Source organism: Magnolia sinica, chromosome 10, assembly GCF_029962835.1.
Source record: "Magnolia sinica isolate HGM2019 chromosome 10, MsV1, whole genome shotgun sequence".
In the NCBI taxonomy this organism is placed as follows: Eukaryota; Viridiplantae; Streptophyta; class Magnoliopsida; order Magnoliales; family Magnoliaceae; genus Magnolia; species Magnolia sinica.
The window spans coordinates 14121473-14193561 of NC_080582.1; the positions used below are offsets into that span (position 1 = coordinate 14121473).

The 72089-nt window shown below is 41.8% G+C and overlaps 1 protein-coding gene, 1 long non-coding RNA gene and 1 pseudogene across 2 annotated transcripts; 2 read left to right on the forward strand and 1 right to left on the reverse strand.

The window, feature by feature from the left end:
* Positions 1-18279: 18279 nt before the first annotated feature.
* On the forward strand, positions 18280-19437 carry LOC131217366 (uncharacterized). Its single transcript, XM_058212281.1, has one exon. It carries the CDS (start codon positions 18280-18282, stop codon positions 19435-19437), a length of 1158 nt encoding a protein of 385 aa, XP_058068264.1.
* A 5792-nt stretch (positions 19438-25229) lies between these two features.
* Positions 25230-31734, forward strand: LOC131257368 (uncharacterized). Its single transcript, XR_009177342.1, has 3 exons — positions 25230-25417; positions 31439-31527; positions 31632-31734. It is a non-coding gene; the product is annotated as an uncharacterized LOC131257368 (long non-coding RNA).
* Positions 31735-62966: 31232 nt separating this feature from the next.
* LOC131217367 (protein STRICTOSIDINE SYNTHASE-LIKE 10-like) lies at positions 62967-69953 on the reverse strand (annotated as a pseudogene).
* Positions 69954-72089: the final 2136 nt, after the last annotated feature.

Consider the following 72089-nt stretch of genomic DNA (forward strand, 5'->3'; position numbering starts at 1 on the left):
ATAATCATCCAAATAATCAAAAAGAAAACATACCAAGAGTGAAGTGGGTGTACTCACCTTGATGAATTAGATGGATGGTTGGAGATGGATGGAAGGGATGGGATTGATAGAGTTGATGGCCCACCAAGATCACTCCTCTTTCTCTCATGTGTAGAAAAAATGGTGAAATGCTAAGGGATGGAGGTGTATTTATAGAGAAATGGATAAACTTTTGGTTAAGTTAGGCTAATGTAATTAATATTAGTTTAGGCTAGGATTATGATAATTAATTTATGATGTATAATTAATGGTGGATTAAAGAGACATGAAGATAATATGGTGTGATGATTTCATACATGAGGTGTGGCATGGAGGAGAGTTGACTTGAGGTGTACATGAGAGATGGGAGTATGGGTGTGTGACATCACACACATGGGTAGAGATTCTCTCACCTATATGTGGCATGTGCATGTGTGTATAGCATGTGTTGTGCACATGTGTGGAATAGAGTACATGGCGCCTTGCGCACATGATATACTAACGATTCTTTACGACGTATCTCACTAACGGAGTATCGTACCGACGCACGGGTGGTACCTCCATGATCGCGACGACGGGGCAGTTGATATGAGATAGGTTTCGGGGTCTTAGGGTTCCGGTCAGTTGGGTGTGTACTATGCTTGGCTAGTCTAGGTTTGGCCAAGGGGGTCGATCATCGTGTATAAGAGCATAGAAAGTCGTACAGAATAGACGGGGTCTTACGCTCTTGCTCTGATATTTTCGTGTTTTTATTTTTTTAAAAAAAAAACTTTGAGCTTAGAAGTTGACGGGGTTGCGTAGCGAAGAAGCGGATTGGCTGGAGTACCTCACACTAACTATATCACTGCTGTAGGTACGTGTCGTACGAAGACGAGCACTGACGCTCCTCGAGCTCCGTGTTGTACGAACGGTTCAAGGAGATCAAAGTTACATGGGCCCCATAATGATGTATTTATTATATCTACACCGTTCATCTATTTTTAGATATCATTTTAGAGCATGATGCAAAAGATGAATCATATCCAAAGATCATCTGTACCACACCATAAATAGCAGCGGAGATAATGATTTTCACCGTTAAATAATTTTTAAGGCCCACCATAACATTTATTTTACATCTAATCTGTTCATAAGGTCAAAAATACCTAAATGAAGAGGAAAAACAAATTTCATATTGATCCAAAACTTCTCTGACCCCAAAAAGGGTTTCAATGGTAGACGTTCAATCCCTCACTGGTTTTTGCTGTGTGGTCCACTTGATAGTTAGATCTGTCTTATTATTTATCCCAAGCCTTAAGACGATCTCGCCAAATGGATGGACGATTTGGATATAACACATATCATGGTAGGCCCAAGGAACATTAACCAGTAGCACCTCTTTACTAGCGGCGTCAGTAAGCAATATGCATGCCACGCGAATTGCCAAAGGGAAGCGGATTGGGTACAGCCCCGGCAACACCTAGCTGTGGGGCCCACCGTGATGTATAATTTTTATCCACGCTGTCCATCCATTTTGAAAAATCATTTTATGTGATGAGCCTAAAATGGGACAGAATGAATGCCCACGTGAACCACACCATAGGAAATAGTGGGGACCGACTGCCTAGTGATAAAAACCTCTCGGGGGCCACAAAAGTTTTGGATCAAGCTCATGTGTATGTGGTCCACCTGAGATTTGTATCTACTTCATTATTGGGCCATGCGCTCAAATGAGTTGGCAAAAAGGATGGACCGTGTAGATATACAGCACATACATTGAGGTGGGCCCATGGTTAGGGTCCCACCCACATCCCTATCCTTGGAAAACTTGCTAGGTCCACTGTATTGTTTTGTTAATCCTTCGAACCGTCAATAAGGTGTCATAAACTTGGAGGAACAAAAAAAAAAAAAAAATTTCAGTTTGAACCAAAACTTATGTGGCCCACCATAAGTTTTCAATGGTCAATCACCACTGATTCCTATGGCATGGTCCACATAAGATTGGGATCAACTTCATTTGTGGGATTGTGCATTAAAATGATCCAGAAAAATGGATTGACAGACATGGATATACAACACATTAAAATGGGCTCCATTAAATGAAAACTTATTACATAATGCATTCATTTTGTAATTTTTTAATTCCTAAATATGCAAATATGTGTATTTAGGCATGTCCTGGAGTTTCAATGAAAAATTTCACTATTTTCTCCATGTTTTCCCCATGTTTTCTTGCATTTCTGGTTATCGGCGATAACGATATAATATCTTTATCTCCGACCAGTGAAACTTGTAGAGATACCGACAACTCGAACACTGCCTGTAACAATGGGGTCCCCGGGTATATATACCTATGGGTAGAGAGGATCGTGTCGAAAAATCTCAGTACGATTCACTCAATCACGTAGATCTTGTAATTGTGTAGATATTATACATAATCTGCGAGTCGTGTAGCGTATCGTGTCTTAATGGCGCGTACCCTTAGGTGAGATCTTCAGTCACATTCGCGTTTGGGTAATTTCCCGGTTCGGCATTCAAGGCATCTGCATCGGAGTTTGGTCTCACTCTATGTCGACCCTGAGGCCGAGTACCAATATCCGGAGCTAGTGGAATAACTAGCCTTGGACTCGGATGCACACGTAGCTCAGCAGTTCGTCAAACAAAAATTGTAGCCCGGTTACCAACATCAGACTCGGTTGATCTTCAAATAGAGATGACGATGAGGACGGGGATGAGGGCTCAGCTCGGCCAACCATCTTCGGAAGAAGGTGCGGATGATGACGAGGGCGAAGGCTCAGCTAATAATCCTGGGAAGAAGGTGAGAACTAGGCCAACTCTCCTCGGCCCGGCGAGGACGAGGATGATGGCGAGGACGAAGGTTCGGCCTGACAGTTCCTCAAAACAAGATGAGGACAAGTTCCCCTTCCGAACCCATTTAATAGCTCGGACGGCTCGAACCAGCCAACCCTCATCGGCCTTATTCAAATTTTCCCATAATAGAAACCCCCTACTCTTGTAGTCCGAGCCCGGCCTCGAGAGTAAATACATGGGGAAATGGAACGATGCCTTCGCATCCTAGCTCATGATGTCGATTGGGATAATTGGGGCGCAATTAATGCGATACATACACCTCAGATCTCGTATGTGGTACGATGACCATATCCCTACAGCTTCCGTCCCTTCGGCGATTGACGCGTGGCGACGGTTATGATTTGCAATCGCCGAGATGAAGGAAACAGTGCCACGTGTCCATGGAGGGGCGAGGAGTCGCCTATACCATTAATGGCATTAAATGCTAAAATGGCTCTGAGATCAAAGTGTTGGCTCAAATGTATCACGGCCCTTCACGTGTCCCTTGGTATCAGGGATGAGACCCCTTGGTGTCAGGGATGAGATCCCTCAACTCCAGAGACGTCTGATTATAATGATGACAATGACGTAAAGGCAAACTATATAAGCCTTTCCTGCCCTCGCTCTCACATCTCTCGTCTTCTTCTCTTTTGAATCACCCCTACCGAAAATCACCTTCGGCAGGAAATCACCCCCTGCCGGAAATCGCCCTCCCCCGGAAAGAAGATTTTCACTGCCAGATAAAGGGTTCCAAACCATCGGAGAAGGGATTTTAATTAAAAGATTAGGAGGAAACTCTGCCGGAGCGAGTCGTTTTCAATACAATGAGTCTTCCATTACTAAAGCTTTTCCTTTCATTATGTTGAGCAACTCTGATGAGATTGAATTTCGAGGAGCAGGGAATGACTCTAAGCCAGAGACTACCGCCTCAAGGTCCAAGGACTCTGAAGGCCCTTTCGAAGTTCTTCCGCTATTCCCCTCAGTCGGGAGAACTGCAGGCTCGAGGGACGAACGCCGAGGCAAGAAGCCAAAGCAGGTGCTTAGAGATCCCGTAGGACGTTCGAAGGCCGACCCATCAGGAGGCAGGCCAAAGGCGTTGGTCCCTGGGGGCTCGGTGTTGGTTGAGTCTAAGATGGCCCAAATCCGTGAAGACTACTGGATTCCGGACTCGGTGCACATCTGAGCTCCTTCTCCCACCGATTAGGCGGGTTGCCCTGCTGAGGGGGAGATTTATATATTCATCGGTGCCCTCCAGTGTGGGCTCCAACTTCCCATCCATCCATTTGTGCGCGACCTGACTGCATGATTAAATATGGCCCCGAGCCAGTTTGTCCCGAATGTCTGGCGCATCCTTGTCTCCACATTCATCATCTGGCATCGAGTGAAGAGCCAGAGGCTGACGCCGGAGGAGTTTTTGTATCTGTATATGGCCAAGTTCGATAGGAACGATCCATCTTGGTACTACTTCTCCACCAGACCCCCATGTATTCCTGGACTAGTAACCCAGCTCCCTTCCTCTAATAAAGACTGGAAGGGGAAATGGTTCTAGGCCTTGGGATAATGGGAGGCCCTGGCCTCTGAGTTAAGTAGACTGCGGACTCGGATTCCCACTAGGTTTGCGAATTCAAGTCAGGCATCTTTCATCTTATCGTACTTTGCATGTCTGACTTATCCTTCTATTCTTTAACTCACACTTTACTTCTTCTGTAGCCCAACCGAAGGGGACCCCTGACCTCAGTCCCCTCTAGAAGAATCAAGTAGCCCGAGCTTGGGTGCTCGCTGAGGAGAAGTGCGTTTGGTTCGATCTTATCAACGGGTCGAACCTAGTATCGTTTGGCTTCTGTAGGCTCCAACCTACTCCTTTTGCTCTTGGTAAGTGGGGTAAGGATCTATCTGTCAACCTTCAGTAACCTTCGATTAGGTTTTCACCTTGGACTGGTTTCCTTTCTTTTTACACAGGGATGGAGGCAAGTGGCTCGAAGAGGAGACGGCCAGTTGTACCACATCCTCCGATAGACATCATCATCTCAAGTGAGCTGGGGGCAAAGGCAGGCAGGTCGAAGAAGAGAAAGACCTCTGAAGCTGAACTTGCTCAAGTTTCAGTCGCGACCTCGGCCGAGGTCACACCTACCATGGCCCCTTTCGAACCCGTACCCACCTCAGCTCCAAGCCCTGCTCCTGAAACACGAGCTCCCGAAGCTCTTGTCAGGGTTGAGCCCATCACCATCTTAACACCGTCTCTGGAGGAACAAGCCCTCGAGGTTCCTCTCTCGAGTCCCCTCAAGAGGGAGATGGTCGGGGAGAGCCCTGATGCCAACGCCCCCGCACGGTCTGAGGCCCACCATACTGCTGTCGAAGCCACAGCTACGCTTGAGGCGACCGCCTAGACCTCTATAACTAGCGAATTTGGAGGGACTCCGAACCTCACTCCAAAGACTCAGCCCCTCAGTTATCACATGGCCCTACTGAACCCTTAGGCGGCGAAGCACGTGCCAGAGTCGAGGATAACCGACACTCTTTCTCGGAACTACGTCGAGTTCCAGAATGACTTCATGGCACTCTGCTATCAGTCACTGCTGATGATGGGGCAGTAAAAGAGAGGTTGAAGGAGGTGGATCTGCTCAAAGCAGAGGGGGCCAAGTTTGTGGTGGAGAACGCAAAGCAAGATGCGCTGAGAGTCGAGCTCGAAGTGCGGAGAGCTGAGCTTGACAAGCTACTGGACGCGGGCCGGGCCAGGGAGTCAGCTCTTTAAGGCAAGGTCAATGAACTTCAAGCTCGCTTGGACATCGCGGACCCTAAAATCCAGCGTTTGCGCGAGGCTAATGAAAACCTGGAGTTCAGGTCCACGGAGGCCGAATCGGCGCTCGAGGAAGCGAAGGACCGGCTCACAATGGAGCGGCGAATGGTTGAGGACCGGCTGTCTCAATAGCGCATTGTCCTTGGAGCTGCGGCCTCTGCTAATTGGGTGAAACTACAGGAGGAGCTCGAGGCTCTAGCAGCTTCGCAGATTATTGCAGCCGAATCCGAGTATAAGGAGTCAGCCGAGAGGGCCTAAGAGTTGGACAAAGTCTACCTTTTCGGCTACCATACTGGCTTCGACACTTGTCTTGATGAGGTTTGTAGGCTTCATCCAACGGTCAATCTAGACGCTCTCGCCATGGACAAGGTCGGGGAAGCCAAGACTGCGAATGCCCCTCCTGCCGTCGAAGCTGTGCCTGACGCTCAGCCCCCTAGCTCCACGGCCGGGCCCTCTACTCGGGGGGAATGAGATGTTTTATGTTTCTCCCCCCTTTTTATGTAAATTTATGAACTTATACGAATAGATGATGGTTTTTTGTATTCCTCAATAGAGGGCGTGTTCTCGTGAGCTGATTGTTGTGATGATCTGTTGGTGTTAATAGCTGATCCATGAGGGGGTCAATTTCCTACGAATGGTGTGTGTCCTTTAGTCGATTCTGTAGATTTGTGATTATATGGCGAGCCGACCCCTTTAGGGAATCAGGTTGCCTGTTGGCTTTTCCTCCGCGTATGGGCGATCCCTCAGTAGATTTTCGGGGGTTTAACGTCTCGACCCCTTCTTTAAGGGATCGGTCCGTTGACTTCTGCTTATGAGAAGTAATTTTTAATGTAGACAGCCTGAGATGAATTGCTACGAAAGAAACTTTTATTGATGGCCTTAACAAGCTTGTCGCTCTGAGCGGTACATTTATTGAGGGCCTTCAATGGCTAATAGATTTTTACTGATAGTAGATCTTCAAATGCTCGGCATTCCAGGGGTGAGGGAGCTGACCCCCTTTGAGGTCATCCAAGTGGTAGGAACCTGGCCGGGTCGATCTGACCACGCAGTAAGGCCCTTCCCAGTTGGATCCGAGTGTCTAGCTCCAGGCTCGGTAGTTTTCTGGAAGACGTGGCGGAGGACGAGATCTCCTGATTGGAACCGCCTTATCGTGACTATGGAGTTACAGAATCGTTCTGCTTGCTAATGCCGATCGGCGACTTGGAGTCTGACAACCTCCCTAGTTTCTTCTAGCAGGTCGAGATTTGCTATGATTTACTTTGCGTTCTGATTCTTCTGGTAGCTTTTGACCTGAGCCATTGGGAGGCCAATCTCGACTGGGACAATCGCCTCTGAGCCGTAAGATAGCAAAAAGGGAGTCTTCCCAGTAGAAGACTGAGCTGTGGTTCGATAAGCCTAAAGGACAAACGAAAGTTCTTTGGCCCATACCCCTTTTGCTTTTTCCGGTTTCATCTTCAGATGATGCTTAATGACTTTTTTTTACAGCCTCCACCTGTCCATTGGACTGCGGATGCTGAGGCGAGGAATAATAAAAAGGCCAAGCTACGAGTCCTAGAGGGGGAGGGGTGTGAATAGGACAATGCCAAATTAAAATGATAATAGTGGGATTTAAATGAATAAAAGGAAAGATAGCACTTTAAGCAATTCACAATACAGAAATGTAAAGCAACCTCAAAATTTAAGTCTTGAGAGGTTGATACAAATGTTGTTCTAAGGATAACCTTACACCATAAAAACCAAGGGTTTATGGCAGGACAACCTCACTAGAACGGTTTAAGTATCAATATCTCAAACTGAAAAGGAATGAAAGGAAATAGCAAGAAATAGAAAGTCTAAACTATTACAACATTCCCCACAATACTTGAAATGTAAATATTACAACATTCACATTCACACATACATCCCACAAACTTGAATGATTAAAGATATAGAAAATAAATCACACATCCACAAAACACAAAGAGTTATAGTGGTTCAGCTGTGTGTACACCAACTGTTAAACAACAGCCACACAGCTTGTTACTCCACTCCTAATATCCTCACACAGGGGATATTAGCGTTCACTATGAAAATAGATTTTTCTCAGGTTCACCTAAAACCCTCATAATTGTGTCTTTTAAATAGGCTTACACAATTCAAAAACCCCACACTCTGAGTTTTCTGGCTCTCCTCAGATAACCAACACTTAGAGATTTTTCTAGCTTAATCTCAAAGAAACCAAAAACATAGAAGATTTACACAAATGTAAAATATCTAGATTTCTCCTTTTGTAGCAGCCTGGAAGAACCAAATCAGAGTAGAAGTTCGAATAGAGAAGTTTAATGTCCAATACTCACTTTGAAATAGTTCTAAGTTCTAATTGATTTTAAATTAAATCAAGTTGGGCTAGCTCTATTTGATTTTGATTCAAAGAAGTGGAATATTACAATTCCTCTTTCAAATCCGATTGGAATGCAGAAACAAAATCAAATATAAAAAGCTAACAAAAGAGAATATTAAATATGCACAATGTAGCTTAACAAGAACACAAACTTATCTCTTAGAGTGATGCCTTGATTTTACTTGAATTGGATATCAAACTCTGAAAATCGTGCTCTATTTATATTTCTAGAAATCACATCTTCGACTGGTCCTGTGGATACTACGACCGGTCGTAGGACCAACAACATTTTAAAATTTTAAGCACGATTAGATAAAACCATTCCACGACTGGTCGTAGGCACTTCATGACTGGTCATGAATCCTCCACGACTGGTCGTGACCTTCCTACGACTGGTCGTGAGGAGCCAGGAATAGTTGCTGGAGTTTGAGTCGTAGCTACTGGACTGGTCGTGAATGAGTCGTGCACTGTTCACACGACCGGTCGAACAGACTCCAGGACTGGTCGTAGCTCAACCAAAAAATTCTAAAATTTTGCAACAACTTAAGACTGGTCTTGAAATTTCTTGGACTGGTCAAGCCTGTTCTAGGACTAGTCGAACAGAGTCCAGAACTAGTCTAAGAATAGACCAAACACTTATAAAATGATTCAATTTGAATTATGTATACAAAATGACCTACCCTAAGGTCATTCATACCTGAAATGTGAATTATGGACATTGAACCTTTATTTCTTTAGATGATGGATGATCTTTGAAGTTCATGAGACTTGAGATCTTGACACATGATGAAGCTTGAACTTGAGATCTTTGAAACCTTGAACTTGAAGTTCTTGAGTTGTATTTCACCTTGAGTCTTGAACAAGATCTCGTAACTTTAAAACTTTGAAGCTTTAGAGAAGAGAACAATGTACTTAACCTTGCATTACTTGAAGTAGATCATTGTTCTTTACTTGAAGCATTTTCCTTGTACATGTGATGCATTAGCTTGAACAGATATATCAATGTGCTACACAAAACACAGATTGTGGTTTTGGCACTACAAAATTTGACAATCAAGGTAACAAATAACCATTGCACTTACAAATAAGCGTTCGAAATACCGAGCCCTCTGCACTTGCCTCGGAACTTATCATTGTTGAACTGTTTGTCATTATCAGAGACAATCGTGTGCAGGATCCTTAACTGACAGATAATGTTCTTCCAGACGAAGTCGATCACTTTTTGCTTGGTGATCTTAGTAATGAGTTCGGCCTCGGCCCATTTAGTAAAATAATCAACCACAACAATTACAAACCTTACTTGTACTTTCCCTGTGGGCAACGGTCCAATGATGTCGATTCCACATTGAGAGAACGGCCATGGCCTACTCATGGGGGTCATCTCCTCTGCGGGTTGCCTCGGTATGGCGGCGAACCTCTGACACTTGTCGCACTTTTGAACGTAATCCTTCGACTCCTCTCGAATGGTCGGCCAGAAGTATCCCTGACAGAGTATCTTCAGAGCCAGGGCTCGCCACTAGAGTGATTACCACAGATACCTTCGTGAATTTCACATATCACATAGTCTGCTTCTTCAGGTCAGAGGCATCTGAGGTACGGTTGTGAGTGCCCCTTCTTATATAATACCCCGTTCAAGACGATATATCGGGCAGCTCTAATCTTAAGGCATCGTGCCTCCAGTTTATCTTGGGGGACCTCACTAGACACTATGTAGTTGTAAATTGGATCCATCCAACTTGGGGTAGCTTCAATAGGGTTGACCCTTTCCTGATTTGTTCGGTCGATGCTCGGACTCTTCATGAATTCCACGGGGATGATTCAAGGAATCTTTCCTTTCGTGGCCGAGGCTAACTGTGCGAGGGCGTCGGCCCAAGAGTTCTATGCCCTCAGAATCTGGTTGATGACGCATCTCTAGAATCTCCCTATCAACTTCCTGACCTCGGCGAGATAGACCACCATCCTAGTTTCCTTGGCTTCGTATTCGGTGGAGATATAATTCATTACAAGTTGAGAGTCACACCGCACTTCAAGGGATTGAACTCCCAAATTGGCTGCCAGCCTGAGTCCTACCAACAAGGCTTCATACTCTGCCTCATTGTTGGATGCCTTGAAGTCGAGCCTGATGGTGTTCTGTATAGTCGTAGAATCGAACGTGACCAGGACAATTCCTGCTCCGACGTGCTTTGCATTGGATGACCCGTCAACATAAAGGACCCACCCCTACTCCAACTCTGTGTCCTTGATGGGCGAAGGAACAGGTGGGGTCATGGGGACTGCTCTTGCTTCGGTACTTGCACTCGGAACTATGAACTCGGCTATGAAGTCGACCACTGCCTGGGCCTTGATCGCAGTCCTCGGACGATATTGAATGTCGAACTCCTCGAGTTCTATCTCCCATTTCGTCAACCATCCTGAGACATCTAACTTTTGGAGGACTTGCTGGAGGGGGGAGTCAGTAAGGACAATGATAGTATGTGCTTGAAAATATGGGCGCAGCCTTCGTGCTGAGAAGATCAAACTAACTGTTAGTTTCTCCATGCTCAGGTACCTGGTCTCAGTGGGTACCATTGCCTTATTGACATAGTAAACGGGATACTGCTTGCCTCCCAGTTCTCTGATGAGTGCGGAACAATCAGTCGAGGGACCGCCAGGTATAAGAGTAGTGGCTCGTCCTCCTCCGGCTTTGACAGTAAGGGAGGCGAACCTAAGTATTGCTTCAATTGTTGGAACGCTTGCTCACATTCAGGGGCCCACTCGACTTTCTTGTTACCTTTCAGTTACTGGAAAAAAGGGAGACACTTGTCTGTAACTCTAGAGATAAATTGGTCTAGTGCTGCTACCCGACCAGTCAGACACTGGATCTCCTTCGTGGTCTGAGGTGAGCTCATATCAAGCAGCGCCTTGATTTTCTCGAGATTCGCCTCGATACCTCTCCTGCTGACTTGAAACCTAAGGAACTTGTCCGATCCGACTCCAAAGACACACTTGGCCAGATTCAACTTCATGTGATATTCCCGGAGGATCGAAAAGGTCTCTCCGAGATCTGTAATATGGTCAAGTGTTTTAACGCTCTTCACTAGTATATCGTCGATATAAACTTCCATGTTCTGACCGATCTGCTTTATAAACATCTGATTCACCAATCTTTGATGCGTCACCCCAACGTTCTTCAGGCCAAATGGCATGACCCAGTAACAGTAGAGTCCTTTATCGGTGATAAAGGTAGTCTTCTGCCTATCTAAGGGGTGCATCGGGATTTGATTATACCCGAAATAGGCATCCAGGAAGGAGAGTTGCTCGTGTCCTTCTGTGTTGTCCACAAGTTGGTCGATCCGAGGTAAGGGGAAGTTATCTTTAGGACAGGCCTTATTCAAATCAGAGTAGTCTACGCAAACCCGCCACTTCCCGTTCGACTTCTTGACCAGGACCACATTGGCGATCCAGTCTGGATAATGTACTTCTTCGATGAAGCCGACGCTGAGGAGTTTGAAGACTTCATTGGTACTTGCTGTGTATCTCTCAGCATCAAACGCTCTTCTTTTCTGCTTCACCGGTTTATGATCCAGATCAACATTCAACCTGTGAACCATGACATCGGGAGAGATGCCCGGCATCTCTTCATATGACCATGCGAAAATATCTTTATGCTGGCTCAGGAAAAATAACATCTGAGACCTCTACTCGGCATTTAGGGAGGATCCGAGCTGAATAGTCTTGCTCGGGTCTGCTTCTTCAAGCAAGACGATCTCCAGGTCCTCCACGGGAGGATCTTCCGTAGAAACTCTGGGGTCAAGGACGTTGACAGTGAGGGCTTGCTTCACTGACCCATTTCTTACAGCTATCACATAACATCTCCGAGCTTCACGCTGGTCTCCTCGGAGGTATCCCGCCCCATCCTCGGCGGGAAACTTCACCATAAGGTGATACGTGGACACAACTGCCCTCATCGCATTAAGGGAAGGTTGACCTAGAGTGATATTGTGCACTGATGGCACATTCACAACTAAAAATTCCACGAGAAGTGTGACTTGATGTTGTCCTCCTGCGGTCACGGCGAGAGTAATGGCTCCCTCAGAGATTACCCTATCTCCAGTAAAGCCGTGCAGAGGGGTCTTCACATGTCAAAGGCGTGACCTGTCAATACCCATTCTTTCGAATGCCTCAGAATAAATAACATCGGCCGAGCTTACAGTGTCAACCAAGATACGGTAAACCTTATGGTTAGCTATGGTCATCGCCACCACAAGGGCATCGTCATGCGGATGTTGGATTTCGTGCGCGTCATCCTCTGTAAAAGTCAGACTATAGGGACTGACTCGGAGCTCTTTCCTCGGCCTTTCGGCCATATTGATGTAATGCTCGGGATTCGAGCTTCGTGAATACACTTTGCGAGCTCTGTTCGAGTCGGCTCCACCGGACGAGCCGCCATAGATGGTACAGATCTCAGCGGGCTCTTCCAAAGTCTTGCTCAGCTTCTCGTCTCTCGGAGCTGGCTTCTCTTCTCTGGTGTACTATTGTAAGTGACCCTTACGGATGAGGGTCTCAATTTCATCCTTGAGATTGACGCAGTTGCTCGTATTATGACCGTGGTCCTGGGGGAATCGGCAGTACTTGCATTTATCTCGTTGCCTGTGTCGGCCTTCATACAAACTGGCCACTATAGGAGCCTCTGATCCCTGATGTCCAGCAAGATCTGTTCTGGAGATGTGTTGAGGGGTGTGTAGGAGTGAAATTACCCTCAGGCTTCTTATTCGAACGACGATCATGATAGGCTCAATCGTCAAATTTCTTACTTACTGACTCAGGCTCTTCATTCCTCGATCTTTTCTCCTTGGACGATTGCCCAACCACCTATATGTTCTTTCGAGAGTTGAAGAACTCCTCGACATTGGTGTACTTCTAGGCTCGACTAATAAGCTCAGCCAAGTGGTTGGTGGATTTTTTTCGATCGAGAAGGCGAACTTCCCTTCTCTGAGCCCACTGAACATGGCAAAAAGTGTCATCTTGTCGTCGTAGTCATCTACCAACAACACCTCATCATTGAAGCGAGTGATGAAATCTTTAAGCGATTCCTTGTTTCCCTGTTTAAGGGTGAACAGATGAGTAGTCGATTTCTGACTCTTCTTACAAGAGATAAACTTGGTAAGGAACAATCTACTAAGTTTAGTGAACGAGCTGATCAAATTCGGCTTGAGCTGCCGATACCAACTCTGAGCTGACCTGGAGAGGGTTATCAAGAAAGCCCTACACATCATCGTGTCTGTGGCCGACTGGATCTACATCCACGCACGATAACACTCCATGTGTTTCCACGGGTCCCCAGACCCGAAGTACTGGATGACGGGAGGCATCCTTAACCTCTGCGGCATCACCTCGTTCATGATTTCCAAGGTGAATAGAGATTCGATCTCTTCCATCATTGCTTGGACCGCAGTCGAGATGGACGTGGACTGTTGGTTCTTCTGCAACGTCTTGATCTGATCTTGGAGTTCTTTAAGTTGAGCTTCTCAGGGGTTCTGTCTCTCAGCCACTGCTTCGTGGGGAGCCTCCGCCGCCTCGAGCGCTCTATCCTGCCTTCTCATTTCCAGCTAATGACGAAGATTAGTAGGGGCAAGAGTTGAAATTGCAGACACGTAGGATGGCTCTGCATCCCGTGCGGGCTCCGGGACCAGGCAGACCAGTTCTTAGATGCTACATTGTACACTTGGTTGGGAGCTTGTGCAGATGGCTCTTGAGACCCCCTAATCCGAGGATTATCCTGCCGCGGTTGTCCCTCGGATACAGGAGCTGCTTCCACCACATTGTGAGGTGACTACTAGTTTTGTTGTGCTTTCATCCGGCTAATTTCATCCCTCAGCATTTGTACCTCATTTTGCAACGCCATGTATTTCTTTCCTTGGCTCCGAGTCCGCTGACATGGACCCGTCAGAGCTGACTCGATGTGTAGCAGTGAAGAGGACTGATGTTGCGTGCTAGGTTCAAGCTCCACTGCCACCACTTTCTTCTTTTCTCTCCCCATTACTGGTAAAACGTTCTAGCATTTTGTTCGTATGTCCCATAGAGGGCGTAAAAAAATGTTGATGTCAAAATCTGGACTACCCTCCACTCAATGCTGCAACTCCACAAAAACCCTGGTCATGCACAAATAGGGTGAGCAAAGTTGACCCTGGCTAACCCGGGGGACCCTCCAATGCCTAAGTCAGGCTAGGGAATCTGGGTCTAGGTTAATAGTAGAGAGAGGGTGTGAGATATTGTGTACCTATAACAATGGGGTCCCTGGGTATATATACCTGTGGGTAGAGAGGATCGCGTCCGACAATCTCAGTACAATTCACTCAATCATGTAGATCGTATAATCGTGTAGATATTATACGTAATCTACGAGTCATGCAGCGTATCATGTCTTAATGGCGCGTACCCTCAGGCGAGATCTTCAGTCACATCTGCATTTGGATAATTTCCCGGTTCAGCATTCAAGGCATCTACATCGGAGTTTAGCCTCACTCTATGCCGACCCCGAGGACGATCCCGAGGCTTAGTACCAATATCTAGAGCCAGTGGAATAACTAGCCTCGGACTCAGATACACACGTAGCTCGGCAATTTGTCGAACAAAAATTGTAGCTCGGTTACCAACAGTAGACTCGGCTGATCTTCAAATAGAGATGAAGACAAGGACGGGGACGAGGGCTTGACTCTGCCAACCATCTTCGGAAGAGGTTGCGGATGACGATGAGGGCAAAGGCTCGGCTAATAATCCTTGGAAGAAGATGAGAACTCGGCCAACTCTCCTCGACCCGGCGAGGACAAGGATGATGGCGAGGACAAAGGTTCGGCCCGGCCGTTCCTCGAAACAAGATGAGGACAAGTTCCCCTTCCGGACCCATTCAATAGCTCGGACGGCTCGGACCAGCCAACCCTCATCGGCCTTGTTCAAATTTCCCCATAACAGATACATATATTGATCCAAGAAAAACCCATTTTGCAAACCAAAAAAAAAAAAAACCAAAGTGGTGAAAGCCCATTTCAGATTACAGTGTTTAAGACAGAATAATTGGTAAATAAATTTTTTTCTTTTTTATTTAAAGATTTGTAATGTGTTCATATGTTTAAAGTGATTTTAATAAGCCTTCAGATTGATTTAACATTGCTGCCAAAATCCCATATAAACAAATCATAAGAAATGTAAAAGGAATTGCAAATTTGCAGGTGCATTTCAGTATGTTTAGTTTGATGCAAACCCCTGCATCTTATGTTTTGATTTGAACTGATTTGTTAATTATTAGTTTGGAAAAAAGAATCAATTTGAGTAGGTTGTGTTTGAATTTAGATTTCGTCTAAAACCATGTAGTCACATTAAGAAAACTGTAATCTTTAATTTTTGAACTATCTTGTTAGGTTCAAGATTGCTATGAGCTTTCTGCCGAGTACGAGGGGAAGCACAACCCTTAGAAGCTAGAAGAACTTGGAAATGTGTTAACAAGTTTGGATGTTGTCGATTCTATTGTTGTTGCTAAATCATTCTTCTTGCTAAGGTGTCGTGTCCCGAAATAAAAAGTTGGTGGGTATTGTTTTAGCTTCCGGTTTAGAGAGGAAGAAAAGGAGGCGGAGGAAAGAGAAGAAGGGGAAAAAAATAGAAAACGAAGAGGCACCCGTGCACATACTTGAGTCTCATGGCTAACAGAGACACCGTTAGTTTCTTTTAAATCATGCCACATCACTTCCCATATGGCTCGTTTTAATTGGAACACCTCATTTTTCGCAGGAACTTCCTACGCAAACCTTTCGTAGGGAATCCGCGTCCAGTTAAATCTGCCTTCAAAGCTGTCAGCTTCATCTCTAATGATGCCACATGGCCTAGTCAAATCAAGGGGCCACCCCTCGCTCACCTTTGCAGCGAGGTGTCCTGAAAACGTAGAGCCGATAAACTGTGAGATTTTATTTGGGAGCAGGTATTCGTGGTTGAAGGAACGCGGATGGCTGTTTATCAGTTTTTCAATTTCATTTTAGCTTACGAGTCTAAAATAGAGACCAATACAAGTAACTAGTAAATCATTCTAATGAGATTGAGTTAAAAACCTCGTAGGCCCATTGAAGTTTTTGCTATGTTTTTAAAATAAAAAATAAATTTTAAAAATAAAATTTTATTTTAATAAGTAAATAAATATATTAATAATTAAAACTTTTTATAAATAGTGTGTAATCATATGGTAAAAGATTGGATTTTTGCTTTCCCAACCAAATTTCAAATCTCTTTAAGAATGGTGTGAAGCACCGTCCACACGCTTTATTAGGCGCACTTAGCACTTGTGCATGGACTAATATTAATTGAGAGTGACTGTGACATGGTTGTACATGTGACACCTATGCCATGTGTCACTTATGTGACAACAGTTAAGATAATTAAAACGCGTGGTTGTTGAAGTACTCTCGATTTGACATAGGCATATTTGTATATTTGTATCCCTGAAGATAATTTACAGATTTTCTACATTTGTACTTGCTAGGACTATTATAAAAGAACTCAATAGATCTAATCGTCTCATTATTTTTTTCTTCTATTCTCCATTGTGTACATGATTCTTTATTATCTAACAGATTTAGATCAAGTTGAGATTTGTTCTTTCCCTTCATCAAGCTTCATGTGACAGTGGCAAATAAACATCCAGGTCCAAATGAGTCTCTCTACCTGTCTCAATTTTGAGCTCATCACCATGTATAAAAATATATGAATACAATAAAACCAATATGTCATGGTGGCCCCCACAAATCCCCTATCTAGACTTATTTACATCCAGGAGGAGGCAGAGGCAGGAGGCAATTGCTTCTCATCATGACCAACTAAAGACAGATATTATCGGAAGATCAGAAACATCTGAACTCTGAGGCCCGAGGCTATTCCAAGCCGACTTAAGGCGCAAGACTAAGCTCGGAGTTATATGAATACGCAGAGGTCGGACTTCCAACCTGACATTCATTATACCTTCGTTCCAAGGCCCGAGGCTTGAATGGCCAACTCGGGACTTAGAGTGATCTGAGGCTGCAGTGATTAGTTCAGAATTCAGAGTAGAATCTACTAATGAGGGGGACCATGAGGTGTCCCACTACTACATGATTAGTGACGGTTACTCAACCGCCCACATCCGCACTACCATTGAGCGACTGGGTGGTCGAATTACCCGCGGGACGTGGTGAATGGCCCAAGATGCACCTACTTACGCGGACATTCCCATCCTAAGCGAGAGGGTATAATTAGCATCCTCCAAGAAGGAGACGGGTACACAGAATTTCGCACCCTCTCTCTACTATTGACTTAGACCCAGATTCCCTAGCCCGAATTAGGCGTCGGAAGGTCCCCCCGTTTAGCCAGGGTCTCCTTTGCTCACCATTTTTGTGCAGGACCAGGGTTCAATAGGGATTCGCAGCATTGAGTGGAGGGTGGACAACATTTTGACTGCAACATTTTTGGCACCACCTGAGGGAATCAGGTATGAAAAGTCAGTTTCCTATTTTCTGGTGCAATGGCAAGAGAAAAGAAGAAGTCTGTAGCTATGGAGCTGGAGCCGAACGATTAGACTCGGTCTTCCTCATTACTTCACGCCGAGTCGGCTCCAAGACCATCTTAGTGCTCTCGCAACTGGGGGAACAAGTATGAAGCCATGCAAAATGAGATTCAAGCCTTACGCGATGAAATTAATCAGATGAAGCAACGACAGGAGCAATAGCTGCACCCCGTCCGAGAAACAGTCGGACCAGTGGTGGAAGTCAAGTCCGCACCGCGGAGTGTAAGACCTGAGGCGTCACAGCATCAATCCACCGGAGTTCCAGCTTCAGTCCAGAACCCCTCTCCCATCCAAAACCCAGTTCTGGCTTGGAACCCAACAACTTGAGCCCCGACAAATGCCTCGGTCACCTCAGCCCTGGCACTGATGAACCTTCGTCACGAGATAGAGAGGAGGAGGGGGGGAGGGACCCCTGATGTAGAGGCTCCGTGGGTGAGAGTTGCCAAAAATAGGGATCCGTGGGAGACGCGGTTCGTGGAACTCAGCAATCAGATTCAAACGATACAGTAAAATTATTCGTCTGTCCCTACCGTCGTTCAGGCGATGATGGAAGAGACCGAACCTCCCTTCACCTCCGCAATCATGAGCGAGGTGATGCCGTAGAGGTTCCGGATATCTCTCGTCATCTAGTATTCCGCGTCTGGAGACCCGTTCAAGCACATAGAGGTCTATCACTCGTGGATGCAGATCCTAATGGCCGTGGACGTGATGATGTGCAGGGGTTTTTCGATCACCCTCGCTAAATCAGATCAGAATTACTACAGGCAACTCAAGCCCAATTCAGTTGGCTCCTTTACTGAGCTCAGCAGATTATTCCTTACCCAGTTCATAAGTGGTAAGAAGAGTTGGAAGTCGACTACTCATTTGTTCACCATCAAGCAAGGGCCTAAAGAGTCATTAAAGGACTTCATTGCCTGCTTCAACGAGGAGGCATTACAGGTGGAGGATTATGATGACAAAATGACGCTCTCTGCCATGTTCAGCGGGCTAAAAGAGGGGAAGTTTACCTTCTTCATTGGGAAGAACGCCCCGAAGACGTTGGTCGACCTCGTGAGCAGAGCTCAAAAATACACTAATGCTGAGGAGTTCTCTAACTCCCGCAAAAATATCCAGGTAGCGGAGCCATCAACTAAAGGGAAGAGGCTGGGGAACGAAGAACCCCAGTTATCCAACAAGAAAGTGGATGACTATGTTCCTTGTGATCGTCAGCCGAGCAGGAAGCCTGAGGGCAAGTTCCGTTCCTACACTCCCCTCAACACATCTACAGAACAGATACTGCTGGACATCAGGGGTCAGAAACTCCTGAATTGGCCCGTTTGCATGAAAGCGAACGCGGAACACCGAGACAAGCGCAAATACTGCGGTTTCCATCGTGACCACGGTCACAATATAAATGACTGCGCGAATCTCAAGGACGAGATCGAGACCCTCATTCGTAAGGGTCATCTACACCGATACATCAAGGAGGAGAAATCAGCTCAAAGAGAAGAGCAGCCGAGCAAAATTGTAGAAGAACCGGTCGAAATTTGTACCATCTTTGGCAGTTCATTAGGCGGAGGAGACTCAAACAGTGCTCATAAAGCCCACTCTTGGAAGTTTGATCCGGAGCACTACGTCCACATGACCGAGAGGCCGAAGAAAGAGCTCCGAGTCAGTTCCTCCAGCCTGACCTTCACGAAAGATGATGCGTACGAAATCCAGCATCCTCACGACGATGCCTTGGTGGTGGCAATGACCATAGCCAACCACAAGGTTTACTGCATCCTGGTCGACACTGAGAGCTCGGATGATATCATCTACTACAGGCCTTCGAAAGAATGGAGATTCCAAGGTTACGCCTCAGACCTGTGAAGACTCCTCTGCACGGCTTTGCCGGAGAAAGGGTGATCTCCAAGGGAGATATCTCCCTCCCTATGACTGTGGGAGAAGGATGGCATCAAGTCACCCTCCTAGTGGACTTCCTTGTTGTTAATGTGCCGTCAGTGCACAACGTCATCTTAAGCAAACCCTCCCTCAATGCAATGAGGGCGGTCATGTCCACATACCATCTAATGATGAAGTTTCCCACCGAGGGTGAAAATGGCTATCTCCGAGGCGATTAGCGCGAAGCTCAGAAATGCTATGCAATAGCAGTGAGGAAAGGGTAGTGAAGCAAGCCCTCACCATTAATGTCCTCGATCCCGAGGGTCCTACAGAGGATTCATCCGTGAAGGACTTAGAGGTCGTGCTGCTTGATGAAACAGATTCGAGCAAAACCGTTCAGCTCGGCATGTCATTGAATTCCAAGTAACGGTCTCAGATGTTGGCCTTCCTACAGCAGCACAGAGACGTCTTCGCATGGTCACATTAGGACATGCCGGGAATCTCTCTCGATGTCACAGTCCATAGACTGAATGTGGACCCAGATCACAGGCCAGTAAAATAGAAGAGAAGAGCGTTCGACGCCAAGTCAATACGTGAAAAATGGAAAAAAAAAAGGACGGATTTAAAGATGGTTCTGGACCGTCTCTAAAATTGCTTGGTTTAAAGACGCTTTAGAGACGGCCATAAACCGTCTCTAAAATTTTAGACGGCCCCTGACCGTCCTTAATATTGTCTTAAAAATTTAAACGTCCACAAATCATTTAAGATGGTCGTTGACCGTCTTATATGGGTCATCTGAGACGGTCACTGGCCGTCCGCATTAGAGACGGTCCTTGACCATCTTATGTGCGATCATCTGAGACGATCATTAGCCATCTGCATTAGAGACGGTCATTGGCCGTCTTTTACTTGCAATCTGAGACTGTCAAAGACCATCTTTATTAGAGACGGTCCTTAGCCGTCTTACAGCCCTGTCAAAGATCGTCTCTATTAGAGACAGTCAAAGACCATCTCTATTAGAGATGGCCCTAAACTATCTCTATTAGAGACTGTCAAGGACCGTCTCTATTAGAGACAGTCCTAATCCGTCTCTAATGCTCAATTAAGCTACTCCAAAAAAGTATGAATTTCAAAAAAAAAAATAGTTAAGAAACTTAGAAAAATAATTAACAATGTTTAAGAAAATTTTAAATTTTGAAAAAAACATTGTTGATAATTTTGAAAAAAAAAAGATTTCGATAAAAAAAATGATATTTTGGAAAAGAAAATTTAAAACATTAAACAAAATTGTGAAAATTTTGACAAATTGAAAAAAATATATTTTTTAAAAAAGAAAACTAGATTTTGTATTTTGACAAGAAAAATTGAAAAGTTATATATAACAAAAGTGAGATTAAAAAAATGATATTTTAAAAAAGAAAATTTAAGAAATTAAACAAAATTGTGAAAAAATTGACAAATTGTAAAAAAATATATATATATTTTTTAAAAGAAAACTAAATTTTTTATTTTCACAAGAAAAATTGAAAAGTTAGATAACAAAAGTGAGATTTCAATAAGAAAAATAATATTTTGAAAAAGAAAAATTAAAAAAATAAACAAAATTGTGAAAAAATTGTCAAATTGTAAATATATATAAATATATATATATATATATATATATATATATATATATATATATATATATATATATATATATATATATATTAAAAAGAAAACTAGATTTTGTATTTTGACGAGAAAAATTGAAAATTTAACAAGAAAAATTGAAAAGCTATATAACAGTGTTGTATATCCTTGCCGCCCATACGTTTCTCCAACCCATTTTTTGGCCGGGTATAAAAAATTGTGTAGATTTAAATCTTAAGTGGACCACACCACTAGAAAGAATGATAATATAAAGAGCCCATCATAAGGTTTTAGTAATGTTTATTTGCAATCCAACTTGTTGATAATGTAAAGAAGATCTAGATGAAGGTAAACTACAAAGATCAAATTGATCCAAAACTTTTGTGGCCTTCAAAAGGTTTTTAATGGTTATTCATCATATTATTTTGATTGGTATGGCCCACCTAAGATTATTTAGTTCTTATGATTTAAAATCACATCCTAAAATATGATGGAAAAATATATGGACGGTGTCGATATACATAAAATATATCAAGGTGGGCCCTACACGGTTAGAGTAACACCCATGAAAGAGTTACCTAAAATAGTGAAATGATACTATAAGGTCACCTCATGGGAACTTCCCATGAGGTTAATCTGTGTGCGTCCCACCATGATGTGTGTAGAACATCAACACCATGCATTTGATGTGTCCCCTTTAAGTCCAAAAATTTGTCATATACGAAACTCAGGTGGGCCATAGCATCTAAAACTATGTGAAGACATCCCTAAAACATATAAAAGCATTTGGTAGGGCCCACATGAGTTTTGGATGTGTATGAAACTTGGTCTAACTCCTCATCCAAGTGGGACACACATAATGAATGGGTTGGATCTATGAACCACATCTAGGTGGGCCCAATAAATGATTATGAATGTTTTAATGGGAGGGTAACCCTTTCAACTATAGTATGTGGTGTGGCCCACCCAAGTCATGGATTGACTTTTTTTTTAAGCTCGTGGCCCACCATGGAATGGTGCATCTGATTGATGGGGTAGATCCAAAGTTCAAGTGGACTCACCATAGAAAAGAGTGGGATAGTGACACCCACTATTGAAACCTTCTTAGGGCCCACCGCGATGTTTATTTGAGCTCCAATCTGTTTATAAGTTAATACAGACATGGATGCGGTTGAAACTTGGTCTGATATCCCTCATCCAAGTGGGACACACATAATGAGTGGGTTGGATATGTGAATCACATTCAGGCAGGCCCAATATATGATTATGAATGTTTTAAGGAAACCCTTCTCCACTACATTTAGGTGAGTTACTCGTTACTTTTACCAGAGTAAACTCTGTGGGGTCCACTGTTATTTATTTATTTTATCCATTCCATTCATCCATGTTAACAGATAATTTGAGGTCTAAAGAACAAAAAGAAAGCATATCCAAAGCTCAACTGGACCACACCACAGGAAATAGCTAGTGATTGAACCTCTACCATTTAAAATTTCTTGGAGGCCATAGAAGTTTTGGATCAAGCTGATGTTCGTGTTTTCTATTCATTCATATATTTTTGATATTATGAACAACCTTTAAACGTTTTTGGACAATCTGATCAGTCCAGATTGAAAAGTAAATAACTTCAGATGTTTAAATCAAAATTCACTCAAATTGTTGATCAATCTTGTTTGCCCAATATCTCTCTCATATGTACCATGATCGAGGCGAGTAACTAGTCAATTTGAGGGTAATGATCAGTAAATTAGAGTGAATGGACCAGACATGTAAAATGGGCCAAATATTCTGGTCAAAATTGTGACCCAAATTATTGACCTCGTGAGAACCTGTTATTTATTTATTTTATCCACTCCGTTAATCTATGTTAACAGATAATTTTAGGTGTGGTCCAAAAAATGAAGAAAATTAAAATCTCAAGTGGACCACAGCACAGGAAACAGTTTGATTGAACATCTACCATTGAAAATTTTTTGGAGGCCAAAGAAGTTTTGGATCAAGCTGATGTTTGTGCTTTCTCTTTATCCATGTCTTTGTAATTATATTAACAGGTTGGATGACAAATAAAAATTACTTTAGACCCTAGGAAGGTTTCAATAATGGAAATCACTATTCCACACTGTTTCCTATGTAATGGTCCAATTGAGCTTTGGATCTACTTCAATTTTGGGATCAACCCTTAAAATTAGCATTAAAAAGGTAATATTTTATATATAATTAAAAGGTAATATTTAAATGATTTAAAATATCTAAATTTATATATATATATATATATATATATATATATAATTAAAAGGTAATATTTAAATGATTTAAAATATTATATGAAAAAGGATATTGAAAAGTTTAGAAATTTTAAATATGTTTGAGAAAAATTTTGAGAACAAAATGATGCTTTTGAAGAAAAAAAATCAAAATTTTGAAATTTTTGAGAAAAAATTAAAATATGAGAAATTTTTTGAGATTTTGAAAATAAAAATTCAAAATTTGTATTTTAATTTTTTTTTGAAATATTTTATAATAAAAATGATATTTTTAAGGTCGTGGCCCACCATGGAATGGTGCATCTGACTGACGGGGCAGATCCAAAGTTCAAGTAGACCCACCATAGAAAAGAGTGGGATAGTGACACCCACTATTGAAACCTTCTTAGGGCCCGCCGCAATGTTTATTTGAGATCCAACCTGTTTATAAGTTAATACAGACATGGAATAAGGTGGGACATACATATAGTTTTGATGTGTCCCCTTTTGCTTATGAGATATCTCAAAAATCATCCGTATACGAAACTCAGGTGGGTCATACCATCTAAAACTATGTGAAGACATCTAAAAAAATATAAAAGCACTTGGTGGGTCCCACATGAGTTTTGAATGCAGCTGAAACTGGGTCTGACCCCTCATCCAAGTGGGACACACATAATGAGCTTGATCCGAAACTTCTCCAGCTCCCAAGAAGTTTTTAATGGTGGAAGTGCAATGCCCAATTTGTAGTCCACTCAAGCCTTGTTCCTGCCTAATGTTTTGCATGATACCTTATAATGATCTAAGAAAAAAGATTAGGTTATAGGGCTCTATAGGGCCTACAAAAATATATGTTCTATATCGAAGTCGTCCATCTATTTTGAAATATTAATATAGGGCTTTATAGGGGCTCTATAGGGCCTACAAAAATATATGTTTTATATCTAAGCCGTCCATCTATTTTGAAATATTATTATAGGTCAGGAAACTAAAAATCAGGTATATTGAAGGCTAAAGTGGACCACACGGTAGGAAACATGGAGATTAAATCACATGTGCTTCCTATGGTGTGGTCCTCTTGGGCCTTCAATCTACTTTATTTTTGGTATCATGTACTAAAATTATTTATTAAAATTAATGGATGGAATAGATAAACAAAATATATCATGGTGGGTCCCACAAAGCTCCAGACAGGACATCCATGTCCGTCTTACCCCATCCACGGCCAAAATTGGGAAACGGATTGGCTACTCTCCCAGCCACCGGCCCCGTGGCTGGTGGTCGGTGCTCTGTGGGCCCCACCATGATGTATGTGTTTCATCCATTTTGTTCATCCATTTTTAAAGATCATTTTATCGCTTGATCCTAAAAATGAGAGGGATATAAATATAAGGTGAACTACACCATATGAAAACAATAATAATTGGATATCCACCATTAAAATCCTCCCAAGGTCCACTGTACTGTTTATTTGACATCCAACATGTTGATTAGGTCATACAAGCCCAGATGAAGGGAAAAAATAAAAATCAGCTTGATCCAAAACTTTTATGGCCCCCAAAATATTTTTAATGGTCAACGCTCATTCAACACTGTTTCCTGTAATGTGGTCCACTTGAGATCGGGATATACCCCATTTTTGGTCTTATACCATAAAATGATCTGTAAAAAGAGATGGACGGCATGGATGCAACACATACATCATGGTGGGTCCCACGAAGCCCCTGTCAGGACCGTCCACGGTCCGTCTCACGAAACGTCTCCCAATTTTGGGTGGGCGCTCGAAACAGAGCCGCGCCCAAAATAGGTTACTCTCTCTCTCTCTCTCTCTCTCTCTCCCTCTCTCTCTCTCTCTCTCCGTTTTCCAATCCTCTCTTCCCTCCTTGTCTCTGCTCCATCTCTCTCATTCTCCTCCATCTCTCCCTCCCTCTCCCTCTAACAGCGTATGCATCTCCCTCTCCCTCAAATAGCCCACACATCTCCCTCTCCCTAGGGTTTTGGTGAACCACTTACCTAGGGTTTTCTCATTCTAGCTCGCGGCTCGAAGGAGGGGCAACCACTCTAGTTTATTCCTCAGCTGGGAGGTAGCAACAATGGTAATGTTAAGGCCATTGATTCGAAATCAAAAGGTTGATATATTTGGGGGTTTTCAAATTTGGAGGTTTTTTTGGATTTAGGGGTTTTCAAATTTGAGGGTTTTTGAATTTAGAGGTTTTTGGATTTAGGGGTTTCCAAATTTGGGGGTTTTCGAATTTGGAGGTTTTTGGATTTAGAGGTTTCCAAATTTGGGGGTTTTCGGATTGATATTCGGAGCGGAGATGGGCTACAACAACTGGGTTACCGTTTTGAGTTTGTTCTTTTCAATGGTGGATATTTGATTTGTTCTTATTTTTGCCTTTACTTTGAATTTCCTCATTTTATGTTGTTTTCTTTGCCGATCTGTGTTTTTAAGCCATAGATCCGGATCTAGATATGTCAAGACTTATATATCTGGCTCAAAAGCTTCTTAGAAGCATTGGATCTAGCTATATCGATTTCATTCCGTTGGATTTTTTTTTTAATGTTTTCCGGATCTATGATTGCCTTTGTTTCTCTGATTTATAGCTTTCTGTGCTTCACAGATCAAATCTGATTTATGTTGCTTGTATTAGCTCTAGTTCATTCATTTAACTTAGCAGATCTTTTGAATTGATGGTTTTGTGTTTGTTATTATGGCACTATCGAGATTTAGCTTGCAGATCTACACTTACAACAGAGTGTTGGCAACACACCTGCAATACACATTTCATATATATATGACAATCCAGATTGTCCACAAATCATGGACCCCATTGTGGTTGGACATTATACATTTGATGAACAGATTAAGGCTATACTCCATTCATGGTGGGGTCCTTCCAGTATGGATTGATGCACATGATTCTGTGTATACTTTCTGTGGCAAACTCATTTCATAGTCCACTCCTGTCTGAATATGATTTGTAGAGGTGGTGTTTTGTTCTTTATTCTCTATTGTATACTTCTAAATCTTTCTCATCCTTTCTTTCCTTCTGGATTATATGGATTTTTTCCTCAACAAAAAGATTCATTGCTTCGTTACATTCTTGTTACTGCGTTGTAGCCTGTCGGTGTGTTTTATCCGCTTTCTTCTTTATTCTGTTGGAATATGAAGCCCTTTTTGTGCAAGTATCATGGGCAATTTGAATGAAATCACGCATTCATTCATGTAATCACAGTTGCAAAAATTCAGCATTATTTCCAAAAACCAAATTTATTTCTAGATTTTTCAGAAAAAGCATTGATTAGTGGAGTTCCTCAAGCATCCAATAACCTGTTAGAGAATGCAAAGTTGACAAGCTTCAATGGTTTTCTGGATTCTATTAATGTGTTTCTATATAAATATTGTCACGCCCCGAACTCGGAAACCGGGCTCACAAAATTTCCGATCGCCGAATCCGGCGTCGACAGCCTCCGTAGAACCCCATTCTCGGATCCCGGCACCTATTCACCAGATTCCGATCCTGGGATACTACAAGGAGGATTTATAATCATCAGTCTGAATCATAATGAGCATAACCCACAAACAATAACCACAAGAACACCACCACAAAATCCATTATGATCAAAAACTTTTTAGTACAATGCGACAGAAAGGAAAAATACAATGTAGTGCAAAAGATAGAAACTCCAAAGCTCGTCTGCACGGTCCAACTCCTGCTCAGCTACTGTCTAGCGTCACCTGCACGCATCAATCGTGCATAAGCTTATAGAAAGCTTAGAGGGTGGTGTAAGTGTGTGTGCAATATAAGCGTGCTCAAAATGCAAGGTCAGAGTGATGCGGAATCATGGTGATGAGCACATGAATGCAATCAGCCATACTAAGGCTATGCGGTGCAAGATATGAATGCTATCAGCCATAACACGGCCATGCGATGCAAGATGCAACTTAAGCATGCCAATCCTCAACATGTATCAGTACAGTTCTCATTCTGGATAATCACCGGGGTTCAATACACTCCAAATGACACTGTCGCTCTCCTAGCCGCATAGTCCAAGTAAGCGTAAGAAACCTTACTATCCGCCTGACCAATAGTCTGCCAATACCTATCCGGCACGTCGATAGCGGACCCATTCACGAGCTGGTCAAACTCAGCCTAGTATTGCCCCCTACCCTCTGGCGAGTAAGGCCACACTCCTTTCTAACCGACCACGACACAGTGGGAGACGGGGCCTCCTGGTATTCGGTCCTCATGCGCTCGTATATCCACTCGGTCTCGACGTTGGAGTCATCCTCTGGTACCATCGGGTTTAGGGATTTTCACCCAGGGACGTCTATGGCGCCCGTATGCTAGAACCAAATATTTTCGGTATCCAACCCAGTCATCCACGATGTGTCTATGGAGGCTATGGCCCTGATGTCGCTAGGGCATATAGTAACTACAATCACACAAATGCAAGTGCATAAGTCACACTATCAGTCATGCAACAGTCCTGTATATACCATGCACTTATATGAGGCAACTCCGCCTATTAGGGAGCCCATAAACAGTCTATCCAAAGGTATATGCTATGATCGGTCACCCTCACATCAGGCATACATATGGTGCGAATGATCATGAATCATGGATCTATACTGAACATGTTATGTGGTGATGGGCTCTGATCAAAATGAAGATGGGCCTGGACGGCCTATATACTACAGGTATGGGCCTATTAATGGGCCTTAGGGAGAATCATAATGCGGACATTTAACCGACATTATCCTCACAATGTGGACATCAAACCAACATTGCTCCCAAAGGACGGCCTTCCACGAATCACACATTTCAATGGGCCTTTTTGTACATCTTATTGGGCCTCGACCCATGGGCCTCTAATACATCAAATGGCCTCATACATGGGTCTCACAGATACATATCAAGGTGGGCCTCATTGACGAGCCAAAATTGCATCAACATGGGCCTAGTCACACGGGCCTTGCATACATCACAGTGGGCCTCATGATATGGGCCCTAATACAAATCATGGTGGGCCTCGACATGGACCACCAATGCATGAATATGGGCCTCCACAATGGGCCGTAATTTATCTCCAAACGGTTGGACTGTTGGATGAAACACATGTATCATGATGGAGCCCACACTAATGGAGGGTGTGATTTACAATACATACATAAGCGGGGCCCACCATAATGCTTGTTTTCCACCCTGCCTAGGGCTCAATATGATGTTTATTTTCCAACCACTGTTCATAAGGTCATGTGGACCAGGGTAGGGCCCACCAAATTATTTATTTATCATCCAATCTATTCATAAGGTCACGTGGGCCTGGATAGGACCCACTGTGATATTTGTTTCCATCCAAATGGGCCAAGGTCACGTGGGCCTAAATAGCGCCCACCGTAATATTTATTTTCCATACAAAATGGGCCCATTGGACTGGGGCCCACTGTGAATGTTTATTTTCCACCCAAACTATTCGTAAGGTCACACGGACCGTGGGTTGGGCCCACCATAACACGGTCAGAAGCCCACCGTGATGATTTTTATTTTATTTATTTTATTATTATCATTTTTTTATGCCATCTAAACCATTCATAGGGTCACGGTTTGGGGGCCCACGGTGATGTGGTCCACTGATCCAACCCGTCCATTATGCGTGTCCCACTTGGCTGAACATTCAGACCAAGTTTCAGCCACATCCACATTTCAGGTAAGCCCCACCAAGTGTTTTTTTTATATATTTAGACATGTCTTCACATGATTTTAGATGGTGTGGCCTGCCTGAGTTCCTTTTACAGCTTATTTTTGGGGTGGACGGATGGTCTGTGGGGACCCACCAAATGCACGGTTTTGATTGCCAAAATGCATCAAAGTGGGGCCCACAGCGGGGCCGTGACTGGCAGCCCACCCGCTCGTCCGTCAGGCGCAGGCGCTGCCTGCGTCTGTAGCAGCAGTTTTTTTTTTTTTTGAAAAAAATCATTTTCTCGTGGTTTTTCGCAGGTGGGGCCCGCATCAGCAAGATCCACTCCATCCATTAACCCCCATGGCTCGATACAAATCTATTGACACCAATATTGAATGGTTTTCTGATGTACAGCAACACCGGGGTGTATTTCAATGGTAGAAAACTTGTTCGCTATACTATGGCCCACCATAAGTTCAGATTGAGATCATTTTTATGCTCAACGCCTAAAATGATCTGTGGAAGGGGATGGACGGCTTGGATTGCATAAAAGCATTAAAGTGGGGCCTACATGAGTGGCTAAAAAAAATATTATTTTATTATTACATCTTCTGCCCCTTTTTTTTTATATAAAGCTGGCCATGAACTAGCACTTCTTTTTACCACTCCACGTAGTCCAGCGTCCGCTGGACTGTCCGCATACAATACAAGCATTGTGGTGGGTCCCACTTGGACGTGGCCCACCTATGTGTATATATTCTATATTATATATATATACAATACATATATATTATATATATCATATATATATATTATATGAAATATAATACATAGAAAAGGGAATGTATTGGGTCCATCCAAACAGTGGATGGTGTGGATCATCACCTACAATATGACGGGCCACGCCGTCTGATGTAGATGAACGAGTAGATATAACACATATTGGTGGGATCCACACCATCACAAGAGAGAGAGAGAGAGGTATATGGTGAGATAGAGGAACCCCGCTACTATGGGCCCTCTTGATTAAATCACATACATCCAAATGGGTCCCACCAACAAGTGGGCCCTAAAATTTAAATTAATGACAAATCACCCACCTTATCTTCCTTCTTCTTGGTCCCTTAGACTCCAATGCTCCTTAGCTTCAACTTTAATGGAGGTTGATGGGGTTTAGATGGTTGAGATGGAAGATGAGAAGGTGGACCACACTTGGGAGGGAGAGGAAAAGCTTGGACGTGTGGGGGGTTGAGTTACTTAGAGATTTTGAGAAATGAGAGAGAGAGAGAGGGGTGATATGGATGGGTGAGGTGTGATGGGTGATGGTTTGGGTTGAAAAGTTAAAAAAGGGGTATGGTGGATGTTAAAAATGGGAAAAAGAGGAGTGGTGAGTGGAAAGAGGGTAGACTTTTTGAAAAAGGAGGAGATGGGTTGATGTACTTGATGTATGGGATGCATTAATGGTTGATTGATGGGACTTATAGTAGAGATTCCCTCGAAATCCGCAACACGCAGTGTTTCTTCGGAATAAACGCAGATCGGCATCTTCTTGCCTGGGTATCGGTTCGATGCGCAAGTTACGGCGTTGGAACCGCGGCGACGACGCGGTCGCTACGATACAACTTTCGGATCAGGCCGACGTTGGTGCGCGGGACCTGGCTTAGGATCGTGCGCAAACACCGAATACGGTGCGAAGGTTGCCGGAATTTGACCGGAAGGACCGCGGAAGCTAACGGAACAGTACGGATTAGGACACGGGTCTTACAAATATCATAACTCTGTTATGTTCTGTTCTTTTCTGGTTTTTTAATCTTATAGGATTCTATTTTTTTCCCTTATCCTTTTTTCTGTTTTGGATTTGGGTATTAATTGAACTTTAAAAATGGTTCTCATTTAAGAGATACTATTTTGGGCTTCTATATCAGTTTCCACAAGAGGTTTGTGGTGTCAGTATACTTTTTTTTTCATTAGATGTTGGATTTTGATTATTTTTTCTCCTTTTGTAAATGGCATGTTCTGGTGAATGCATTGAATAGGGTTAATTTTATTTTGTGTTTGAAGTTTGTGAATTCCTGTGTGGGGCTTAAGTGGTCCCAACTATGATTGAGTTGGATCATTTGGAATTTTATAGAAGGGGAGTTAATTGGTACTCTTGCAGTGTGTCACGGTTGATGTGCAGGTACTCAAAATTTTTATCATGTAGCAAAGGCATACATTAACTCAAATTTTTAATACTCTTGATCTCTGAGCATGGAAATTCATTGAACTCATACTACTGGCTAGTTCCATTTCATTGTCCTTTTGGATCACTCAATATTCTTGTTAGGTTATCCAACAAGGTGGGTGTAGAGGTGCATGTTAGTTTACCAAACTCATCACCTTTCACCCTATTATGTAGTGGCTTATCTTTGATTTGGGATTTAATTGTGCAGATATGAGATATGGTTGCAATAGCAAAGATAATGAATGCAACATTGGTCCTTCCTTCTCTTGATCACAAGTCCTTTTGGACAGATCCGAGGTATGAACTCTTGCCTACAACAACCGTGAGAATCTTTCACTGGTTTTGGTAGACTAAAAAACTGAAAAAACGGGGCTTAATGTAGTTTCAATAGAATCTTGTAGTGATTTTAAGGACCCTTTTGATTGGAAGCGCTTCATAGAAGTCTTGAAAGATGTTGTTGAGATAGTGGAGTTCCTCTCACATTTAAGTGTAAAAATGCTACATCAAATTCTGTTTTAGAGACTTGGTTTTGCTCAAATCAGATTCTGTTTTTTTTTAATCTTTTTAAAGTCAAGCTAGGAGAGTTTTCAACATCATTAGTGTTTTTTTCTCTCTCTCTCTGCTTGTTTGTTTGTTGATGAAGGTGACATTTTGATTGGTGGGCTGTGAGATTCAAATTGTAAGGTGCAAAGATGGTGTAAGGCAATGAGATCACGGTATCTTCTTTTATTTGATTAACAAATGGTTCCTGAATGTTTCAGGTATTATAGAATGCTCAAGCTAAGTTCCTGAATGTTTGAGGCCTCATTATACAATGCTCAAGCTGAGTTTGTACAGTATGTTCAGGTGAGTCAATTTATACAAGTCGGGTCCATGGTTCAGTAATCCAAACTTTTCATAGATGGGCCACATATGGAAGGATCCTGAGATTGAAAGATCTCAGCTATAGAATATTTGGCCTTTTCCAGGTTGAATGTAAACCATTGCTGAGTTTTCTTTCTCAAGCGACTATTTGTCAGACTAGCCCCATCTGTACAAACTGAAAAACAGAAATGGTTGAGCATTGTATGAAAGGCCAAATGTCTTAGATGTATATAATTTTTAGCATGTATATAGTAGAATCAACAAAAACTAATGTATATGCTCGAAATTAATGGAGCAAACTCGGATGTGCGTTGGAGCTATCCGGATGTTCTCTTATTTTTATATATCCTAAAAAAAGATGTATAAATAACATTATTATTCCAAGTTGTCACGAAAAAAGAAAATCCTTAAGTGCCACAAATATGGATCTAAATCTCTACCTTTCTTTGTTTTTCTTATGCTGATCTCTTTCTTATTTGATATATCCTATTAAAAATCCCTAAAGGCACGGATCTCCCAAAATAGAAGACTACTAATGATTTGCACATGACTAATTGCAGCATATCTTGTCAAAAAGCTTTTGTCACCAAGCATTTAGTGGTAGGTAGTATAGATTATTTAATATAGGCTTGACGACCAATGGTTTAACTGAGGATATGCTCCTTGATAGAGTGGAATGGCGTGAACGGGATTCATGTAGCTGACCCCAGTTTGTTGGGATAAGCTTTAGATTATGAAGATGATTATGATGATAGATTATGTTGGAGATTTTGTTTGAGTTTCAGTACATTTGAGGATGGAAAAGTTTCAAGTTCTTTTATTGGTAGTTCCACATGTTGTATATCAGTTGGGTTAGTTTGAAACAAAGAGACATAGTGATAACCCTCCTGCCTATGAGTTGATAGTTTTAGAACTCAAAAGAGTTGTATGCATTTGGGTTCTAGTTAAAATTGCCAAGGCCACAGTACAATTATCAGTCACCTTTGTTTCATGAACCAAGTCTCCAACATGCCTTACATGTATCAACTCGCAGATACATCTTGATTTTTAAGTTGGTATTGCAAAGGGTGAGCTAATGCAATACTACGGGTTCCAAATACCTTAAGTAAAGATCTCCTTTTTTTTTTTTTTACCTCATTTGGGTTCCTGATAAAATTACAATGGTCAGGCTAAAATGGTCAATCCACCTTACTCTTATGAACCAATCTCCTACATGGTAGAGTGAGATTCTACTGCTTTTCTTACCAATCTTTTTTTTTTTCATGTCCGCTCTTTTATATGTATCTTTCACCTGTCTCAATTTTCTTGGATGGATGATGAATGTATTTGTGAATGTAAATGAAAATAAAAAAATTATAATATATAACCTATTCTCAAATCCCAAAACCTATAACCTAAACCTAAACCTAAACCTATAACCTAATGCTATAACCTATAACCTAAAACTAAACCTAAAACCCAAATGTAAACCCAATCTCGAACCCGAACCCAATTTCCTAAACCTAAACCTTAACGTATTCTCAAATCCCTAAACCTAAACCTACACCTAATCCTAATCTCAACTCCCTAACCTAAAACTTAAACTCAATTCCCTAAACCTTAACCTATAACCTAACCTAAACCTAAACCTATAACCTACACTTATAACCTGAACCTAAACATATATCTTAAACCTATAACCTTAACCTAAACATAAAACCTAAACCTAAACCTATTCTTATAACCTAAACCTAAACATATAACTTAAACCTATAACCTTAACCTAAACATAAAACCTAAACCTAAACCTATTCTTATAACCTAAACCTATTCTCAAATCCCAAAACCTATAACCTAAACCTTAACCCGAACCCGAACCTGATTTCCTAAACCTAAACCTACACCTACACCTATTCTCAATTCCCTAAACCTTAACCTATAACCTAATCTAAACCTAAACCTATAACCTACACTTATAACCTAAACCTATAACCTTAACCTAAACTTAAAACCTAACCTAAACCTTAACCTATAACCTATAACCTAAACCTAAACCTTAACCTATAACCTAAACTTATAACCTTTACCTAAACTTATAACCTTAACCTAAACCTAATCTCAAATCCCAACCAAAAACGATTTGAGACGATGTTCAGTGATACTTTGTTAAATATGAAATTTATGACCTTTAGTAACTTGGTTAATTAAAAAGAACTACGTAGTGGCTTTATCCCAATCTAACTTTTTGGATACGTAGGCAGTCGTTTGTAATGTACTAGAATATCGATGCAGTCACAAATCTTTTTTCTCCTTTGAATTGTAACAGACTGTATCGGTTGCATTTTTCTCTGTCATAAAGGTTGTGGCTATCAAAGATATAATATCACCTCCTTATAGGGAAGCATTTAATGATGTGTACAGGTAAATTCATTTTTTCTTATTCCTTATATTGTTTTCCAGTTATATTTGTGTTGGTTTCAGAGTACAGGTAGCAATAGAAAGTGTTGGTCGATTGTGGCTTATAGACAAAGGGATGAGTAACCAACAATACGAATATGGGAGGCCTTCCCTAGGTATCCAGATGCTTTTAGATATAATTATGTTGTTTTTAAATATATTGGCTCGAAATTGATGGAGCAGACCTGGATGTACGTCGGAGCTATCCGGATGTTGAGCGGATGTCCCTGGAAGGTGGGAACCGCTCTTATGACCATAATGGAGCTGTCCATTTCCTATGGATAGCATTGGAGAGGCCTGACCATTTAGACAGGCCATATTTATGTATTTACTCGAAATTGATGGAGCTATCCGGATATGCGTCGGAGCTATCTGGATGTTGAACGGGAGTCCCTGGAAGATGGGAACCACTGTTATGACCATGATGAAGCTATTCATTTTCTATGGACAGCATTGGAAGGGCCTGGCCAATTGGAGTAGGTCGTGTTTATATCTATATTTGCAGGGACCACACCCTTAACCTATAACCTAAACCTATTCTCAAATCCCAAAACCTATAACTACAACCTAAACCTATAACCTAAACTCAATTCTCTAAACTTTAACCTATAACCTAACCCAAACCTATACTTATAACCTAAACCTATTCTCAAATCCTAAAACCTATAACCTAAACCTTAACCTAAACCTATAATCTATAACCTATAACCTGAACCTATAACCTATTCTCAAATCCCAAAACCTATAACTATAACATAAACCTTAACCAAAAACCTATAACCTAACCTAAACCTAAACCTATAACCTTAACCTAAACCAAAACCTATAACCTTAACCTTAACATATAACCTTAACCTAAACCTAAACCTATAACTCGAACCTAATTTTCTAAACCTAAACCTTAACATATTCTCAAATCCTTAAACCTAAATCTACACCTAATCTTAATCTCAACTCCCTAACCTAAACCTAAACCTAAACTTGAAAACCCAAACCTAAACCCGATCCCGAACCCGAAACTAATTTCCTAAACCTAAACCTTAACCTATTCTCAATTCCCTAAACCTATAGCTTATAACCCAAACCAAAACTTAAACCTAAACCTAAACCTAAACCTATAACCTATAACCTAAACCTAAACCTAAAACCTAATGCATTCTCAAATCACTAAACCTAAACCTACACCTAATCTTAATCTCAACTCCCTAACCTAAACCTAAACCTAAACTTGAAAACCCAAACCTAAACCCGATCCCGAACCCGAACACGATTTCCTAAACCTAAACCTTAACCTATTCTCAATTCCCTAAACCTATAGCTTATAACCTAAACTGAAACCTAAACCTAAACCTATAACCTATAACCTAAACCTAAACCTAAACCTAAAACCTAAATGTATTCTTAAATCCCTAAACCTAAACCTACACCTAATCCTAATCTCAACTCCCTAACCTAAACCTAAACTTAAACTTGAAAACCCAAACCTAAACCCGAACCCGAACCCAAACCCGATTTCCTAAACCTAAACCATAACCTATTCTCAATTCCCTAAACCTATAGCTTATAACCTAAACCTAAACCTATAACCTAAAACCTAAACATAAACCTAAAACCTAAATGTATTCTCAAATCCCTAAACCTAAACCTACTCCTAATCCTAATCTCAACTCCCTAACCTAAACCTAAACCTAAAACCTAAAACCTAAACCTAAACCTAAAACCTAAATGTATTTTCAAATCCCTAAACCTAAACCTACACCTAATCCTAATCTCAACTCTCTAACCTAAACCTAACCCTAAACCTAAACTTGAAAACCCAAACCTAAACCCGATCCTAAACCCGAATCCGATTTCCTAAACCTAAACCTTAACCTATTCTCAATTCCCTAAACCTATAGTTTATAACCTAAACCTAATCCTAAACCTAAACCTATAACCTATAACGTATAACCTAAATGTATTCTTAAATCCCTAAACCTAAACCCACACCTAATCCTAATCTCAACTCCCTAACCTAAACCTAAACCTAAACTTGAAACCCCAAACCTAAACCCGATCCCGAACTTGAACCCGATTTCCTAAGCCTAAACCTTAGCCTATTCTCAATTCCCTAAACCTATAGCTTGCAACCTAAACCTAAACCTATAACCTATAACCTAAACCTAAACCTAAAACCTAAATGTATTCTCAAATCCCTAAACCTAAACCTACACTTAATCCTAATCTCAACTCCCTAACCTAAACCTAAACCTAAACTTGAAAACCCAAACCTAAACCCGATCCCGAACCCGAACCCGATTTCCTAAACCTAAACCTTAACCTATTCTCAATTCCCTAAACCTATAGCTTATAACCTAAACCTAAACCTAAACCTAAACCTTAACCTAAACCTATAACCTTTAACCTAAACCTAAACCTAAAACCTAAATTGTATTCTCAAATCCATAAACCTAAACCTTCACATAATCCTAATCTCAACTCCCTAACCTAAACCTAAACTTGAAAATCCAAACCTAAACCTGATCCCAAACCCAAATCCGATTTCTTAAACCTAAACCTTAACCTATTCTCAATTCCCTAAACCTAAACCTAAACCTAAACCTTAACCTAAACCTAAACCTATAACTTATAACCTATAACCTAAACCTAAAACCTAAATGTATTCTTAAATCCCTAAACCTAAACCTACACCTAATCCTAATCTCAACTCCCTTACCTAAACTTAAACCTAAACTTGAAAACCCAAACCTAAACCCGATCCCGAACCCAAACCCGATTTCCTAAACCTAAACCTTAACCTATTCTCAATTCCCTAAACCTATAGCTTGTAACCTAAACCTAAACCTTAACCTAAACCTAAACCTAAACCTATAACCTATAACTAAACCTAAACCTAAAACCTAATGTATTCTCAAATCCTTAGACCAAAACCTATACCTAATCCTAATCTCAACTCCCTAACCTAAACCTAAACCTAAACTTAAAAATCCAAAGTTAAACCCGATCCCGAACCCGAACCCGATTTCCTAAACCTAAACATTAACCTATTCTCAATTCCCTAAACCTATAGCTTATAACCTAAACCTAAACCTAAACCGAAAACCTAAACCTAAACCTAAACCTAAACCTATAACCTATAACCTAAACCTAAACCTAAACCTATAACCTAAATGTATTCACAAAGCCCTAAACCTAAACCTACACCTAATCCTAATCTCAACTCCCTAACCTAAACCTAAACCTAAACTTGAAAACCCAAATCTAAACCCGATCCCGAACCTGAACCCGATCTCTTAAACCTAAACCTTAACCTATTCTCAATTCCCTAAACCTTAACCTATAACCTAACCTAAACCTAAACCTGTAACCTGCACTAATAACCTAAACCTATAACCTAAACCTAAGCCTAAAACCTAAACCTAAACCTAAAACCGAAATGTATTCTCAAATCCTTAAACCTAAACCTACACCTAATCCTAATCTCAACTCCCTAACCTAAATTTAAACCTAAACTTGAAAACCCAAACCTAAACCCGATCTCGAACCCAAACCCGATTTCCTAAACCTAAACCTTAACCTATTCTCAATTCCCTAAACCTATAGCTTATAACCTAAACCTAAACCTATACCCTATAACCTAAACCTAAACCTAAAACCTAATATATTCTCAAATCCCTAAACCTAAACCTACACCTAATCCTAATCTCAACTCCCTAACCTAAACCTAAACCTAAACTTGAAAACTCAAACTTAAACCCGATCCTGAACCCGAAATTGATTTTCGAAACCTAAACCTTAACCTATTCTCAATTCCCTAAATCTATAGCTTATAACCTAAACCTAAACCTATAACATATAACCTAAACTGAAACCTAAAACCTAAATGTATTCTCAAATCCCTAAACCTAAACCTGCACCTAATCCTAATCTCAACTCCCTAAGCTAAACCTAAACCTAAACTTGAAAACACAAACCTAAACCCGATCCCGAACCTGAATCCAATTTCCTAAACCTAAACCTTAACCTATTCTCAATTCCCTAAACCTATAGCTTATAACCTAAACCTAACCCTAAACCTAAACCTATAACTTATAACCTAAACCTAAAACCTAAATGTATTCTTAAATCCCTAAACCTAAACCCACACCTAATCCTAATCTCAACTCCCTAACCTAAACCTAAACCTAAACTTGAAAACCCAAACCTAAACCCGATCCCGAACCCGAACCCGATTTTCTAAACCTAAACCTTAGCCTATTCTCAATTCCCTAAACCTATAGCTTGTAACCTAAACCTATAACCTATAACCTAAACCTAAACCTGAAACCTAAATGATTCTCAAATCCCTAAACCTAAACCTACACCTAATCCTAATCTCAATTCCCTAACCTAAACCCAAACCTAAACTTGAATACCCAAATGTAAACCCGATCCTGAACCCGAACCTGATTTCCTAAACCTAAACCTTAACCTATTTTCAATTCCCTAAACCTATAGCTTATAACCTAAACCTAAACCTAAAACTTAACCTTTAACCTAAACCTAAACCTAAAACCTAAATTGTATTCTCAAATCCATAAACCTAAACCTACACCTAATCCTAATCTCAACTCCCTAACCTAAACCTAAACTTGAAAACCCAAACATAAACCCGATCTCGAACCTGAACCCGATTTCCTAAACCTAAACCTTAACCTATTCTCAATTCCCTAAACGTATAGCTTATAACCTAAACCTAAACCTATAACCTAATGTATTCTCAAATCCCTAAACCTAAACCTACACCTAATCCTAATCTCAGTTCCCTAACCTAAACCTAAACCTAAACTTGAAAACTCAAACCTAAACCCGCTCCAAACCCAATCCCAATTTCATAAACCTAAACCTTAACCTATTCTCAATTCCCTAAACCTAAACCTTAACTTAAACCTAAACCTAAACCTATAACCTATAACCTAAACCTAAAACCTAAATGTATTCTTAAATCCCTAAACCTAAACTTACACCTAATCCTAATCTCAACTCCCTATCCTAAACTTAAACCTAAACTTGAAAACCCAAACCTAAACCCGATCCCGAACCCGAACCCGATTTCCTAAACCTAAACATTAACCTATTGTCAATTCCCTGAACCTATAGCTTATAACCTAAACCTAAATCTTAACCTTAACCTTAACCTAAACCTAAACCTATAACCTATAACCTAAACCTAAACCTATAACCTAAATGTATTCTCAAATCCCTAAACCTAAACTTACACCTAATCCTAATCTCAACTCCCTAAGCTAAACCTAAACCTAAACTTGAAAACCCAAACCTAAACCCGAACCCGATTTCCTAAACCTAAACCTTAACCTATTCTCAATTCCATAAACCTTAACTATAACCTAACCTAAACCAAACCTATAAGCTACACTTATAACCTAAACCTATATCATAAACCTAAGCCTAAAACCTAAACCTAAACCTAAAACCGAAATGTATTCTCAAGTCCTTAAACCTAAACCTACACCTAATCCCAATCTCAACTCCCTAACCTAAACTTAAACCTAAACTTGAAAACCCAAACCTAAACCCGATCCCAAGCTCGGACCCAATTTCCTAAACCTAAACCTTAACCTTAACCTTAACCTATTCTCAATTCCCTAAAGCTATAACCTATATACTATAACCTATAACTAAAACCTAAACCTTAACCTAAACCTATAACCGAAACCTAAACCTAAACCTAAACCTAAACCAAAACCTATAACCTAAACCTTATCCTATAACCTATAACCTATAACCTATAACCTAAACTTATAACCTATAACCTATAACCTAAACCTAAACCTATAACCTATAACCTAAACCTAAACCTAAAACCTAAATGTATTCTCAAATCCCTAAACCTAGACCTACACCTAATCTTAATCTCAACTCCCTAGCCTAAACCTAAACCTAAACTTGAAAACTCAAACCTAAACCCGATCCCGAACCCGAACCCGATTGCTATAATAATGTAGCCCAATCACATGGCAAGAAACAAGAATGTATCCCTTTTAACACATGCCCCTTTTTACAAAGCTTTAATTTTTATTGTTGTTTCTATTAACTTGAATTGAAACACTTTTTTACATTATTTGCTTGCATTAGTTTTATTTTAATGATCAGTTTTATTTTTAAAAAGTACCCACTTTTTTGGAAGAAGTTTATGCAATTCTTCATGATTTTGAATTATAATGTTTTGTTGGTTTAATATATTTTTTTTAGATGAAAGACAAAAAATTGTTGCTAATTTTTTTCCTTTTTTTTATTTATAATGTTAAACTTATATGTATTTATGCGTGGATGAATGTAATGTGGATAAGATTGTTTGTGTTTGGATGGATGTAGTTTATGTTTGGATGAATGTAATTTATGTTGGATTTACATAGTATGGGTTTAGATGGATGTGAATGTGAATATTATGAAATATATTATATAACAGGTGTATATCAGGAAGAATGCGATGAAATATACTATAACTGGTGTATATTGACCCTCTCAAATTTAAAAGTGTGCTTTGAAGGTTCATAAGGGACGGTCCATGACAGTCCTTTTTAAGGACGGTCTATGTCCGTCCTTTGAAAGCTCATAAGAGACGGTCCATGACAATCCTTTTTAAGGACGGTCCATGACCGTCCTTTTAAAGGACGGTCCATAGCTGTCCTTTGAAGGCTCATCAGAGAATGGCAGTCCTTTTTTAAGGACGGTCCATGATTGTCCTTTTAAAGGACGATCCATGGCCGTCCTTTGAAGGTTCATCAGAGACGGTCTATGACAGTCTTTTTTAAGGACAGTCCATGAGCATCCTTTTAAAGGACAGTCGATGGCCGTCCTTTGAAGGCTCATCAGAGACGGTCCATGACCGTCCTTTTTTCGTCAATAAGAATGATGGTTTTCAACCGTCCTTTAAGTAATACAACACGTCAAAATTTGACAACCTATGCGACGGTCCATAACCATCCTTTTTGGTCATTTAAGACAGTTTTGAACCATCCTTTTTTCATTGTATTGGCGTAGTGAGTGATATGCATCTATAGCCGACGAGGTCTCCAAACTCCTCAACGTTGGCTTCATCAAGGAGGTACATTATCCAGATTGGATCTCAAATGTGGTCCTCGTCAAGAAAGCAAACGGGAAGTGGCGGGTCTGTGTGGACTACTCGGACCTGAACAAGACCTATCCCAAGGATAGTTTCCCCTTGTCTCGGATCGACCAGCTAGTAAACAGTACGGCTAGGCATGAACTACTCTCCTTCTTGGACGCCTATCCCGGGTATAACCAAATTGCGATGCACCCCCCAGACAAGCAGAAGACTACCTTTGTCACTAACAATGGGCTCTACTATTACCGGGTTATGCCATTCAGCCTGAAAAATGCTGGGGCCACGTATCAGAGATTGGAGAATCAAATGTTCGCCAAGCAGATAGGACGCACCATGGAGGTTTACGTTGACGACATACTTGTCAAGAGCATCAAAGCGTCCGATCACCTAGCGGATCTCGGAGAGACCTTCTCCATCCTCCGAGAATACCGTATGAAGCTGAATCCCACGAAGTGTGACTTTGGAGTCGGCTTCAGTAAATTCCTAGATTTTCAAGTCAGTCAGCGGGGCATTGAAGTAAACCCCTACAAGATCAAGGCGCTCCTCGATATGAGCTCACCTTGGACAATAAAAGAGATACAGTGTCTCACCGGACGAGTAGAAGCGCTCGGACGGTTCATCTCCAGAGCCACAGACAAATGCTTCCCCTTCTTTCAGCTGCTGAAGGGTCATAAAAAGGCCGAGTGGACATCAGAATGTGAGTAAGCCTTCTAACGGTTAAAGCAATATCTGGGCTCGCCGCCCCTACTGTCCAAGCCTGAAGAAGGTGAATCCTTGTTCCTGTACCTGGCAATCTCGGCCTCAGCCGTTAGCTCCGCGCTAGTCAGGGAAGTGGTGAGCAAGCAGTACCCTGTGTACTATGTGAGCAAAGCAATGGTGCCTGCTGAGACAAGGTACCCGGCTCTAGAGAAGTTAGCACTCTACCTAATTGTCTCAGCTCGAAGGTTATACCCGTACTTCCATGCCCATTCCATCATTGTCCTGACCGACTCTCCCCTCAGGTAAGTCCTCCAAAAGCCTAAGGTATCAGGTCAGCTAACTAAGTGGGCGATTGAACTCGGGGAGTTTGATATCCAGTTCCGACCGAGGACTGCGATTAAGGGCCAAGTTGTGGCTGACTTCATTGCAGAGTTCACTGCTCCAAGCGAAGAGGGGACGAGCGCCAAATTAGAAGCAGCTACTTCGCCCGCTCCTCCAACCAATCAAAATACAAAGTTAGAACAAAGATGGATCCTTTTCGTGGACGGGTCGTCCAACACCAAGCGTGCTGGGGCAGGGATCGTCCTAGTCACGCTCGACTCTACACCTATTCAGTACGCAATCAGACTTGGTTTCAAAGCCTCGAACAATGAAGCAGAGTATGAAGCCCTGTTGGATGAACTCAGACTTGCAGCCAGTCTAGGGGTCCAATCTCTCGAGGTGTGATGCGACTCTCAGCTAGTGGTGAATCATATCTCCACTGAATATGAGGCCAAGGAGACTAGGATGGTGGCTTATCTGGCCGAGGCCTGGAAGTTGATAGAAAATTTTTGGAGCTGCACTATCAATCAAATACCTAGAACGGAGAATTCTTGGGCCGACGCCCTCGCGAGGCTAACCTCGACCACGGAGGGAAAGATTCCTCGAGTCATCCTTGTGGAGTTCATAGAACATCCGAGCATTGACCGAATGGATCAGAAAATGGTTAACCCGATGGAAGTCACACCGAACTGGATGGATCCGATTTACAATTATCTCACATCTGGTGAGGTCCCCTCGGATAGGCTAGAGGCAAGATGTCTGAAGATCAGAGCTACACGGTATATAGTCTTGGATGGGGTCTTATACAAGAAGGAGCATTCACAGCCCTACCTCAAGTGTCTCCGACCCAATAAAGTAGACTATGTGATTCGGAAAATGCATGAAGGCATCTGCAAAAACCACTCTAGTGGTTGGGCTTTAGCACTGAAGATACTCCGTCAAGGGTATTTCTTGCCTACCATCGGGGAGGACTAAAAGAACTATGTCCAAAGGTGTGATAAGTGTCACCGATACGTGATTGTGCCAAGGCAACCTGCCGAAGAGATAAGATGACCCCCATGAGCGGGTCGTGGCCGTTCGCCTAATGGGGAATCGACATCATCGGACCTCTGCCCACTGGGAAAGGACAGCTCAAGTTCGCTATTGTTGCGGTCGACTACTTTACCAAGTGGGCCGAGGCTGAGCCTGTCGCAAAAATCATGAAGCAAAAGATGGTTAACTTTGTTTGGAAGAACATAATCTATCGGTTCAGGATCTCGTGCACTATCATTTTCGATAACGGCAAGCAGTTCGACAACGATAAGTTCCGAGACATGTGTCGGGGGCTCGGCATTTTAAAAGCATAGTCCTCGCCTCGGCACTTCAAAGGCATATTCCTTGCCTCGGCACCTGCAATCTAATGGACAAGTAGAGGCAGTGAACAAAGTCATCAAGCACCACCTCAAAACGAAGTTAGAGAAAGCGAAAGGCAGCTAGGCCGAGGAGCTTCCATTCATCCCATGGGCTTATAGGACTATAGTTCAGTCGTCTACTGGGGATGGGCCATTTTCACTGTCCTATGGTTTGGAAGTAATGGTGCTAGTCGAGCTTGGCTTCCCTACAACTTGGGTCAGGAATTATCGGGAAGATCAGAACACTGAGCAAATTGCCATCAATCTGAACCTACTCGAGGAAGCTAGAGATGTCTCCAGACTTCGAGTCGCTACTCGGCATCGGCAGGTGTTATGATTCTACAACTCCAAGGTCAAGACTCGACGATTCCGACCAGGCGACTTAGTCCTCTGCCGCGTCTTCCAGAACACTGCAGAGCCGAGGGTTGGGGCACTCGGACCCAACTAGGAGGGGCCCTACCGCGTGGTCAGATCGACCAAGCCAGGCTCCTACCACTTGAAGGATCTCGAAGGGCGTCAGCTCCCCCACCCCTGTAATGCCAAGCACCTAAAAATCTACTACCCTTGATGTACTGGCCGCTGAAGGCCCCCAATAAGTGTACAGTTCGGGGCGGCTAGCCTCTTAAGGTTTTCAATAAAAGCTCTTTCTACATAATCTACATGCATGATTTGTCGACACGAAAAAAAGTTGCCTCTCACAAGCGGGGGCTGACTCAATGGACCGATCCCTTAAAGAATGGGTTAGTACGTTAACCTACAAAAATCTGTCAAGGGATCCTCTCATATGATGGGGAAAAGCCCATGGACGACCTGATCTCTTGATGAAGGGGTCGACTCGCCATATAACCAATGGATCTACAAAAGCAATTGTCGCTCGCTGTTCGCCCGGGGGGGGGTTGACCCCTGGTCCTTATAATTTTAACATCACAAGATTCTATAAAGTAGCCAAGGGGCGCCTCCTAGGTATGGAAGGGCAGCCCTTATATGAGCCGACCTGCTAAGGGGTCGACTTATCAATCAACAGTTTAGCATCTAAGAATCGTCACTCAGCAAATCAACCATGTTATATCATGCCCTCTCCCGAGGTTCAAAAGATAATCCATCAAGAAACCACTACTTAAAGAGTAAAAAAAGAGTGGGGGGGAGGGGTATCAAAAGCTAGTCGATTGGAGGGAACTGAGGGTCAGTAGCCGGGCCCGAGGGGATGTCTTCAACCGGTCTCTCCTCTGCGTCCTCAGAAGCGAGGGCCTCGAGGTTGAGATCCAGGCAGAGTTCCTGGACTGCGTCAATGCAGACGTCGAAGCCACAGTTGTAGAATTTGTTGGCCTCGGTGGTCCTTTCCTCCGAGGTCTTGAACGCATCTACCGCAGCACCACCGCCGATGCCATGGAAGCTTCATCCCCTGCTCGTTGAGCCACCTTCACCTCCACTATTGCTCGGCTCAGCTCTTCCACCATGTCAACCATGGCCCACTCTAGTGAGTCCCCCAGTCAGGCGTTCTCCCTCGCAAGCGATTCGGCTTGGGCCCTAACCTCCGTCAACTCAGCTACAGTGGCAGCGCAACATGCTTGAAGGTCGTTGACGACCCCCTAAAGCTGCAATTCTTTCACCTTCCCCTCATCCAGTAGCCCATGCAGTTCTGCCTGCTCCACTCGAAGGACTGCAGCCTCATCTTAGAGTCCCGACTTCGCCCCTGAGAACGGCTATCTTCTTGTCCTTTTGTGTGATCTCTCTCAACCTCTCCCGAGTCATCAGGAGCCTCGGGACGGACTAAATCAAAACAAGAATGTGAGCATACAAACGCGAGGAGGAGAGAATCAACGCAAGAAAGTTTAGTAAAGAAACCCTGTAAAAGACAGAGGCTATGTCGTTCACGAAGGATTCATCTGCCTTGTTAAGGAGGGCAGCGATCTCCTCCTCTGGAGCATGCTTCGTAGTCCAACGAACTAAGCCTGACATGTGATAGCCTGGCGAAAATCTGCCCCCACTGGTTCCGACCTAAGAAGACCCCGCTGCTCCCCTTGTACCAGTCCCACTACCTGCCGAAGCTTGGGCATCGACCCTGTGATTATCCCCGACTTCGAGAGGAGAGAGCATCACGTCGAAGATCATAATGACCTCCTCCCGTTCGGAGGAAGACGGGATGGCAATGTAGGGCTCGGGGGCTGGTGGAGGCGCCTCGGAGGCAGGAGGGGCGACGACGGGGGAAGGAATCAGAGCTGGAGCTTCATCGACTGTGGCTACGATCGCGGTGCTGGCTGGAAGTGTTGGAGCTGCAACAATAGAAATTAGAGCTGCAGCGAAAGAAATTGCAACCGCAATAGCAGGTGGCGGAGCTACAGCAACAGAAACGGGGTCGAGGAGTCTTCACCGTAAGGGGTTGCCTACCTCTTTCTAGCCGTCATCTTTGTCCGCGGCTCGGATCTCAGCATCTCTTGGATAGGTGGGGGGGGCCTTCCTCTTCCGAGATCCGAAGGCGTCGGCCAAGCCTCCTGAGATGATATCCGAGACTCGCCCACCTGCGGGCATCTCTGTAACCCCTCCCGATGGATCTCAGGGAGCCTTTTTTTCTCCCTTGCGGCGCATTCGAGTCATGGCCTCTTTGCTCCTCTGCGTCACGCTCGCCAGAAATCGTCTCCTCAGGCGGCTCACAGTAATGAAAACTCAGAGAATGGAAGAAGTTAAAGTGTCTCCGAGCGCGAGGGTTTATATAACCCATAAATACTTCTCGCATTTATGGCGAGACATGATGACTGCAGTCGAACCATTACAAGCCGACTTCAGAAGACACGTGGGAGAGCCACTGGCCTAAGCACTGCCGAGTTGTGTGCTCCCAGCATCGAGCGACAAGCTCCGAGCAGTGAAAGCGTCACTTAGTTGTCCTTCTTGGCTTACGTGGCGACCCCTCATGATTACCTTGACAATACGAAATCCTAACCGTCGCCATGCGTCCGCCTAAGGTGAACCCACAAACGGGAAACCCGAGTACGTATCTTCTTGGATATGGGAGTCATGATTGTGGCCGCACGCGTTAGAGGCACGACATTGGAGGCTACTGATTTTTCGCACGTATTTACTCTCTAAGTCCATGTTCGAACTCGGAGAGTAGGGGGCTTCTGTTATGGGAAGATCAGAAACATCTGAACTCCGAGGCCCGAGGCTATTCCAAGCCGACTTGGGGCGCAAGATTAAGCTCGGAGTTAAATGAATACGCAGAGGTCTGACTTCCAACCCGACATTTGTTATACCTTCGCTCCAAGGCTCGAGGATTGGACAGCCAACTCAGGACTTGGAGTGATCCGATGCTGAGGCAGTCAGCTCAGAACTTAGGGTGATCCTAGGCTGAGGCGGTCGGTTCGGAATTCAAAGTGGAATCTATTAATGAGGGGGACCATGAGGTGTCCCACTACTACACGATTAGTGATGATTACTAAACCGCCTACATCCGCACTACCACTGAGCGACTGGGTGGTCGAATTACCCGCGGGACGTGGTGAATGGCCCAAGATGTGCCTACTTACGCGAACAAGCCCATCCTAAGCGAGATGGTATAAATAGCATCCTCCGGGAAGGAGACGGGTACACAATATCTCGCACCCTCTGTCTACTATTGACTTAGACCCAGATTCTCTAGCCCGACTTAGGCATCGGAGGGTCCCCCGGTTTAGTCAGGGTCTCCTTTGCTCACCATTTTTGTGCAGGACCAGCGTTTCAGTAGGGATTCGCAGCATTGAGTGGAGGGTGGACAAGATTTTGACTGCAACATAAGAAAACCTGTCAGGGCTCCATGGCTCAGCATGATATATATGTCTTAAGCCAGAAAAAGAGACAGATTTAATGTTCAAATGGATAACACCACAGGTGAAGATTAAAAGGTTATCACTAAAAACTTACTGGGGCACAGAATTTTGGATCAAGTTGATATTTATGTTTTTCCTTCACTCGTGACCTTATGAATAGGTTTGATCGAGGCTCTAAAAAGTTTTCAACCGTCGGAATTCAATCCCCACTGCTTTATGTGGTGTGGTCCACTTGAGCTTTCAACCTGGTTCCTTTTAGTGTTCATTTCCTAAACTGAATGGACGACTTGGATAAAATATACACGTTCTTATGGGTCCAACAGATCCCTATGGCCAGATTCATTTCAACCACTGGAATTTATAAATGACTTAAGGAGTAAACTAGTGCAGCCACCCTGCTTTTGCGTACACAAGGTACGGTTCTAATAAATGGGTCCTATGATCTAGTAATCTAGACCATAGATCTGTGCTTCTTACCAGGATAGACTCTTCAAAAGAAGAATGTTTTCCTTTGGATTTTTTGCCCAAATATGGATGGTTAGGAAGAGAAACAAAACACTGGTATCTGGACCTTGAGTTCGTAGAGACTATTGGAGCGAATTACAGACCAACGGTCTGGATTACCGAACCATGACCCCCGCTTCTCAAAAGCTTCAAAATCATAAGCAAGGTCCCATTGGACATTTCAACATGATGATTGAACCTATCTTGTATCTCTACTCGATCACCATTGTTTCAAGACTCGTTGACTCAAACTGGGTCATTGGGTCTTAAGTCAAAGTCAGGGGTGACTCAGTAAAGGACCGACTCAACAGCTGAGTGGAACTGGCCCTTTCATGACACACTCACCACTCATCCTAGTTGTGGATTGGCTGGTGTACCACAAATCACCGACCTCAATGGTATGTGTACGTGGCCTGCAAAGCCAAACGCCTGAGCTCCTCGAGCCCATAAAGAGGAAAGGAAATCAAAGTTACATGGGCCACACAATGATGTATTTATCGTATCCACACCGTCCACCCATTTGGTGAGATTATTTCATAGCATGACCTCAAAAATGAGTTATATCCAAAGATCAATGGACCACACCACAAATAAAAGTGGGGACAATGATTCACAGGTTAAAGCATTCTTATGGCCCACCATGATGTTTATTTTCCATCCAATTTGTTCACAAGGTAACACAGATGTGGATGAAGGGAAAAAAACAAATCTCAAATTGATCCAATACTTCTGTGACCCCATGAAAGTTTCAATGGTAGACGTTCAATCTCTCACTGCCTTCTGTTGTGTGGTCCACTTGATCTTTGGATCCATCTTGAATCTGGATCCTCTATTTGCCACAAATAGAAAATTCCTGTTTGTTGCAATCTGATTGAGCCACTTCATCACACACTACATTTAATGTAGCAATGCTAACAAAGTGAGTGATGCCATGGATGAATCAGGATGCTTAAATTTTCTGTTTGTTTCAAGCAGAGGATCCGAATTCATCTATCTTATTTTTAGGCTCAAGCCTTGCAACAATCTCGCCAAATGGATGGATATTCTGGATATAACACATACCTCATGGTCAGGCCCACAGAACTTGGTGACATCAACACACCACTGAGGTTGGTGGTGTGTGCTACACCAGCCAATCTGCTTCCCTAGATGAGGTAACTTGTTAAGTTGATCGAATCACCCCTGGTTTCATTGCTGAATCGCAGTGTCAAAAGGGATCTGTTCTAATCAGGTCTGAGTCAACTCGGACAAGTTGCACAGCCCTTTATAATAGACTTAAAACCTTGATCTACAGTTCCTAACTTTCATGCTATTAAATCAGATGGTTAGGATCTTCAGCTCAATTCGATCTTTGCATCATAACCAGTCACTAATGACTGAGGAACAAATGCAGATTTGACATTTCTGTCTCAAATGTTACTTAAAAAGCTCTGGGAATGATGGAACAACAGTAGTTTTCATTGTTATTTCTCAAGCATTTCATTACATGAGCTGCACCCATACAAGCACATCTAACAGTAGATTTCCAGCCATACAGTGAATGGCTAAACATAGCAAACTTTACATAATCACCATTGAAATATCTGCCATCATTCATGTGGATGATCTCAATCATATCACCATTTTGTTACTTCATGGCAATAACAGAAACTCAACAATTGCATGAAGCTCGAGTGTGGTGAGCAATGCAAGGCATATATCCATTCTTTCTCAGGGCTGGTTCTGGCAAAGGTGCTAAACCAGCCTGCTCCTATTTTCCTCCCTTGTTTTTCCTAACATAGCCAACCTTCTTCATCTTCTTGAGAGACTCGAACAGAGACAACTTTTCGTGGTTGTTAGATGCCTTTTTGAAAGGATTCGTAAGCAGTTGAAACTGTATCCTCCTTAGCACTACCCTCACTGGCAGTTGTATTCAATTCCATCACCTCTCGTCCTGCCTTCATCTTCACTTTCAACTTCTTGTCGCTGTTAGATGCCTTTGCAAAAGGATTCGCCAGCTGCTGAAACTAGACCTGACCGCTCGCTTCTGTTGCATTTCCGATACCAGTTATTTTGTTAGTTTCAATCCAGTTGGGGGACTGCGGAAGCACACAAAGTTGGATTTAGGATATCAATCCAATGTGACTAAGCAAAAGGGAGAAGAACACAAAGATTTAACATGAAAAAACTTTTGCGGGAAAAAACCACGGCACAAAGCAACAGATGATCACTATGAAAGCAATCAATACATTCAATACATTCAAAAGTCAAATTTGTCCTTCACTATATAGTGCATATATTGAAAATATATATATATTAAATTATATTTATAATTTTAACAAAATATTTTTTTTGAAGTAAATAAATAAGTGCAGCTGATGTTAGATCAGCACTCATAAGTACATAACATCTGGTCAATGTAAAAATGAACGTTTACAGCTGTAAGTGCAATCATAACCCAAGTGTAAAACTAAATATCACAAGAAAACATAAAACTTGTGTACTCAATCACATCTTACACAACAAGCAAAGCTAATAAGAGAATTTTCAGGTGCGAACTAGGGCTGATTGTTCAAATTATCCTCTGATTCACCCATGATCCTGCAAAACAAAATCACAACTGAAATGGATAGTTGAGAAAGAAAACCAATCATAAATCCAGCAATTAACAGAATTTTAAAAAAAAAAAAAACTTGGCCCGTTGTTTATTCTAATCAAAGCCGTATATTTTTTACAAGTGGAAAACACTAAATAAGCCCTGAATAAGTATTGTAGTCTGCTACTGTAGCATTCTATGTAGCAGAGGGTCAAAGGAGCAGCAGATTTACTAAATTTGTAGAGACAGAATTAGAGACTAGAGAAGATTCGCTCACCAATCAGTGAAACAGAATTTGATGATCACAACCCTAGCCTTTCTCCATCTACCTCTTACTACAGGGCATTAAAATGGTAATCGACCTAGTTCCTTGACCCTAGGGCATCACTAGAGGCAGCTGCTTGGGCACTAGATTGCATCTAGGCACAGCTAGGCTGGGGTGCCTACACGTATGTAGATCCAGGAAAGATGTCCAACCTGTAATCTGTACTCTCACCTGATTTTTCCACACTCTAATTACAAGTTAAATGGGTGAAATCAGAATTCCCCATTTTTCCCGATTTAAAAATCAAAGGTTAAAATTCATAATTGAACATGCAAAACATACAAAATCATGGATTACTAACTTCATTACACAAATTCCAAGCAATATAAATTAGAAAAAACTTATTGATTGAGTTTCTAGGACCACATGCTCTCCGATTTTGATTTATGCATCCAAATCTCCTTTCCTCTCCAAACAAATGAAAATGATTTGTCAAAATCTCCTTAACAACATAATCCTAGCAAAAAAGTTCAGAAAAAATCTTCTTCTTCTTTTTCTTTTTTCTTTTTTCTTTTGTGGATTTTTGGTGAACTTTCCAAATTTTTTCACAGTAAGATTGACGTAAGTGCGATATTGCTGATATGTGTGATGTATGTTGATGATATCAAGAAACTTATAACAACGAATTTTAGAATATCGTAATGCATCGAGATATCATCGATACATTGACCGATACTCTAAGTTCCCCAACTACAACCCAATTTTGTATCGGCACTGTGTGACATCAATATTATTAACCAATATATAGTCCATTCTGGGAATGTTGCAATCACTGGATATGAGAACATCAAATAGCCGGCCATGTAAAGGCTACTCATAGAGTACGATTTCATTCTCCTCTTGCTACACATGCGAATGTGACACATGTGGAAGGTCGGAGCCATTCATTAGGTGATCCCACTGTATCCAATAAGTCAGGCCAGTCTGGTCATTAGGTGTTCTACACACCTACACATAAGTTGACTACGGACTGTTGGTCCATCCTAGTTGTGGGAGAGGTGAGGAGAAAGCTGTAATAAGTATCTTTATGGTGGGAAGGGACAATGGCTTACCCCATAGTTTTTTTTTTTGTTTTTTTTTTTTTTGGAAAGATGGGTTACCCAGCAGTTTCACCATAAATTACCTAAATACCCTTTCAATTGCATGGTTTAACTATTCTAACTACAATAACTTATTTTGCCCCTCCCAATTCTTGTTATGTGTAGACAGTAGAGATGCAATGTAGCAAGACACACAATGGTAACCCAAAGGAATAGGATAACAAATCCTACTCTCCCCACACAAGCCAATGTGAAACGTGTGCAAGATCTGAGCCATTTATCAGGTGAGCCCAGTATGTACTAGGCTGGTCTGGTCAGCATGGGGAACACCCATTTGTCAAACATGGTTGGGTCCATCCTGATTAGCCATCCATTTCTTTGGGTGACCACCTGATGACAGAACCCACCAGATGAATGGTATGGACGTCAGACATTCCAGTACTGGAACATATGCAGTGTGGAATCCAAATCCTACTCCAGGGGGTAGACATCACATTCCTTCACTATAATGGAGATGAAATAATAATGTGCAGCTAGAATCAGTCATGGTTTACTCCATAATGAACTGATGAACAAGTAAAGGCCATGCCTACTCTAGTATTTCATTTAACCACTCTGCTGAAATCGGAAGCATTGGGGCAGTAACAAGCTTGATCGCATCCCTCGGCCACTTGTGATGGTAGTCCGGCAAGTTCCATAGCCCTTTATCACCTGAAATAACAACTCATCCAGTCAAGAACAGCTTTCGTATCATGAGCCCAGAAAGATGTTTATTTTTCCATTGTGAAATCTTTAATCTTTAAATTCTTACCGTTGCAGCAGCTGGGATAAGCCTTAAGATGTATCTGTCAAGCGCTGCTTCCATGTTGAAAGCCTTATCATCTAGTACGCGGTGTCTACTTCTGTCTTCGATCTTTCTCTGAGTCTGCGAGGTGGTTTGAATACCCAACAGATTAATAACCTAGCTGGAGCTTTGCTCCATGCACACACCACACATGACACATGTATATAACTCCAAGCCACTCATCAGGTAGACCCTGCAGTGAATGCACCCATGTGAACAGCATATGCACATTGAATGTAGACCATCTGTTATACATTCTGTAACTGACTGTAATTTGTTCACGTCGCCCACCTGATGAGTTGACCAGCCTATCATTGAGACTAGGCATGCCATCCTAACGAATGGCTTGAATCTCATGCAGTTGTGACATGTCAGCATGTGCACCAATTTCTTTGGAGTCTGCAGATGCATATCAACTGCTAGCATTACACATCTAGTAAAGAAGCAGACAATGAACCTGTGAGAGATGTAGGTAGTTCATCATAAACTCATTTTCGGGAGTGTCAGCTCCTAAATCAGAAGATGCAAGAGGAAATGAAAAGCTAAGTAGCTTAAAAACTGGCTTTGGGATTACCCGTAAAAATAAATAAATCAATAATAAAATATTTCCATGGTTTTAATGGATGATAAATGAAGCAGAATCAAAGGGGGAGAGAGTCTAAAATACAAGTGGGTACGAGTCAGGGGATTTACATACGATCCAATAGTTCTCTTCTTCTGACTTCCAAAAATGCAGCATTTCCCACGTACAGAGTTAGACAGATCATGAACATGTATGGTTATTCTAACTGCTTGTTGCAGCACAAGTTTGCCCAAATCCAAACAACACCATAGACTGTAATAAATCACAATGGGAATAGCATCCTGATCGCCCATTTCATATAAGTGGGACCAATATTTCATTGATCTAGACCATCGATGTTATTCAATGCAGAGTGCAATATTACAATTCCAAACATTAACTCATGATTTTGATGACAACAAGCACAATAACATCTGTTTAAAAGCCTCTGAAATTCATTTATCCCCAATATGCGACTAAAAGCGTTTTATGAAATGATGGCAGATTCAGATTTGAAGGTACTAGCCCTTTATTTGGATGATGCTATTCCATACCTTTTATTTTGGAAATCATTAGTCACTCATCAAGTACAGGTTGTTGGGTACAGAGGGAGATATTGGTTCATGGGGCCATGAATAAGCTCAGTAAGCAATCCACTACATAAGAGAACAAGGATAGCTGGTTATCACCTAATAATTTTGTTGCCTGTTGTATTTTCATTTGTTTATGGCCATTGACTTGAACTCCTGACTTGGAGCCCATAGCCTTATGGGTCATAAGAACCTGCTTGGATCCATTAAATAGATGGAATGCCCTTGGTTACATCCCCTGCCCCCTGCATCTTTTTTGGTGGATGGGTAGAAACGGCACATTATTTGAGTTTCCTGCTTGCATGGCTGTAGTAACAATCAAATTCAAGTTGCAGTTGGGCAAATTTCTGGGCTTTTCAAATGAGGGGAGATTCCTTGGAGCATATCCTCTTCAATTCTACTATGAAAAAGAGGACGAATTAGGGCCAACAAGGAACACTAGAAAGGAAGATAAAAGGCCGGTGATAAGGCAAAAATTGGGAATTGGACAATGCATGCATAGGCTTCAGGTTGTGCAATCAGGATGGGTATCTGATGATTAAAACGATATCCTAGAATGCGAGGGGCATGGGGAATGCACCAACGATTTTGTACCTGTGTCGTTTGGTGAGAAATCGTAAGGCTTGTATTCTTATGCTTCAAGAGCCTATGGTTAACTTCTCTAAGTTACCTCAAGTAGCAAAGGAATTGGGATTTGAGTATTGAGTAAATGAAACTGCATCTCAGGTGACATAGGAGCCTCTGACTAAAGTTTCACGAGTAAGTCACAAGCCAAAGGCAATGATAGAGTGGTAACTAAATCATGACTGTGATTTTGATAGACACAGGTTTCTGGATGTATACCATCAAATTTTGTCTGATGATGAGAACATACAACATGGGTTGTTTGAATGGACGGAAATCATCGCTCACAAATAACAAAGGATTCCAGGGTTTGGCTGCTTACAGGCATGTTTGGGTATGAAGAAAATCATGGCTGACATGGGTTTTCTGTAAAAATTGAATACTGAGGCTTCCAACTCAAGCTCTTCCAACTCAAGCATGGGATTAGAGCTTGCACAGACAAAGGAATCCGCCTAAAAGGGATCTCTCCTCCAAATTCCCTCTAAATGCTATACTACCAAAAAATGCAACCCAACAGTACATGGCTCTAGTTTTGGAAGAGAGCATGTTCACATAGAACCCACTTTAAGAGAGCATGCTTATATTTTAGAACCAGCTTAGTATATGGTTTGCATCTTGTGCACATGAGTCTGGCACATTGGTACATGTTCCATCGCTCGTGTCTTCAATTACATTTTTCCACCCATAAGAAAGCAATTGAAACTAGAATTTTGATCGAATGAGCCTCTAAATATCATTCATGTTCCATTCACTTTATATTCAAACTATGTGCGCGTGTATATTCAATTGTACAGACTTGTTTCTAATCAGGAATTTTGGGGTTTGAAAACTTATCAAAGTTTAGATCTTACAAGGGGTAAAAAACAGAGGATTTCATTGAATAAAGAAAACTGCTTTGTAAGAAAGTGGGTTCCTAATCTCGAACAAGTGATTCTTCAAACCAATGAAGATTAGAAGTATGATTCTCGTCTTTTATTCTTCCTAAGGAATTTATAACATTTTTACAGTGTGATTAACAAGAGATTTAAAAGACAAGGTGAGTGGTCATGATTTGAAGAATTCGCGATTTGTGGTCTGTCAAAGATTGTCAATCAAGTAGAAGTATCGCAATTTTTTCTCCTTCTTTTCTTCTTCCTCCTCTTTTTTTTTTTGTTTGTTTGAAAGGGAATGTTTATTGCCCTCTAATTGATGTGTTAGCAAGCAGAAGGGGAGATTGCACAATCCCATGTTCTTGGCGGTTGCAACCATTGGAAACCAACCTCTAAATAGCAATCACGGGGTCAAGCAGCACAATCAGACCGTGCTGGCCCAACCTGGGTTGAATGACAAGGCTGGTCTCTGGAGCTCTGGTTGCATGACCAGAGCTGGTCACTCGGGTTCTGTCCGTGTGACCAAAGTTTTTCTGCATGGCCCTAGTTGTCCGACCAAAACTAGTGGCATAGATTTAGTTTTGTGGCTGGGCCAGTTGCTTGCCAGATTTTGAGCCATTTTAGTGGTCAATGTATGGTGACATTTGGATGACCTTTTCTTCGTTCCTTGGGCTATGTATGATATCCAAGAGTAGATGGAGACTTCTATCCATGGATCTAAGATCAGAGATATGACTTGATTGTCTGAAACTTGTGTCTGCTCACCTGTGGCTTGATCTACTACTCATGAGACTGGCTAACCATAGAAATCTTCATGAAGTTTTTGCTCTTGTAGTGATATGGTCAAGATACATGTCAACCATTCAATTAACCATTAAAGGGGTAAAAAACTTGGGGTGGTCTTTTACATAATGTACATATGTATGAATGTGTTCATGTTACGTGTATATTTCAACTGAGATTTGTAATTAATTCAGATATCAAAGATCAAAACAGAGTTATGGCACAAAACAACATATGAACAACGCGAAAAGCTAAAGTTGATAACACCAGGCTTTTATATATATATATATATAATGCTATTTATTGGAAATTTACAAAAAAAACAAAACCAGATTACATATATCTGTAAGAACCCCATCTTTAGCCTTTGCCCATGGTAACTAGCAGGCATTCTAAGAACTTGTAGCCATTATGAGGAATGCAGTGTCAAGCAAGTCATTTCGAGAAAATGGTCATTGTTTAAGGAACAATTCACTGGCATTTCAAAGCTTGTAAGGGATTAATATAGATGTATTTTAGAACATCTGAATTGGTTTGAATCTCTTTGCAGAGAGAGAGAGAGAGAGAGAGAGAGAGAGAGAGAGAGAGAGACTTTGAGCAGTTGGAATTACTCAGAACACCTTCAACCTTTGTTTAGTGCAAATGTTTTCACTATAATTATAGTGCAAATGAGTTGTTTGAGTCTCACCATGATGTGTTAATGACATTCACTATATCCATCACGTATGCTCTCTCTTGTTTGGCCATGGGCCCAAAAACCAGGCCAATCCATGACTCGGGCCACACGAGCAAGAATGATTGGGAGGAGGGTGTGCACTCTCAAGCGTTCCCTATGGTGTAGCCCACCTAAGTCATGGATTGACATGATTTTGGGCCCCTGGCCAAACATGGGAGGGTGTTCATGATGGCCGAAGTGGATGTCATCAACACATCATTGTGAGGCTCAAGAGGTTGTTTTCACCACAATTGTGTTGCATTTAACACATACATACCTAGTAACTTGGTGGATCACAACCGGACAGTTGGATTAACCACGATTGAGCAGAAAAACCAAAACTTCTAGAAGAGGTAAATGAAGAAGTAGATATTGCGCTAACACTTATATGTATAGGAAATTAAATAATCAAAGTCCTTATTAGTGGATGGAAGTGTCAAAAAATATTCTAACCTAATCCAAACAGTGAAGATACCAGTGCTCGTTTATTGTGGGTGTGTACTGCTAAGAAGAAAGTGACGGCAGCATTTAAGTATGTGGACACAGACTCGTTGGAAGAAGATGCCCGAAAAATTGGATAAATTCATCAGTACCACAGTAGACTTTTTATAATAAGAAGATAATCGTAAAAGGAAAAGGTCAAATTCTAACCAATGAAACTTTTTATAATAAAAAGATAATCGTAAAACGAAAGGTAAAATTCTAACCAATGAAACATGCATGCCACACACTTGTAGATCTTGTAGATAAGCATAGAATGTTGTAGTCGAATGTTAAGTCCTCAGTCAAGAACCTTGGGTACTCTTACCAGTCAGTGGTCATGCACCAGGTGAATGGCCCACTCCAATTAAACTAGGACAAACATTCTCGAAACTTTCATTTCCTTACCAGATCTCAACTATTTTGGTATTCTTTCATACAAAATTAAAAGGAATCATGGGGCCTGTTTGGATTTGGGCAAGCTCTGTATGATCAGCAATCCACAGCATGTTGTCAAGGCTAGTAGGGTCATGGACAGGTTGTTACTACCAGGCCTAAAGGTTACAAGACAGAAGCAATGAATCAAATGGTTGCAGACCCTAATAGCAATAAGTTTCCATGATCTATACTTGTTTAGATGAGGGAATTCTCTAACCCAATAGCACTGGACTTGCTTAATGCACTAGCTTTGAGTTCTGACTTAGAAGCTCTATGAAGTTCATACCAAAAGACAGATCATCACTCTCACTATGGTTGAAGTTATTCACCTTATATAAACAAGTTAAGTGTACAAATAGACTTGCTTACCATAACCAGATTTGGATGGGGTCTTGCTCGACAGGGGAATTCGGATGGACAGAGTTTTATATTCAATAAGGAGTAGTTTCATCCCTTTTTTGTCAAACTTGATTGGTTGGTGGCATGTTTTCCATGTGCACATGTGCCACATTTTTTAGTGCTCAAAGATTGATGATGACGGGCTAAAGTACTGCGAAGCGATGGGTTTATCCGACATCATAGTTGAAACTGACTCCTGAATCATTGTAGAAGCGGCCAAAAACCCACGAGTCTCAGGATGCTAAAGCATATGGTACCATATGGGCATCATTCACAGGTTGATTCGGCCTCTCAACCTGCTTTTTTCTCACACCCTCCGAGAAGGTAATTCGGTTGCGGATGGTCTGGCGAAGATCGCAAGAGACAGGTGCCCAAACAAGCTCTATTGTAACAAAGCTGACCTTCCAAAAAGCATTAGATGCTCTCTAGTGCTGGATAAAGCGGGTGTAGGACTGATTATGAGCAAGATAACTAAGAAGGGAGTGGGCTGAGAATCTCTAAATTTTTCCTGCAGATGGGCCCCTGTTTTTCTGCACATGATTCAGGACTGTCTGTCTGAGACGCCATTGCTGTGGATGACTGGCTGCAACAACATTCTTGTAGGACTGATGCTTGACTGGGGGTGTGCTACAAGGCTGATGATTGATGGCAGTTTGGTTGAGGCTGAAGATTGACGTGGAATGAAGCTTTGCAGCTAGCGGCATGTAGGTGTTTGGCTGTCTGCTAGGCAGCAGGGCCAACCAGTTGCATGAGTGCCTCCTATTGATGCTAATATGGGACAGTTGCGTGTCCCTGACTTCAGCGAAATCCAGATTTTACTCGCTTGCAGCAGTTCCCTCTCCTCCAGTTTCTTCTTTATTTTTTCTCCTTTTTTCCGTTTGCCAATTAGGCGAAATGATAGGTGAGGCCCAATGTAATTGTGTAGCCCACCCGAAAGTTCAATATCTACATCCTTGTTTCAAATTAACAAAGATACAGGGGGCTAGTCCCCACTTTTCGAAAAAAAAAAAACCATAAAGGATTGATGATGACACGTGCACACGTGGGATGCTTGAACTTTGATGATTGTACACGTGACACTTTGGAACATGTCACATAACTGCATGAATAAGTGTAAATCTTCATGAGCATCCAAAACATAAACTGATATTGACAAGTAGTTCCACTCTCCATTAGAGATGCCCAGTCCATGGTCTAGTGGTCATGTAACCATAACTAATCCAAAAATGCATTTCCCGTCAAAGGGGTAAAACAAATGATGGACATGTACAGTTATTCTAACCGCTTGTTGCAGCACAAGTTTGCCCAAATCCAAATAACACCATAGAGTGTTAATAAATCACAATAGGAATAGCATCCTGAGACGCCCATTTCATATTAGTGGTACCAATTTTTCATTGATCTAGACCATCGATGTTATTTAATGTAAAGTGGATTAGGAATAAGCAAAAAATCTTCTAGATTTTGAGATCCCAACCATCATATATTTGCTCTTACTATGGCCCCTTGTATTATTGTCTAACCATAAGGTTAGAAAAGTCCAATGGTCATTGCTTCTTAAGGGCCCCCATAAATATTGTTGAAAACATTAAGATTACCACAAATTGCACTAGATAAAACATGGGAACTTTATCGAACTGCCAATGTAATATTACAATTCCAAACATTAACTTATGATTATGATGACAACGAGCTCAATAATATCTGTTTCAAAGCGTCTGAAATTCATTCATCCCCATTAGTGTTTTATGAAACAATGGCAGATTCAGATTTGAAGGTACTAGCCCTTTATTTGGGTATCTCTATTCCATACCATTTCTTTTAGAAATCACTCGTCAAGCTCATCATCGTTTTTACCAATTGCAGAAGTACCCAACTGACATACTTTCAGTTTTGGCCTCGATTATGTCTGAAGAAGGGGAAAGAGTATGTCAGACTATTCAATTCTTTTGTTGTTTTTTTCTATTTTATTCAGTAACGATATAGAGATATTAAAGTTGGTGATCTGTTTATTTTTATCATGCAATGGGGAACTGTATTTCGGAGATCAATCTCGACGTAGTTTATCCACCTTTATGCGTTTGGGCTTTATTATGGTCATTGTTGATTCTCATGTACTATTTCACCGTCTACCATCCCGTTAGCATTTGGTGGCAGAACTTTGATTTCTACAAATCATATAAACTGTTAGAAATTTGCTACTAAGCTTGTTGTTCACTGGGTGGATTGACATATTTGAATTATTTTCATTCTAATGAGTTATTTGGTTCTGTAAAACTGTGTTGTTATTTGGAGTATCAGCTAACGTGATTGGTTTGGTTCCTCCGTCTATTTTTGCAGGAAAGCTTCGAGTACAGGCTGTTGGGTATAGAGGGAGATATTGTTTCACGGGCCATGAATATGTTCGGTGAGCATTTCATTACCTGAGAGAAGAGGAGAGCTGGTTATCACCTAATAATTTTGGTGTCTGTTAGATTTTCATTTGTTTACGGCCATTGACTAGTGGCTGACTTGGAACCTTTAGCCTTATGGGTCATAAGAACCTGCTTGGATCCTTTAACTAGATGGACAGCCCTTCATTACATCCCCTAACCCCTACGTTTTTTTTGGTGGATGTGTACAAGGGCATATTATTTGAGTTTCCTGCTTGCACGACTATAGTAACATTCAAATTCAAGTTGTGGTTGGGTAATTTCTGGGCTTTCCAAATAATGGGGATTCCTTGGAGCATATCCTCTTCAACTCTACTATGAAAAAGAGGATGAATTAGAGCCGGAAAGGGGCACTAGAAATAAAGATAAAAGGCTGGTGATGAAGAAAAATATGGAATTGGATGAAAATTGGGAATTGGACAATGCAAGCTTAGGCCGATGATATGACGTTTGGTGAGAAATAGTAAGGCTTGTATTTTTATGCTTCGAGAGCCTATGGTTAATATCTCTAACTTACCTTAAGTAGCAAAGGAATTGGGATTTGATAGAAGCCTCCGAGCAAAGTTCCACGATCAAGGCGCAAGAGTAAAAATGCAAAGCTGGGCGGCTAGATCACGGGTCCATGGCTAGTTTGTAGTGATTTTAATGTTAATTGGATGTTGAAGAGAGGCTTGGGGCAACACTCTGGAAATTAGAGCTATGGTGGAATTCAAACAACTTTATAGATGATGTTGGCATATAATAGATGCGGGTTTTAGAGGCTCAAGGTTTACTTGGTGTAATAACAGACAAGGTCATAGGAGAGCATGAGTAAGACTTGATAGGGTACTAGTTAACATGGAGTGAGTGGGTAAGGGAATCTCTACCTTCAAAGTCTCTCACCTCTCTCATCTCTTATTTGATCACTCTCCTATTCTGGTGCCTGTGAAGGGAGTAGTGGACAGCTCCTCGAAGCCATTTAGATTTTAGATACTGTGGACAAACCACATCAAATTTAAAGAGGTGGTGAAGGAAATATGGGAGACGGTGTTGTTTGCATCACTGATCGTCAAAGTCTTTCAGAACATAAAGAAGTTGGAATCTAAGCTGAGGGAATGGAACAATGAGTTTGGAGAAATTTTCTGAAGTGTTAGAGTCGCAAATGATGTAGTTTTGAAGGCTGAACATGATCTCACATTGTCCAGATCAAAGGAACGAGGTACGGCCCTTGAGGATGCAAAATCCAAGCTGGTTATGGCTCTACTTCAGGAGGAAAGCTTCTGAAAGCAAGAGTCTAGAAACCAGTGGCTGCCGGAAGGAGAATGCAACAATAGATTCTTTCACGACCCTGTTATGGAGAAGATTCTTTCACGACTCCATCATGGAGAAGCAACATTGATTATTTGTAAATAGGATAAAGATAAAATTGGGAGTTATTTTGGAATCTCAGTCAGAGATAGAGACAAAAGTAGTCAGGTTCTACAGCTCCCTTTATACATCAGAAGGTATTGGTCCAGCATATGATATCCTTAGCAGTATCCCTGGTTTAGTTCCAAACCAATATAATGAAGACCTTTTGCACGCTCTAGATATGGAAGAAGTGAAGGCAGCAACATTTTCTATTCCTCAAGATAATGTGTCGAGACTAGATGGCTACTCGAGCTGTTTTTTCACATTCTTCTGGGAAATTATCAGGGAAGATATTCTTAATTTAGTATGCGAGTTCATGGAAAGGGAGAGAGAATCTACGAACCTTTGGTAGCTCTCTTCTACATGATTCTTGAGATCACGAAGTGAAAAAAAAAAGTTGTCACACCTTCAACCAATAATCCTCTGCAAAGACTGCAATTGCATTTACAAGATTTTCTTAAAGCTCTTGACTTCTTAGTCAATTATAAGATTTCGGGTTTCTTCAAACCATCCAAAGGTCTCTCTGCCAAGAACAACTCCTCGAGTAAGTGAGCGACTCACTTCAACTTGATTTCAAGTCAAGTTGGTGAGTTTTAAAGTCTGATATGCAACTAACTCAAACCCTGAGCATAGGTTCAATATTTCAATAAATTGAACAAAATATAATTTCATGAAAACATAAACAAATGTTATAATTAACCACATTACTAGCAAATTAACTATATAAGTGTCTAAAGCTTGTAAATGGCAACATTGAAAACATAAACAAATGTTATAATTAACCACATTACTAACAAATTAACTATACAAGTGTCTAAAGCTTGTATATGCCAACATCGGGTGTGACCACAGATCCCAACCATCAACTCCCATTGTTTTCTCCTACTTCACTAAGACGTGAGGTAATCTTTCCAAATTTATCATTTAACACCTCCATGATCTCACCCTTCTCATAAAAATACATTCCAATCACACCGTTGATGGATGCAATAGCTACCCAAAATTCTCCTCTAGGGTTCCTTTTGATGTTATCTGGGTATCCTGATAGCTGGGTGAAAACTTCAAGGGCTCCGGCTTTAGAACCCTGAAGCCAAAACCTCATTATTCTTTAAGTGCCGGTCTCTACGATGAGGAGGAATGTGCTATCCTTACTAATTGCCACCCCATTTGGGTAGACAAGGCCTTTAAGCAACACAGTCACCTTTTTGCCCCGTGGATCATATTTCAACAATCTTCCTGTCTGATTGCCGCTTATAGTGACTAATGTGTTGTCCCTACAAGAGAAAAGGTTTGATGAATTTGTTGCGCAGCACGCCAACAACGCAGTGAACCGAGATCCAATCTTCAGTCTCACCCACAAACGATAAACAAGAAGAAATATAAACTAGAAACAAATTAAAGCAATCCAAACAAACTACAAGACAAGATATACGTAGAAAAACTCCAAACTAGGGTAAAAAATCACGGATGCAAACTTCCACTATGAAAAAAAACGAAGATTACAAAGCAATATACTAACCTCTCCCTTGGAAATACTGAGAAAACCCTTTGCTAACACCTTAGAATTATTTCGCATACCCCAGAAAAGCCCTAGGGACACCTATATATGGTTTAGGCAACTTCCTTTTCGCACCTTTGCGAAAACTGACTCAAAAATTCGCAATTCGCATCAAATCTGGAAATGAATCTGCGTAACCTCGACTGGTCAAGTAGACTGCTCGACCGGTCGAGCGGATCCCTCGACCGGTCGAGCATGGGCCACAACCGGTTGAGCACCTCGAAACCCAAAAATTGATGCTCGCTGGACGTTGAGTCGAACTAGTCCACGACTGGTCGAGTGGGCCACTCGACCGGTCGAGCAGGGCACTCAACTGGTCGAGCGACCCCCAGATGTGGCTTTACATCTCAATAATCTCCCACTTGGAGACATATCGCTATAAACCTTCGTCTTTTACATCTGGAGTGCACCACCTCCCCGTCTTCAAGCCTAAAGACTAATCAAAGCTTAACAGAGCTTCAGCTTCTCCCATATGATTGCCTTGGTCAGCATATCTGCAGGATTCTCACTTGTATGAATCTTCTCCAGAACAATCAATCCATCTTCCAATAACGAATGTATAAAGTGATATCTGATGGTAATATGCTTGGTCCTTGAATGAAAGGCTGAATTCTTAGTCAAGTGTATTGCACTCTGACTGTCACTGTACAGCTTGCAAACTGCTTGCTTCTTACCCAACTCTTACATGAAACCTTGCATCCACACCATCTCCTTGCACGCTTCTTTAGCCGAACATATTTTACTTCCATCGTACTGATAGATACTATCTTCTGTAACTGAGAGACCCAACTAACTGCAGCACTACCCAGAGTAAAGACATAACCCATAGTGCTTCTTCTGCTGTCAATATCTCCTACCAAATCTGAATCCACGTATCCTTATAGCTTGATTTTCGATCCACCATAGCACAGCCCTACATCCTTAATACCTACCAGGTATCTAAGGATTCACTTCACAGCTTCCCAATGTTCCTTCCCGGGGTTGTTCATGAACCTGCTAACAACTCTCACTGCTTGAGCAATGTCTGGCCTCATGCTCACCATAGCATACATGAGACTCCCAATAGCTGACGCGTATGGGACTTTAGCCATGTAGTCTCGTTCCTCTTGCGTCTTTGCACCTTGCTTCTTAGATAGATTGAAGTGGTTGGCTAATAGAGTGTTAACCGGCTTAGCACCTCTCATATTGAATCGATCAAGTACCTTGGCTATGTACTCTGCCTGTGACAAAACCAGTTTCTTGTTTTCCCTGTCACACTTTATCCTCATGCCTAGGATTTATTTTACAGCTCCTAAATCCTTCATGGCAAATTCTCTAGACAGTTGTCTTTTGAGATCTGAGATGTCCTTCATGCTTAAACCGGCCACAAGCATATCATCAACGTACAGAAGAAGGATGATATACGACGTATCAAACTTCTTCAAATAACAACAGTGGTCTGCATGACATTTCCTGTAACCGTTTCCCGACATGAAACTATCGAACTTCTTATACCACTGCCTAGGGGTCTGCTTCAAGCCATATAGATTCTTCTTCAATCTACATACCTTGTTCTCCTTTCCTGGTGCCACGTATCCTGTCGGCTGATGCATATATATCTCTTCTTCAAGGTCCCCATGAAGAAAGGATGTCTTAACATCTAGCTGCTCTAGATGTAAGTCCTCTGTAGCCACTATATTCAAGACCATGCGAATCATAGACATTTTCATCACAGGTGAAAATATTTCAGTAAAATCGATACCTGCCTTTTGTTGAAACCCTTTCATAACCAGTCTAGCCTTGTACTGTTTCGAACCATCGTGCTTCTCCTTTAGTCTGTAAACCCACTTGTTTTGAAGAGCTTTCTTACGCTTGCGTAGAGTGACTAGCTCTTATGTACGATTAGACTCAAGAGAGTCCATCTCATCATCCATGGCCTGCTCCCACTTAACCCATGTATCCGATTGTAATGTCTCTTCAAAACACTTTGGTTCACCATTATCTGTTAGTAGTAGATAATGTAAGGAGGGTGAGTATCGGACCGTGGGTCTTCTCTCCCGGGTAGACCTCCTCACAACCGGTGTCTGTAGCTCTGCCTCACAATGCTCCTGGGCATGATCATCCTGTGGCGCTATAACACCCGTGTCTGGTAACTCTTCCAACTCTACGAATTCATTTTTCTCAGCTTTATTTTCCTGCACATTGTCCTTATGTATCACTTTTTCATTGAAGACTACGTCCTTGCTTCTGATGATTTTTCTATTTTCTGCATCCCAAAACCTATAGCCAAAATCATGCTGCCTGTAGCCTATAAACGTGCACCTCCTAGACTTCGCATCCAGCTTGTTTCTATGCTCTGCATCAATGTGAACATATAAAGTGCAACCGAACACTCTGAAATGTACAAGGTTCACTTCTTTCCCAGTCCACGATTCTTTTGGTAGCTCACTATCCAATGGTGTTGAGGGACTTCTATTGATGAAATATGCAGCAGTATTCACAACATCTGCCCAAAAGGTCTTGGGCAACCCTGCATGTAACCTCATGCTCCTAGCGCGCTCAAGGATGGTCCTTTTAATGCGCTCAGCCACACCATTCTGCTGTGGTGTCCCTGGAATCTTTTTCTGATGTTTGATTCCATTTACCGCACAATACTCATCAAATCTCTTATCACAGTACTCTCCCCCATTATCTTATCTGAGACATTTTACTGTTTTACCTGTCTCGTTTTTTACAATTACTTTCCACTTCTTAAATACATCAAATATATCAGATTTGTGCTTTAAGAAATAAACCCACAGTTTTCGACTAGCATCATCAATAAAAGAAACAAAATAACGTGAGCCACCAAGAGATAATACCTGTGCCGGTCCCCACACATTAGTGTGTACAAGCTCCAACAGATGTGTCTTTGGAGTGTGTCCTGTCTTTTTGAAACTTACCCTCTTCTGCTTGTCATATATGCAATCCTCGCAGAATTCCAAGTCAATAGACTTCAGCCCTGGTAGCTTCCCTTTTAACAATAGCACTTTCATCCCTTTCTCACTCATATGTCTCAACCTTTGATGCTATAACTGCCCATTCACTCTAGTTGATGTGACTGCGAGTGAACTGTACAATCCTGAAGTCACATATAAAGTATCTTCCTTCTTGCCTCGAGATATAACCAAGGCACCTTTTGTGATCTTCCATGAATCACTGGTGAATGTCGTCACATAACCGGTATCAGCCAACTGCTCCACAGAGATCAAGTTACGTTTCAAACTCGGTACATGTCTAACATCTTTTAATTTCAAAGTTGTTTCGTCTTTCTGATTTATATAAACGTATCCCTTTCTAACAATACTGTACGGCTCATCATCACCCAGGTAGACTCTCCCAAAGTCACCTGATACATAATTACGCAGAACTTCCTTACATGAAGTGGCATAAAACAAAACACCCGAGTCTATAACCCAAGACTCATTCCTTGCATCAAGAGACAGGATCAACGCCTCTGTGTCACTCTCCTTAGATAGATTCACTAAATCCTTCTCGCCTTGAGAGCTTCCTTCTTATTTCTTGAGCGCCCTATAATCACATTTCATGTACCCCTTCTTGCCGCAATGCCAACACTCTTCTTTATCTTTCGGTCCCTTGGACTTCTTCCTCAACTTAGAACGTCCGTATTTATTGCCTCTTTTGTTCAGCGATCTTCCTCTTCCTTCAACGTTTAGAGCATTCCCTGAGTCCGCTGAAACTCCTGATGCCTTTTTTCTAAATTCTTCGCTAAGAATTAGCCCGGTCACGTCGTCAAATTTTAGTTTTGTCGACCCTTAAGAATTGCTCACAGCAATCACCAAACCATCCCAACTGTCTGGCAAACTGGACAAGATCAATAATGCCCTGACCTCATCCTCAAAAATAATGCCAACGGATTCCAACTAGCTCGTGACTGTATTGAACTCGTTAGATGTTCAGCCACGCTCTCACCATCTGACATCTTCATGTTGAATAGTTGTTTCATAAGATGAACCTTTTTGGATGCTGAGGGTTTTTCATACATGGTGGTTAGGGCTTCCATTAATTCTTTTGTGGCTTTCAACTTTGATATATTGAAGGCGACGCTCTTAGATAAAGAGAGTCAGATCGTTCCTAAGGCCTTCCTATCCAGTAAAAAACCATTCATCATCTGTCATCTTTTCTGGTTTCTTCTCTTTCCCTCCTAGAGGAATATATAGGTCCTTTTGATATAAATAATCATCCATCTACATCTTCTAGAAGGAAAAGTTTGAACCATCAAACTTTTCAATTTTAATTTTTCCTTCTTCAGTCATCGCTCCCAATAGAACTAAACCAATAGCTCTAATATCAGTTGTTGCGCAGCATGCCAACAACGCAGTGAACCGAGATCTAATCTCCGATCTCACCCACAAACGATAAACAAGAAGAAATATAAACTAGAAACAGATCAAAGCAATCCAAACAAACCACAAGACAAGAAATACGTGGAAAAAACCTCAAACTAGGGTAACAAACCATGGATGCAAACTTCCACTATGAAGAAAAATGAAAATTACAAGGCAATATACTAACCTCTCCCTTGAAAATACAGAGAAAACCCTTTGCCAATACCTTAAAATTATTTCTCATACCCTAGAAAAGCCCTAGGGACACCTATATATAGTTTAGGTAACTTTCCTTTCGCACCCTTGCGAAAGCCGACTCAAAAATCTGCAGTCCACATCAAATCCAGAAACGAATCTGCGTAACCTCGACTGGTGGAGCAGACCCCTCGACCGGTCGAGCACCTCAGAACCAAAAAATTGATGCTCACTGGACTTTGAGTTGAGCCAGTCCACGACTAGTCGAGTGGGCCACTCGACCGGTCGAGCAGGGCACTCGACTGGTCGAGTGACCCTCGGATGTGTCTCCACATCTCAACAGAATTATGGTCTAATTGAAGTCATCAATAGCTAAAGATACATGTAATATTCAATTTCATCCCATGTATATGGTAATGCATCTCTATAAAAATCTCATTAGGATAAAGAAATAATGTAAAAATAGTAGAGAATTGTCCAAATATTCTTGCATTATCATAAAAGATGTAATATTTAATTTCCTTCCATGTACATGGTGATGTTCATATAGACCAATGATTAGGCAATCCTATCAAATCAAAGCTTGACAAATTTTTATTGTCATTGGATTAGGTGGAGAAGTTCCCTCTAGTACATTAAAGAGGGCTCCCTTGCCTGTTATTCGATAAGTATTGTCCAATCTTGTTGTCCTTAGAAGAAGAGAACTGGGGGCAATGCCCATTTCAATTTAAATTAGCGTGGATCCAAACTAAAAGTTTGTTAGTTCTTGTAAAAGAGTGAGGGGAATCATTCTCAATAGAAAATTTTGCCGGTTTCAAGCTATTTCAGAAGCTAAAGCTCTTGAAAGAAAAGATTAAAGATTGGAAGAAAGAGGTCTTAGAAAGTGTGAAGCGAAATACAAAGCACTTTTAGAAAAAATAATAATCCAAGAACTAGATATTAAAGAACTAGAAATTATGAAAATTACTCTAATTGCTCATGAATGCTTAGATATTTGGCATCAGTCAAGCAAGAAAGAAGTAATCTTCAAGCTTGATATATAAAATGCAGTAGTTGGTATGAGCGATGGAATAGTACCTCCTTGTGTATATCATGCTAGAGTCTGTGAAATAAACAATCCCGGTCATCTGGTCAATATCCAGACCGTTGGTGAAGCGAAAGGGGACCCCTCGGGCCCCACTGGCTAGCTAGGTGGCCAATCCTCCGGTGGGCCCCACCACAAAGAGCCTGTGATAAGCATCCGCAATGTATAGATCACCGGTGGCCTTATTGAATTGCAAGCCTAGTGGCCTACCGCATGTGTCTTCTAACCAAGGCTTATCATGGCCATTGCACTCCTCATTCCTAATTGTAACAAAGCAAAAGCATATGATCCTCCATAGGCGTGCGTGCATTTCCCATCCATGCTAGGGAAAATCAGATCAAAGGTCCAGATCAAAGAACAGCGGGCCCACCTGTAAGAACCCAATTCTCTTTGGCATTATATAATCTTAGGCCCGAGGATTTGATAAATGTACTCGTGTTCCCAAATTATACTAATGGGGTCGGTTCTTACAGATCCAGACTATTTATCTGATGGTGCGATGGTAGATGGATAATGATCCAAATGCTACCTTAATAAAACTACACTACCTTTTAAGCCAGTGCATGCAAATAGAAGGTTGAAAAGAGAGCCCCACTTTGGATTGCCCAAGTGATCTCCCAAATGGATATCCATAAATAGGTGGCCAACATATAGGTAGTTTGGGAATAAAATACAGGAGCAGTTCACATTCAATCAAGAAAAGGTCAAACATTCTATGGATAGGATCTTCCAATCTGGGGGATTTTGGTGCATGCACCATCTGTACCCACAATCAGGGGTCCCACCTGCCTTGGTGGATCTGGGACCGATCGGCCGTAAACAGCTTAGTGGGTGAGTCCTTACTGTGGGTCCACCTTGATGTATGTTTTGTATATCCACTCCGATCTATCAAATTTTCAGCTCATTTTAGGGCATGGTCCATAAATGAAGCATATCCAAATCTCAACTGGATCACACCACATGAAACGGTTGTCATTGAATGCCCATGATAAAAAATTTCCTGGGGCCCATCATAATATTCATCTACCATCCAATCTGTTGATAAGGTCACATAGACATGAATGAAGCGAAAGCACAAATATCAGCTTAGATCTCCAACTTTTGGGCCCCACAAGAAGTTTTTAATGGTCAATAATCACTGTTTTCTGTGGCATGGTCCACCCGAGATTTGGATCAGCTATATTTTTTGGCCTTGCCATAAAACGAGCTAAAAGAAGGAATGGACAACGTGGATGTACAACACACACATCAAGGTGGGCCCTACAGTCAGGGACTAAGCTGTTACCCCCGATTCACCTAATTCGCACCTGGATTGGATAGCATGCAAGCACAGTGGATCCCACACAATCTGGAAGGTTCTTAATGGTGGGCATCCACGTGCCATTCATGTAGTGTAGCCCACTTGAGTTTTGGATCAACCTGATTTTTTCTTTCACCCCCCATCCTCAACATGGCCCATTAGATGAAAGTTTTGAATGATCAAACCATGGGCCCCACATGTACAAAATCTAGTGCAACATCAAGATACACATTTGCTGATAATCACAACCGTTCATTGTTACCTATGGGTGAAGTGACCGCAAACTCAGTCCAGCCGCTTGCCGCGCCTTGCCATTTAAGAACTCGACCGTCTGAGACACCCATATAAGGACCGTGGCCCAATGGATCGAAGGGTATGCTCTTTGGCCCAGCCAAACCTCCTAGATCGAGCTATTGGAAGCGACCAGGATCGATGGTGGTATCTAAAGGGGGAGAGAGGGAGAGAGAAGGAAAATAAAAGAAGATGAAAAAGATGCAAGCATTGTCATGGTAAAAAAACACGTAATTGCATGGATCTCAAATAAAAGAATATGGTAGCTTTTATGTTTATATAGACTGTGCAACTTGCATTGTGAGAGTGAAGAGGGGAGCGCGAATGCCATGTTTGTCAGATATCCAATCCGTCCATCCAGTTTTTCGAGATCATTTTAGGATATTAAACCAAAAGTGAGGTGGATTCAAAACTCATATGGGCCACACGAGAGGAAACAGTGGGGATTTAGTAACAACCATTGAAGCATTTATATGGCCACAAAAGTTTCATATATCCCTAAGTTTTTGGTGTTTTCACTTCATCTCAGTGAAAATGACCTAATAAACGGTTTGGATGGCATATGAACATCAAGGTGGAGCCTAGGAAGGTTTCAATGGTAGGCATTCCTTTCTCCACTGTTTCATCTCGTATGGCCCACCTGAATTTTGGATACTCTTCATTTTTAGCTTTTGGAATAAATCCGCGTCGAGAGAAGAGGGAAGCGGATTTATCGGGAACTTCCTATGCTGGAAATATAGGTGGGATGCCAACGTGATGTTTGTGAGAAATCTGTCCTGTCCATTCATTTTTTTTTTAGCTCATTTTAGTACTTGAAACAAAGATTGAACGGGATCCAAGACTCAAGAAGGCTGC

What these genes read in the sequence shown, in the direction of transcription:
- LOC131217366 (XM_058212281.1), top strand. Translation starts at nt 18,280, where the DNA reads ATGGCCGTGGACGTGATGATGTGCAGGGGTTTTTCGATCACCCTCGCT.